We start from the raw sequence: 58,274 nt of genomic DNA, 5'->3' as shown, positions 1-58,274 counted from the left end.
AACCACTTCAGGGTGTACCCCGCCTCCTGCCCAATGACAGCTGGGATAGGCTCCAGCACGCCCGCGACCCTAGTGAGGAGAAGCGGCTCAGAAAATGGATGGATGGATGGAGGTGGTCCAACAGATTTGATAAGCACTGTACATTGACATTTGACACAAATGTAAGCTAAAACACTGGGTAGCAAACGTTTATCATGTGACAGTTTGACCCTGGAATAGATCATTTCTATTATAATTGTTTTGAAATTAGAACAAACTGGGGGTAAACCAGCCTACCCCGAACGTCTTGTTTTTGACTTTGGAAGTTCCTTCCTATGTATTTGGAAGTTCATCACAAACTCACAATCATGTGTGAAACTGTTGGCGGGTACCTTATTTGGGTCGATTTGTGAAGGTTCGCCTGGGATTATGTTTAGTGCAGGCATGACTTTTGACACAAAATGAACCTTTCAGTCATTGAGCTGTTTTGTGATTAAAGGTGTTTTTATTCCTTTGTGGTTGCAGTGCAGGTTGATTTCAGAGGGTCTTCCACACAAAAAACAACAACATTGGAATTCAGTCGTCCAGTAATGCCAAACATTTTTCCAAAACAACTGAAGGTGATTGATGTCATGGTGTGCATTTTCAATTGACTAAAGACTTGCTCACAACCAAGATGTCGATTCTGTCTCTTTGTGGAGGCTGTAACTAAATGCCGAGGGACAGACAGAGCACAAACAATTAAGTCATGATATGTTCACATCAATAAGTGTGACATTTACATTTTGGAAAAATCATGGCAGTGATCCATAAGTTCGCTCCTCTTCAACGTGATTCCTTTTTTTTTTTCAGTTGTTTTCGATACTGTAGTAATACAAAAGATCCCAGGGTGCAGGAGGGACTCCTTGAGTGTGAAATCTTGTGGCCAAAGTTACCTCTCTTGTTACTATGTTTTATTGCAGCAGCTCAGCTCTTTGTCTCAGTCAATATCTCCTCATTGCGGAAATACGGATGATCTAGTGCATTCAGGGCAGATATTCGATCAGAGGGATCAAAGGTTAACATTTCCTGAAAGAAAGAAAGAAAGAAAGAAAGAAGAGTGGGATATTAGAAAAGTCAAATTGAAAAGTGATGCTTGTTTATTAACGGTCTTGCTGAGAATGGCATGAGGTGAGCCTAAAACAAGCCGACCATCGGCTCTAAATCCAATGATTTAGAATCCGCTTTGCAAACATTGACAACTGCCATTTTACAGGATGTTTTGTTCACATCCTGGACGAGGCCAGTTGCCAGGCAACCAGAAGATATTGTGACAACTTCTTGTTTCAAAGAATCAGGGTCAAGTTCTCTGATCACGGTCGTTCGCAACAGAACAACACAGATTTTGTATAAATTTCACTACCTAACATACACCCATACATATACTACATCATATAAGTTTTCAATGGGAAAAAAATATCGCTTTATCAGCGTTGTAGAGCTGTGATAAATTATAAGTTACCACTGAATAATGTCCATCTAGCTATAGCAGTCTTTTGAAGCCATGCACCCCTTTCAATAACCTAAAAGATTCCACACACCCTCAAAGAGAAGCCTAATTAAAATTAGACTTCACCGAAGAAACGTCCATATGTATTATTTTTATTTCAAGAAGAAAATCATACTTGGGGTGGGGGAAAAAATGTGAATGTGTACTTGTTATAGCAGAGTGGCATTAAATTTGTAATGCCATGCACAAGGGCAAACTTACCATTTGGCAAACATAGCAGTTGCCTGGGGCCCTGAGATTTGTAGGGGCCCCCGAACGTCTCATAAGAACTGAATAATAAAGTGTTCTTCAATTTAAACCAACTATTATTGTTTTCATCTTAATACACGTGCTTAAAAACACATTAAAATCCTCACTTTTTGTAATTTTAGTTAAAACTGGCCATATTACCTGACAGTAGTACATCTTGTACCGCTAATATGATTTTTAAGAAACCGCCAACGAGCAAGGAAAAAGCAACCAATCAGATACAAAAGACGTGACTAATGAGGTGTTAATCATTCTCATCCACTTGCGGGCACGCCCTTGCGCAGTTAGGTTGTTTGCTACTTGTTCAGTTGGGCAACAAAAGTTAAAAAGAAGAAATTGGACAGATCCCAAGACAAATAAGGCTGACCATAGGAGCTGCCTTTCAGAGGTGGCGGGGCCACAGGCAGCTGAGAGCATTCAGAACCGACGCGGCATAGCAACATTTTCTACTTGACACATAAGTTGATCTTCTTGATTTTTAATTGATTGTACATTTCAAAAAATCAAACTTCAAACCGATAACATTAAAGGCTCTATTTTTGTAGACAGCGCATCTGCGGCGGGGTGCAAATCCTGGCGGATTCTCACTGCGCATGTTTGCCAATTTTGCAGACTGGTCTGCACCATAAAATTCAGGCCTTTTAGAATTTCAAGCCCCTGACCTACAGAAATTGATATAAATAATGGTCACCTTAAAAAGTGGCCAATATGGGCTAATATAATTGGCACATCAGCAAAATTTGTATTGGTTCGGCGATATAAATTTGGTTTAGCTTCATGAGTGTAAAAACATAAGAAACAGGCCACAATATGATCTCAATTTTACTCTCTGTAAAGGCAGAACTTTGCATGCAAATATTTTTGTGAATCATTATATTGTACATGTGGTCATAATGTTGACCGTCACATTTCAATGGCCTTTTGTTGAATTAAAAAGATAACAGTTGTATGCAACATGGTGCAATCCTGGCATTTTTTCCTCGACCAGCAGGAAGACTTTCCTCGACCAGCAGGAAGTCTCAGGTTACATTTCTGTTATCATCCTTATCGGCTGTCACTTCACTTCCAACTCACTGACATCTTACCAGCAGCAGTTGCGCCCCCTGCTCGTTTATCTCTGGAACAAAGTCAGTTATTGGGCGAGCCGAGAAAGGGGGGAAGTGTTTTCTTGAAAGTGTAACACCAATTGGCCACTCCTCCTCTTGTGGCAGACCAATCACTCTACAATGACACATTCAATTTCAGAGAAATAGGAATCATCAGCCAGTACATCTCACACTGAGGTAACTGCATTAATGCGTGACTCACTCAAAGATTTTCCCAAGTTGGTCCACTTCGGATTCTCCACAGAACAAGGGTCTAACAGAAATAACAGTTGTGCAGTTTTAGGATGAGAACGTTAGTTGCTTGCTGGGCTTTCAGATTGTGATAGTAGCATCCAAAAATAAAGTCATAATTTGACAGTTGGAACAAGAGAAGTTATGTGACGCCGCAAATGTGCTGAAAGTCCAACTGGGAGACACTTGCTCACTAGATCACCCTATTAGGTACTGCTGCAATTCAGTAAGATTCAATACAAGAGCTACTGTATATCTGAAGTCAGCCTTTTTCAGTTGACTTTCGATTGGCACTGTCAGAGAAAATCTGCTATACGGTGAAGAACTGTACTGCATAAAACATGCAGTGCATCTCACTGTGTCAATAAGAACAATGCTTTTATAAAACACATTTTATTATACAGCTGTTGAATTGGATCTCATTAGATTGTATGTGTACCAAATAAGATGGCATAGTGAGTGATTGTCTCTTAATAGATAACTGCGCTAAATAAAGTCTACCTAATTCTATGACTGGTGAATGTATACAATTTCAAACAAACTTTGCTTTCTGCTTCCTACATAAGCATCAAATATCAAATTTGATTGTCCCCAACACAGGGACTTGCATTATATTGTTGTCAGAACCAGTGTCTTTTAATCCGATTAGCATTTCTGCTGACTCACTTGCGTTTGAACATTTCCGCAAAGATGCATCCGGAGCTCCAGATGTCCACAGGTGTGGCGTAGCTCGACTGCAGCAAAACCTCAGGAGGCCGATACCAGAGTGTCACCACCTTAGAGATGCATGCAGCAAAAAGTAGCAAAAATCAACACTTATTTGTTCAAATTAAAGCTTCCACAGCTTGAAAATGTTCAGATTTTCAAAAGCTTGATGACATAGGTCCCATGCCATCATTTCTTTAAATTTTTCATAATGGCTGATGTCCTTTGTAATTTCATTTTAATTTGATTCGTAAAATGCCCAGGATGTCCTTTTTCAAGCTTTTCTAGTTGGTCTCTTACGCCCGGCAATTGAGATTGCAGGATTTCTCATTAATATTCAATATGGATGAATATACGGACACTGTTTCTGTGAAGGTGTGTGTGTACCAACAAAGTCGTTTCGCACGTTCAATAACAACAAACCGTGGTTCACTGCCAAACTTAGGCAACTTCGCCAGGCTTAAGAGGATGCATATCGAAGTGGGGATAAGACCCTGTCTCATCGCGCTAGAAACCAGCGGACTAAAAAAATTAACATTGCAAAGAGAAATTATGCAGTAAAGTTAGAAAAACAGTATACCGGTAACAACGCTAAATCAGTCTGGCATGCATTACAATAACTAATCAATTACAAGCGCCCTCAAATTCTCTAGGACACTTTTTTTAATATATATATATATATATTATTAAATAGCAATTTAATTCATTTTAGAGTGGTATAATTATTATAATGACAATGCAGTAGCTTGAATTGTTCTAAAAAATATAATAATAAAAATGAAACTTTCCTTTGCTTTTGCTATAATGATTATTTTGCATGCACTTCAGCTGCATTTCTTTTATAAGTATGCGCTACAAATTCCTGGCCAGAGCAGAACTACGACTCAACTAAAAACAAAGATGCAATGTACTGTACGTGCTTCGCATTAATGCTGTACCACAGTGGTAACTTTCCGTTTAGGGCTGTCACTATCGAATCTTTTTAGAATTGAATGTCCTAATAGATATTTTGTCGAGTAGTAAAAAAACAAACAAAAAAAGCCATCCCCCCCACCCCCCTCATTTGTGAGGGCTTGACTTCCATCCTTAAACTGCATAGGGTGGTACTGAGTCAGGTATAAACTCTGTACAGAATTTGAGAACAAAATCAGCCTTTGCTAAACGGATAACATTTGCGATTAGCATTAGCGATTACAATTTTTGTTAAAAATAAAAAAAAGCTAACTACTACTCAGCTCACTCATACATCATGTTATATGTACATTACACATCTAATAGTGTCTTAAAAATCACTTACAGATACTCCTCTGTGGCTTTTAGCTATGTTTTTCACTGGCCCAATACTGTTTCCGTGCGGTAAACATGGACAGTGCCCAAATGGTTCCGGGCGGCGCAAATATTCTCTTATTAATATTTCTTATTGCCTTGTGGTAGAAACTTTTTTCTTCGACAAATTTTTGTGGTTGACTTATTCGAATTAGCCGTTTTATTTTCACAGCCCTAATTAAGTGTGTAATGTGTTTAAAGTAAAATGACTCCATTGCTGGATTTTGTAAACATGTACACTGTAAATATACAACTAATGTGTAACCATGATAAATATATAAACGTCTGCTGGTTCTTACCACAGGAGTCAGGGCCATGTGGCAGCTGTACATGCGTGCCAGTCCGAAGTCAGCGAGCTTCACCTGACCCTGGCTGGTTACCAAAATATTCTCTGGTTTCAGGTCTCTGTGCATCACACGGTTTGAGTGCAGGAATGCCAGACCACACAGCAGCTGTTTCATCAAGTCCTGGAGAAAACCAAGCAGGTACATTTGATCGGAAACTACAAACTTACAGGACTATCTGCAGAAACTAATGATATCCAAAACAACTGTGCTGACTTTTGATGCAATAATGCTCACGGAGGTATTATTTGTACAATATGATTATTAGTATTTGAGAATACAGGGACATGTACATACTCCCAGTTCGACACCCACGGACTCAGCTATTCACAGATTTTTTCCCCAAAGCACTTTATATCCTGCAACGCTATTAGAAACTGGGGATGCACCGCTACCACTTTTTTCAGACCGAGTACGAGAGTACAAGTACTTACATTGACTACATACTGACTACTGATAATTGATTATGCAATTATGTCTTGTGATTAAGATTAAAAATGTGTTTCATTCTAATCAAATATTGCTCAAAAACAAACTTTCAATGAACATGGCCTAGGGTCACTAAAATATATAGCACTATTTATACACACAATCACATATTGTTCAAAACACAAACTTGGCATAAAGTTCACTTAAATACAACACTTGTTATGCACTCAGAATGATGCTATTCCACTTGTGTGGGTGGTATATGTGCTGCTTCTGTTGTGTGTGCCTTGGCCTCCAAGAGGGCATTGCGGTGCATGTATGCAGATAACACGTAGATTTGATGAAAACAAAAGAATGTCGCAGTAAAGCTGCAGTAATATAGTTCGTCTTTCGCAGAGTAGAACTAATGCCCATGAGTATTGCAATATCTTCTTTCCCCATATGTTTCTGCGCCATTTGTGTTCCAATACTTGTGATTTAAAGGCTTATTCTGCAACATTGATGCTATTCGTTAACCTGTGGATACCATTTCACAACATGTGTTGGCATTAAGCTAGCGACCGTTTGCAAGACCAAGGTATGTGTTGACTTCAACATAGAACGTGTAATTCACTTTATTTTTTGTTAGTTTTTCTGGAAGCTTCAACTGGAAGTGTCAATTAACAGCTTGAAGCAAGTGCACCTTGACTATCACCCTTGCACTGCGACAATTAAAATCCAAAGGTCGTCAAATCGAACACCTCCACAAGAAAACCAGACTCAGTATACACAAGGACCATCTTAACCACTACAAAGACAAAGTCTATTTCAAGCCAAATCGACCCACTACACAGCCCTAATCCATAAAAACAAAGGCAACACCAAGGCACCATTTTCCCAGATTGAGGATATTTCACTCCCACCGTACTCCATTCCCTCCCACTTATACTCATCTGCTTTCTGCAATTCCCTTATGTCATTCTTTGATGCAAAACTCAAGATTCACCAGCACCTTCCTCCTGACTTACTGACTGCTTCTCTGAACTCAAACACTGGTTCTCATCCAACTTTATACAATTCAACAGTGATAAAACCGAAATCCTGCTCATAGTTACCAAATCCATGCTAGCCAAAATTGACTTTTTTTCCATTACGCTTGGTAATTCCTCTGTTTCCCCCTCCCCTCAGGTTAAGAGTCTGGGTGTCATCCTCAACAGCACACTGTCCTTCCTAGCACTTAAAAAAACATTACCCAGTCTGCATACTTTCACTTACGAAACATCAATTGCCTCAGTCCATTCCCCACCCACCACACTGCTGTTGTCCTTGTTCAAAGCCTCGTCACTTCTCGCCTGGATTATTGCAACTCTTTCCTGTTTGGTCTCCCCCACAAGTCACAACAAAAACAGATTCTCCAGAACTCTACCGCCCGCATTATCACAAGGACTCCCTCGACTCACCACATCACTCCAGCCCTGCAACAACTCTACTGGCTCCCTGTCCAATATAAAAAAAACTTCAAGGCCATCAATAACTTCGGCCCACCATATCATGCTGACTTCCCTCCCGCTCTCTCAGATCTTCGTCCTCCATCACCTCACCGTCCCTTCTGCCCGTCTGTCCCCCATTGGGGACAGCCTTCAGCAGCTCTGCCCTCTGTATTTGGAACTGACTACCACCTGACCTCTGAAACAGACTCATTAATCCTCTTAAAATTACACCTACTCCGGACTAGCTTCTCACTTTAACATTTCCCATATCGTTTGCCATTTGAACAGATGTTTTATGTTTTGCTGTTTTTAATTGTATTGTTTGATTTACTTTAACTAAATTTATGTTTGTACAGTGATCTTAAGTGGCTTAAAATGCACCTATAAATAGAATTAATTATTATTATTATTATAATCATCTTTGAAGAACTGTTCGCTATCTGCCAAACTACACACCACATGCTGAGGGAGGACAAAATAGTATAGTATATGACAAGATGGTACTGGGTGTTGTAGTATTGGATCGTTTTTAAGAGTATAAGTACGCCAGGGTCCGAAATTAACACTCGCTGGGCGACTAAATTATTTGTTTGGCACTACTTGCCATGTGGCGAGTGAATGTTTTTACTCACGTACACAAACATACATGCGCCAATCATAGTGCAGTGGCACGTGTATTGGGGCCAGAAATATTGGAGCAGGGCTTGCTCTAACGTGACGGGCATGTGCATGACAACAGCCAATCAGATACCTCCTCTTCCTTCCACACTTCCGTTTGCATCTAAGTAGCAGGAGTAAAAAGAAACCACACCTCCTCGGCTGGCTTGCCGACTCAGTCGTTCTGAGTCAGTCCATCATCACTAAACAACTGATCTACAAACTGGACCAGCTGGGGCTCAACACTTCGATGTGCAACTGGCTGCTGGACTTTCTGAGAGGGAGACCGCAGGCAGTACGGCTCGGCAGCAACACATCCAGCACCATCCCTCTGAACACGGGGGCCCCTCATGGTTGTGTGTTTAGCCCCCTCCTCTTCGCCCTGCTGACCTATGACTACACACCGACATACAGCTCCAACCTCTTCATCAAGTTTGCAGACGACAACTGTGGTGGGTCTCATCAGCAACGGGGACGAGACAGACTACTGGAGTGAGGTGAGCCGCCTGGCCGGGTGGTGCACGGACAAAAATCTCTCCCTGAACGTGGAAAAAAACAAGGAGATTGTTGTGGAATACAGGAGAGCGCACTCCCAGCATGCTCACCTGAACATCAACGGTGCTGCGGTGGAGCGGCTGCGCAGCACCAAGGACCTGGGAATGCACATCACCGAGGACCTCTCCTGGACCAGCAACACCTCATCACTGGCCAAGAAAGCTCACCACCATCTCTACTACTATTCTAGCTGAGAAGAGCCAAAGCCCCGACCCCCACCAGGTGCTTTTTCTACAGAGGAACCATAGAGAACATCCTGACAAGCTGCATCACTGTGTGGTACAGAGCCTGCATCGCATAGTGAGGGCAGCTGAGAAGATCATAGGAACATCCCTGCGGGACATTTACAGCACCCGTCTCACCCGCAAAGCCCTCCGCAGAGCGGGGGATGCCACCCATCCGTCACACAGCTTCTTCAGTCTGCTGCCATTAGGCAGGAGAATGTGGAGTCTGCGGGCCAGGACTAGTCAACTCAAAGACAGTTTTATTCATCAGGCTGTCAGGAATCTGAACTCTCTACCCGCTCTTCTCCCCCTACCTCTTCTGTCCTCTGCCCATCTGAACTCTGAATTCTGATGCCCCGCAAACATGTAGATGGACACGCACGCAATCACACCAGACTCGGGGTCGCACCAGCCACTTCAGCAGCATTGGGGTTTTGTCATCTGATTTATAAATGTCTTATTTGCCTTGGTTCTCTGACCTTGACTATGTTGCACACGTCACCTGACCTTTGATATTTGCACATTCAATTAATACTTTTTGTACTGTATATACTATAGTTTATTTAGCTTTTATATTGATGTTATTATTTGTACTGTCTTTTGTAGCACCGCGGGCCCTTGAGTACCGTAATTTCAATCCTCTCTATGTGTTACGCATATTGAAGAATTGACAATAAAAGTAACTTGTACCTTGTAACTTTGAACAGTTTTTTTTCCCTTAATAAATGCAACCACCATTTAAAAACAATATTTTAAGTTCACTTGGGTTATATTTCTTTGATATTTACATTTGTTTGATGATCTTAAAGAGGAGAAACTATGCAAAAAAATAAGAATTTGAGAAGGGAGCCAATACTTTTTCACAGCACTGTATCAACATCTGGTATTGGAGCTTATTGTGTGATGGGATACTGCACCTGATCTCGTGCCAGTGTGTTTAAATCTAACAAATGGTTATGTTTAAAACTGTTGAACATTATAATTTGAGAGAAGGTGCTCACTTTGATGCGTTCGGGCGCCAATCCTGGAGCTGGGGCTTTCTCCAAGTACGTCTTGAGGTCTTGCTCCACGTGTTCAAAGACTAAAGTGACTTTAGTCTCCTGGTCTGACCGCTGGGTGGCACATACGTCCATGAGCCTGGTATGGTCAAGAGAACAATGATGATATTTGAGGGTATGTTCGCAAGAACCCGCACACAACAGGCTGAGTGCGCACCACTGTCTTACCTGACCACGTTGGGATGGTCAAACTGCTCTAGTCGCTTTAACAAAGCCACCTCTCTGACCGTGGAGATGGGGAGGCCATTATGGTCTGTCTGGACCCGCACGCTTTTTAGAGCCACAAATTGACCACTCTCCGTGTCACGGGCCTTATAAACGGTCCCGTAAGCACCGCCGCCTATTTCTGCCACTCGCTCATACTGGAAGCTGGTGCCATGGGCCATGACCGGTTTCACACTGAGAGACAGAAATATAGATCACATTACATTATCTTACAATAACCATGCGAGAACAACCAGAGAGCACAAAGCTGAGGCTTAAACAATTGTCCATTTTTAGATTTGGCATTCTAAATCTGGATAAAGCTTTACCTTGTTTTGGTCATTTGTGATCATATTTAAATACAGTCCAACAAAATACAGCTGGATTTCTTATTCCTATTTCGGTATTCGCAAATTCACATTTTTGCTGATTTTTTTTTGGGGGGGGGGAACCAATGCTCTGTTATTTTCTGACAAACTCACCTATTCGCTGTTTTTGTGCTCAAGACACAATGCATTGCTTTGGTGTCATCTTGGTGCCAAGAAACTTTGTTTAAGTGAGTTAAGGAACTTCATTAAGACAAAAGTAGTGTTTTTGACATCATCTTGTGGCATCTTTAGCCAATTATAAACCTTTTTTGGGGCGGCGGCGCTGTCAATTACTCAAAGATTCACAGGGGATATGGACCGAGTCACTGATGCCTGTAATTCATTCCAGGTAAATAACATTTCTGTGTTATCAACAAGTGCAAATTAATTGCATGTGCTCTTGTGCAAATGGGACAGACGGCAGGTATAAAGGAGAGAAAATTGGTAAGGTAACCCATCCATTTTGCAGGTGCAGGTTGCAGGTGAACTGGAGCCTATCAGGGCTGAGGGAACGTGTACAGTTTGGAATGGTTGCCAGCCAATTGCAAACTTGTAAGGAACTAGTAAGATAGTAGTAATCGGTAAGTAGTCAGACTAGGAAGACAACTACTGGTCGGGAATTAGGTGGTGGCTACAGACCATTTCCATCTCCTTCATCCTTTCTGACTTGTAAAGGGATGACACCCATTCTCAGACAATTCTGGTCCAGTGGGCCCTGGGTTCATCTCATGGATGACGAAGGTATTAAAGCTATTGACTGGTCCTCCCCCTTCCGAGAATTTAATCTAATGGACCTCTAGGACATCATGTGTCGTTGACCGCCACCATGCATTACATTTTCATTTTCATTTTGTGTATGATTCTGAATGCAGTCCTCAATGATTTGCGTTTCCATTTTCCATCTTTGGCGCTTGTCCTCATTTGGGTTGAAGGTGAACTGTAGCCTAATAAGGCTGATTTTGGGCAAGAGGCAGGGCACACGCTAGACTTCAATAGCAGGGCATGTACAGATAAACAACCATTCACATGGACAATTTAGAGTCTTCAATTACAGGTAACCCCGTGCATGTTTTTGGTGTCTAATTTTAATCTGAATTTAACTTATTTTGCCTAACAAAAACCATCGTTTTATTTAATGACATCATTTATATGTGGAATTTCACTAAATAATTTTGGAACATCCTTGGAAGAATATCCACTATTAACAGGTGAGCCTATGACAATACGTTTCCATTACCCGATAGCAGGACTAAAAAAGCAAAGGTTTTGTGGCGTAACGACCCGTGTCTGTGTACAAAAGAGTTCCTGACCTCCCATGATAACTCAGTAGACGTTTATTACGAAATGCCAAATGTTAAGGCTTTTCTGCCTTACTTCTCATCACTTTTTAATAGTGAAAATTGACTTTTCTGTAGATCAATTATTACCTGAGTGGCCTAATCCTTTTGGATAAACTAATGCTGTAGTCACACACACATTGCATAACTAATGTGTGTGTGACTTTGATGGTGGCTCCAAGCCCTGCTGGGACCACAGCTTGTTCAAGGGGGAGAAATGGGGTGCAGCTTGGATTGTTTCTGCAGGGGACAGTGATTGAAGTGCAGCGGCAAATTAACAGAACCACTTGAAAAGCCAAACACTTTGGGCAATGAATCGACTGCCTTTGGTAGTGTGTCCCTCTCATTACCTTGTCTTCCAAAATATTAACACTCTTAAATGGCTGCCCAGCTTGTTGTTTGTTAAACAAATGCTGTTAGGATGGCGGAATGTAACTTCACTTTTGTGAGGTTGCTTCATAAGAGGAAAAGTTGATTAAATGCACAACACTGCTGTATGAGACATTAAATGAAATTTTACTATGCAGTAATGTGCTTTTCTTTCATCTTTTTTTAGCTGAATGTAGATATCAGTTTTACTATAATATACTTTTGCTAAATGCATTGACAATAAGCATTTTTTGCTACATGCTGCACTCTGTGGTGAATCTATTTTTACTTGCTGTGTGTATGATCTGAACACATTGTTTGGTTTTGAACACACTATGACTGGTTCCGAAGTGATAGTTTGAGTTTTGTGAATGCGGTTAGAAGTTTTGGGGGGAGGTTTCAAGAAATGTGTTTTAGCAACTGTGACACAAGGTGAGTATGATGTAGGACCCAAGTGCAGCACACCGGAATAGTTTGAAAGAACTTTAAAAAGTACTTAATCTTAACTTTAACTGTGACAGATGACTTCTAAGCTACAAAGGATACAGAGCAGTCAACTTCACAGTCGGGAGGGTGAAGCTTTGAAGATTGGGAACTTGTTTGGGTCATGTAATGCTCCGTATCCACAGATTACAGGTTAGGAATGCTCAAACTTCATTGTTTTCTTAATTTCTAATTCACAGAGAACAGGCAGGAAAAACACACTTTGTGGACATTGTAGCAGAAGCCCCAACCGCCATGGGCCCCGGGAAACAGCACAACTTGAGGTTGCAAGTTGAAGGCTGGGCAAACTTGATCTGGCAGAACTCCCGGTCGTGGAAGAAAAGCAGAGTGGATTCACGGATAGCATTGTTGTGTCTTGCATGAATGACTGTCAGATACTCTGACACTGATTGGATCGTCAACAAGGTCTTAAATAGGGGGGTGTAGCTAGGCCCATCACGATAAATACTATAGTATATTGTCCTACCGTTCGATAAATAATATGGACACGATAGCTTTTTCTGGACTTGATAAATTGTCATTTACATGCATGTTTGTTTACATACATCACTCACTCTCCTGTCAGTCAACGTGCTCAACCGCTGTGGGAGGCGGGACCACACACACCCATACACACCTACACACACACACAGAGGGGTGTGGACAACTTTGAAGCAGGTGAAGCAGCGAAAAAGAGAATTATCATACTCGAACGTTTTCCAACGACTGTAGTTGTACAATTATACAAAGTTCCTAACACAGCAGGGGTGTGGGAACATTTTGGATTCAGGCCAGATGAACAACGAGCCGGTATGTTGCATTTGTATGAAGAAAGTTGCAACAAAAACTGGCAACACAACAAACCTCTAAGTCCATTTAAAACACAAACATCCCACCCATGTAGGCCTGTCACGATAATTACTATAGCGACTTATCGTTCGAATACAAAAATGGACACGATAGTTTTTCCAGATTCGTTATACGGTCATTGTTATTGTGAGATAGTGTGTGGATCACACAGTGAGCAGAGGTAGTTGTACGGCTGTGTCATTAGCCGCTAGTGGGCTCATGGAACGCTGGACTGAACCACTCTTGCTGGAGTTGACTCCGTCCAATACTCCGTCCAATACTCAACAGATTCACACAACAGAGACACTTAAGGGAAAGTTAACTGTTTGCTGTGTTCGTGAGCTAACAAGCTAGTCTGTGAGCTAACGAGCTAGTGAGTTAAGGAGCTAAATAGCCCGCTCCGCCGCGGCGAAGTCGCTAACTCTCCGAGTTGTTGTGTGTGTTAGTCCCCAATTAAAACAAACACTGGAACGTTAACTGTTTGGTAAGCATAACCCCAGTGGCACACGTTATTCAGCCACGAGGTGACTACAGTGAACGTCAAAGTATATTTGATTGACAGGTGAAGGGCTCGTCTTCAGCGGACCAACCACACGGTAGCCGGGGTATATTTGGAGACTTTTTTTTCATTCAGACTAAAATCATTCTGATTGAAGATCTCTGGTCAACTGTTTACATGTGATGTGATCTATTTCCAATTGGGTGTATACATGATGTGCACTCCATTTAATGGGGACAGCCGTGTGACGTGCACTTTGACATGAAAGTCACGTCAGTTATCTAGATGGAGGTCCGCCGTCTATTCAGCACAGTAGTTGGGAGTTGTTTTTCTTTTTCTTCTTTTTTTAAAAACACTTGATAAAAATAACATACAGTAAGTTGTTAAAAACAAGATCTCCGTCGCATAGGAGCTCTGTCTGGAGCCACCATATTTACATCATGCATAAACAATGACATCACTGCGCATTTACATCGAGACGAAGCATGCTCAGACAGAGCTTTTCCCCCGATTAATCTGAATGACATCTTCATGACAAAAATGTACTTGTGATCAGTTTGCCAAAAGAAATATTCCACCCGTGAAACCGAATTAAATTCGATTCAAATTCAGCCTGTTTATTCCGATTGAGGTGTTTATACGGAGCATTTTCATGCGGGTTTGGGCTTCTAAAGCGATTATACAGGAATTGGAAAAGAAGGCTCCATGTAAAACAGGCTAGTCTTGCAGCTCTTTATTCTTTATTTCAGACCCAGGGGGATCCATATCACAGAGTAAAGAAAACCAATTAATTACAAAAACAAGATTATAATTATAATAATAACAACAACAATAACAATAATGGAAACAATAATGATTTAACAACAAAAAATAAAATATAATAATAATAAAAAAATAATAAGGGCAGGCCTTATTTTTTTATGATTTCAGAGGCATTAAAAAAAACATTATTCATTCAGGATTGTTGTGGTCATCTTAGAAGACGTTTTGCCTCTCATCCACTGGGATAGGCTCCAGCAAGCCCGCGAACCTAGTGAGGATAAGCGGTACAGAAAATGGATGGATGGATATATAATTATTATATCAGTGGCAAAGTGTCAAACATCAACGATACTATTGTTTCTCATGATATTTTCTGGGAAAATATATCGTCCTAAAAAATGTTTTTTCATGACAGGCTTACATGTAACTGACTGTGGCTGGCAAACTGTGACTGGCTGGCTTTGGCTGTCATGGCGGAAATGGCAGACTGACAGACACATTGTGAAAAACTGATATACGGTATTTAAGTAAATTGTTGTGAAAATGTGGAAGTGATGTTTCATGCTGAACACAGCTGAGTCATTGTCTTAAGCTAACCGTGCTGTCATTTATTATTAACTATGACATTTCCTTATTAAACTAAACTAAACTGGCTATCTACTGCAGTGTTTCCCAACCTTTACTGAGCCCAAGCCCCCATTTTATAAAAGAAAAATCTGATGGCACACCCATCCATCCATCCATTTTCTTTACCGCTTATCCTCACTAGGGTCGAGGGCTGCTGGAGCCTATCTCAGCTATTTTTAGGCGGGAGGCGGGCTACACCCTGAACCTGTCGCCAGCCAATGACAGGGCAAATAGAAACAAAGAACCATTCACACTCACATTCACACTTACGGGCAATTTAGAGTCTTCAATCAACCTACCATGCATGTTTTTGGTATGTGGGAGGAAACCGGAGTGCCCGGGGAAAACCCACGCTGGCAGAGGGAGAACATGCAAACTCCACACAAGCGGGGCCGGGATTTGAACCCCGGTCCTTAGAACTGTGAGGCTGATGTGCTAACCACTTGTTCACCGTGGTGACTGACGGCACACCACCAAATAAAAATGTCACAAACAGTGTGAATACTGAAATAATGACCGTCTCAATTTACTCATAAATTTACTTGACTGTGAAATTTGGGCCTGTTTAATTGAACACAGCTGATACACAGTACTTGTATGAATGGCAACAGGTGGATGGGTACCCAGGTTTATCATACCTTCTGCCATCTAATGGAAGGGAATGTCATTGTTATGACAGTCACTATACGTACCTGGCATATATAGCTGAAGAATGATATGTGTGTAATCAATCAATAATTTTTGGACAAGTTAATCGAAACTGAATAATTTCCAGCGGCACCCCTGGTGATCTCTCACAGCACACTTGTGTGCCACGGCACCCTTGTTGGGAATCACTGCCAAATGCTAAGAAAATACTCAAATTAACAAGAGAAGAGACCTTACATACCACTTTTGTTGTGTGCCTCTTCAATCAATATTGCTCTGCTAGTTGCAGCCAAGTAGTGCACTCTTTTTTTGCCTCAATCACTTCGTAGCGTGATTAACCAACAATTAGTGGCACGAAGCAGGCCCAAAAAATGGCATGTAAATTCGACACACACCAGAGAAGCGCACTGTGAGTGGAGTAAACCTGAAGCATGGGCGTTCCCTCTCATATCCACGATCCGAAGAAATGGACAGCACCCGAGTTAAATATGAGTGTCACAGTAAAGGTTTCTTATTTAATAAATATGTAAAAATGAAAACAATTCCATTTTTTTCTGTCAATATAGTGTGCTGTGTGTCCATTAATGAGGAAAAAATTTACTTAAATGATTTTAGCAAACGGCTGCAATAAAACAGAGTGAAAAATTTAAGGGGGCCTGAATACTTTCCGTACCCACTGTATATCATGTTAATTGGGAGGAAAATAAATAAATCTGTGCCAGCGGACATTTTTTTTTCACCTGCGAGTAGCATTTCGGCTTCATTGCTGCTGGCGGCTTCGAGCTTGTCTGAAAGCGTCCCTCAACAACAACGGCCATCTTAACTCGCTTTTCTATTGATGGGTCGGCTCTAAATATCCATTCAGTCATGAGCAGTGAAGTAAGGCTACAGTCAAATCTTGCTAACTTTTTGAAAACTGCAAACTCCACCTTTAATGAGAAGGAAGGCTGCTTCAGATTCAACTACATGACAAATACACGTTATTCATACTAGGGCTGGCAATAACAATTATTTTTTTCATAGATTTAATTGATTTTTAAATTTGTTTCCCCCCATAAATTGATTATGATTCAGTTACTGGTTTGGCCTGTAACATGTCAGGAAATATACCCCGCCTCCCGCCCGAAGATAGCTGGGTTTGCCTCCAGCAAGCCCGCGACCCAAGTGTGGATAAGCGGATGGATGGATGTCAGGAAATATGGAAAAATGTTGATATTTGTTTTCAAAAGTCTTATTTTGATTAAACACAAAGATAACCAGTCTGCTTTCATGGAGGGCTACAGAAATCCGAGAATATTTACCGTCAAGAGGCTGACATAGAAATGTGGACATTTTGAAGTTAAACAAGGGCTCAAAACGATTATCAAAATAGTAGTCGACTAATTGATAATCGAAATGTTGTCTAGTAATCGATTAATTGTTACACCTTTAACAAACATGGGGAGAACAACAACTCCACTGAGATTTAAACCCAGAACTGATCACTTTGTATCTTTGTAACATTTCATTGTTCAATGACACAAGCAGCTGGACACAACACGTCTCCTAACACTGAGGTCATTCACCTGAACACTGACCTCCCCCATTTGTCCCTTCAAACATAGTTGTCAAACTCAAGGCCCGGGGCCCAGATGCGGCCCGCCATATCATTTTATGTGGCCCGCGAAAGCAAATCATGCTCATCAACTTCTGTGATTTTTTTTCTCAAATCTGTACCCAAATTGGCATAATAATAAACAATAATATTGAGATATTGCATTTTTCTGTTACCAAACCCTTCTTCTACAGTAATCTAAACAATACTTGAACAAACTATTATCCTTGTCTTCTGATTTCAAAACTAGTTATCCCTCAATGTTGTGTAAGGGTAATAACATGATTTGGTGGTGAAACATTTCACTGTTCTAAGAGCCCCATGAGGGAAATCATAACTACAATGCGGCCCGAGACAAAAGAGTTTGACACCCTTGCCATAAAAGATAGCCCCTGTTGACTGTGGGACTGTTCTAATCCACATTCAGGGGTATTTCTCGGCAACATTATGTTAGTTATTTAACCCATGAGGACACAAGAGGCCGGTGGGCGGAGGCAGAGAGAGAGAGAACCAGGCCAGGACGGACGGGAAGCGCAACACGTGGTGCTGCTTCGTCTTTTGTTAACTCCTAAGTGAACACGAAAGTGACAAAACAAAGGAGCACCGCCACACCTCCACGTTCTCTGAGGTGGCGCACCCCAAAAGCAAAAGTGACCTGTAAAAAAAAAAACAAATAAATAAAAAAGCTACGTGCGACACATTAGGTAAAACTGTCGCCCCCACGGATGGAGAGTTGGGGGGGAGGAAAAAAAAAAAAGAAAATATAATATATTAATCATACACATCGATGCTTCACAGTATCTTACCTTCGTGTGTGTCCCCCAGAAGCGGGTCCGCTTCCTTTGGAGCTTTACGAGGCGGACATGCTTGTCGATGTGGTGCCACGTCGAGGTTCACCCCGACACACAAGTGGTCAGGGGCGGCCACAAACTTCTGCAGCTTGCCCGCGGATCTCGATCGAGAAAAGACAATCACTCGATACGAGTTCGACCTCCACCGACCCTTTCCTCTCAGCCTGCACTCTTTCGGGGGGTTGTTGCTTCCTGTTGCTTCAAGAAAGTCCTTTCGGGGGCGGCGCTACATATATACAGTTCTCATTGGCATGCACCGCGACTACAATGTGGAAAATAATACTGTGTATAATGTTCCCGTTCACTCATCCAACTCTTTTGTCAAAATTTTAATCTTATGTAATGATGTTTCTGACCCCGTGAGGAAAACTGGTACTTATGCATTAACAAAAACATAGCGAGTACTTATTTATAAACGGAGTACATAGACCCAGGGGTACTTGTGTGTTAAATATAGACTACCGATTGTGTATTAAATCAGACTAGTACTTCAGACTACTGACTAGGCCTACTCGTGTTTTACTAGGCGGACTTGTCTATTAATGTAAAACAGTAGCCATACTGAGTAGCCAGGGTTGGGAGGGTGAAGTTAAAAATGCATTCCGATAGTTACTAGTTACATGTTTTCAAAACAAATGTAGTCAGTAACGTAACCCAAGTACGACAATATTAAAGTAATAACTTGATTACATTCAATTACTTTTGGATTATTCCAATATATATGACAAAAGAAATTCAATATCAATAAAATGTATATGGATATATATGTCCTGTCTTGTTCTGTATATCTTTAATATGCATGTTTTTGGAATGAAACAAATCCAATTCAAATCCAAAACCTCAGAAGTGTGAGACAAACGTGCAAACCTCTAGTTCACTGTGCTGCCTAGTTTCATAAAGGGGTTTAAAACCTATCCACGACTCACTGTGTGTATTGTACCAAGTGAAATGGAAAAAAAAGACTAATTAAACTTATGTAGGCAACCTGTGCAGGTAGAGGTAGCAACCCCTCCCTTCGCTGACAAGCACACACGCGGCCACACACACACAACTGTAATGGAACATTTTTTTGTTGTTGTTGTTTTTGGTAATCTTTATGTAATCCCCTTACATGTATTCCGTTACTCCCCAAGCCTGTGAGTAGCCTACTTGAGACTACTGAGTATACGTACTCGTGTTTACAAGAGTAAACCTACAAATTGTGTCTTAATCGAGTATTCCTACAGACTACCCAGTTCAATGGATATAGTGAGGTGAAGTAGTGTACACTTCTGAGCAGAAAGAGCACTAATTTACCTATATTAGGTGCCAACCACTGAATGCAGATGAAGCAAAGTGGCGTTGCAAGCGGTCAGTTGTGGAGAAAATAAAAGTTGTGGAGACATTTGTAAATTTTATTTAAATTCTATGAGACAGAAATACCTTGTCAATCTAAGATTAGGGACAACTAACCAGAGTTAGTTTAATTTGATCTGTCTTTCTGTATGTTGTGATGTACTACTTTTATAAGAATATGTCTCGAAATCCATCCATCCATCCATTTTCTTTACCGCTTATCCTCAGAAGGGTCGGGGGCGTGCTGGAGTCTATCCCAGCTATCTTCGGGCGGAAGGCAGGGTACACCCTGAACCGGTCGCCAGCCAATCGCAGGACACATAGAAACAAACAACCATTCGCATATGGGCAATTTAGAGTATTCAATCAACCTACCACACATGTTTTTGGGATGTGTGAGGAAACCGGAGTGCCCGGAGAAAACTTACCCAGGCACGGGGAGAACATGCAAACTCCACACAGGCGGGGCCGGGGATTGAACCCCGGTCCTCAGAACTGTGAGGCAGACTCTCTAACCAGTCGTCCACCGTGCCGCGGTCGGCAGCCAATCGCAGATTATTATAATCATTATTATATTTTTAAATCGCGCAGCTATGGGGTGGTGGGGTGATCACACGAACGATGTGAGTGGGGATACATACATGAGGTCCCAGGATATATTTAAGTGGCCTGTGGTTATCCATCCATCCACCTTCTGAGCCACTTCTCCTCACAAGGGTCGCGGGCGTGCTGGAGCCTTGGTTATCACTAGCTCATACTTTATTTGATCACGTTCCTGTTGCCACATCGGCCAAAAGCAGTGACAATACTCCAGTCACACACAGATTGTTGTGTCCTGTTCTACATATATAGAGACGTCACCATGCGAGACTATTGCCCCGCTTTTAAAGGGAATGACAGAACCCACTTCAATTGGACAGGATTGAAGTCTTCTGTGAACACGCCCAGACTAAGGCAGACGTATCTCACTTTTAAATGCGCTGGGGGTATGCCAGTCCACAAAATTACCAGAAACTAGGTCTAGCTTGCCTTCTCTCATAGTTATGCCAAGCGCTTCGTTGGATTTGCACTTGTCAGGAAAATTGTCTTTTTACTCACCGCAGCTTTTAAACAGCTTTGCAGTGACGAGTCAAACAGGGCCATACAGACCTCCAGGAATACTGAAGGTTTTCTGACTGTAGCTGCCCAGTACATTAGAATGGGAGATGAAAACCTGATTTGCAGATGTCCCCCTATTTGTTTTTAGCATTTGTTAAAGATACCTTGCTCTGCCATGTAAATGAAAAGCATGCTCAGACTGTCACAGTGATCAGTCAAATGTCTGACTGGCTCATTCTTTCAATTTTAACCAAATTACACAAGATGTAACAGTCATTGATTTTTCTAACAGTCAACATATACCGAATGGAAAACCGTGACCACAAATCAGAGATACTGTACGAACCGAAACGTGGATTTTGTGAACTGTTCCACCCCTAATCCCTATGTGTTTGAGCCATGAAAGTTAACCGCTTAAAGCCTGCAGTGGCTTTAATATATCCCACGGGTCATCAAAGGGCTCTTCCATACCGCAAAGGCGTTAACACATGCTCATGAGCTAGCAAGGTTTTGTTTTTGTTTTTTTTTGCGCTTTTTGCACTTTAAATTGTTGTCATTCTGAAAGGTAAAATTCCTTTTCAGCTTTCTAGTAAAAACTTCGACTGCCATGACTAAAAGACCATTTCCAGCTCAAGGACAGCAGCCCCAGGACTGCTTTTGGTTTTCTGGTGGTGTTTTCGCACAAAATAAATATTTGGATATATGGCCAAAAAGTTCAACCTTCGAAATCAGACCAGAGTAAATTTTCCCACATACTTTTGGGAGACACCAAATAGGCTTTTGCAAAACAATTTTGCAGGCTTTGATGTTTTTCTTTTTAAGAAAGAGTTGCTACTTTACCCTACTGGCAAGTTGGCCAAAAATTCCTACAGCTCCTTTGTTGCTCTTGGCCTCTTTGCAGCTTTCTTTGCAGCCTCCCTGACCACTTTTTGTTGTCTTTATCAATTTCGGAAGAACATACAGTTCTTAATATTGCCCCTGTTGTGCAACATTTTCTCTTACACTGTGTCCATACTATCATTTAATGACTTGAAAAATCTGTACGCTCATTCTTACTGATATCTAACTTAAAGATTTAACTCAGAAGGAAAATCAGACTAAAACAGCTGTCACTGTTTTGATGGCAGGTGTGTACTAACTACTAATTAACATAAGTTTGGATGTGATCCGTCAGTTCTACAGGATATTGGCTCACTTGCCTGACTTTCGTAGAGTTAGCGTGAGTTCAGTCACCCACTCAATGATTTTGTGAATGTAAGTGGGAATGGTCCATCTCTTTGTACTTTGTGACTCACTAGTGACCAGTTGAGTGTGTAGTCTGCCTTTTGCCAAAGTCACCTGGGCTTCTCAACACCCCCAGAAAAAAAACAGGAAAAAAATACCCACCTGGGTTGCATATAAAATGTCCAGAAAATATATTGAAATTAAAAACACAACCAACACCAAAACGTTTATATATTTACTAGAGCACAGGCCTTCATTTGGATCAGCACCAAATTGTACAAATATATCTTCACAGATACCCACCTCTTACATATGCTTGAATTTTGTCAATTGTTTTATTTAGAGAGAAATTAAGACAACCCAAAAAAAAAAAACATCAATTTTCTGTGCACTTATTCGGTCGGGATTGTGGCTGAGTTGGAGCCTATCCCAGCTGTTAATGGGCAAGAGTTGAGTAACACCCTGGAATGGTCGCCAGCCAAACGCAGGCTCTTCAGGGTATATTTGCAACCCATTATCTTAAGGATTTCATTTTCACTCTGGCAGCACGATGACGTAGTGGTTAGCACATCGGTAAGTCGTTAGGATGTCAGGTTCAACATCAGGAGACCTGGATTTAAATCTCCTTTGGAGCAACAGTGTGAAGTTTGCAAGTTCATTTTGTACGTAAACTATTTCAAAGTTCAATTCACCATTCCTAAAATTAATTAGTTCAGTTCTTTTTTTTTTTTTTTCTCAATATGTTGCTGACGGGGCGGCACGGTGGTGACAGGTTAGCACGTCTGCCTCAGTTTTGAGGGCCAGGTTCAAACTTTCGTTCATTGAATTAGTTCAGGTACAACACTGACATTGGTTTCCTCCTACGATGCAAAAACATACATACTAGGTGAAGTGAAATTGCCCAACGGGTGTACATTAGTGTGAATGCTTGTTTGTCTGGATGTGCACTGTGATTGAAAGGTGACCAGTCCTGGGTCCGAAATCAACTGGGATAGCCTCCACTTATACGCCTGGTGACAAAAACTGGATGGATACTTTTACTCTCTCCCACTGAAATTCGGCTTTTTTCTATTAGCGTAAAGTTCACATCAAGGTGTAAAAACTTCTTTTGTGAAATGATCAGTCTTTGTCTGCTTTGCATCACACACACACACACACACACACATCGATGATAAATGTAGTCTATAGTGGAAGCAAACATAAAAACGTCTCCATTGCGTCTGCATGAATAGCCAATAAAAATCAAAGATGAGATTGTCCTTTATGACGACATGCATGTCACCGCAATTAAAGACGACGAACACACACGTCATCTTTGTTCCCCTTCAGTGAAATTGCCATCGTCACATCCACGTCGCAACAACAGCACCACGGACAGACGCAGGTTATTGAAAGTGGATGGTTTGTGCCGTTTCAAAGCGGGTTATAGTTTTGCAATCGATGATAATTAAGCGCCACACTCAGAGACTAAAGCTGATTTGCGGATCTACGCAGTTATTTTTATTATTAGTATTGTTTTTTGTTTTTTTTAATAAGCAAAGAGAATGCTACCCATAAGGGCTTCTTCCCCATTGACTGCTCGTGATCCTGAGACCGAGCTCCAGGCTCCAGCATGAGGGGGGTCATCGGAGGCTGTTCTTGGCCGCCGCTCACTCGCTCTCGTCGGGGAGAGGAGGAGGATGAGCAGAAAGCTCACCGGGGGCCTGCAGGCGATAAAGTTAAGCACCTGCAGCAGGAGGACGATGCCTCCCTCGAAAGTCTTACAGAAAGTGGACTGCGCACCCCGCAGTGCCGGATCTGCTTCCAGGGCCCAGACAAGGTACACTTCAATGCATAATTCTTTTGAGTTTATCCTATGTCTGCCTACTTGGCGGGTTCCATTTGAAAACTTCCTCAAATCCTGAATGACACAGAACACATTTGCATTTATTTCCTCAAAACAGGAATAAATACACAAATGTATCCTATAAGGTTAGTGCAATGAAAACAAAGTGGAGAAATTAGGCAAAGTTCACAATTGGTTCGAAAATGTATTTACTACGAATGACAATGTATATAGTGACTGGCAGAATAATGAAATTAAACTATAGCTGGCAGAAGTAGATGAACCTGTTTACCCACCACCCACCAGTTGCCATTCATACAACAGAATTAAGTCTTGGCCTAATTCCTGCAAGTGTATCAGCTTTGTGTTCAACTGAACAAGCCCAGATTTAAACTAAGGAACAGTAGCAAGGCCACGCAATACAAATTTGTAGCTCCTTACTGGTCAGTTGGGTAAGCAAATCCAGACCTTCTCTGGAAATGGTAACGTAGAGGTAGCAGCTGGAGCTAAAGACCAGGGATACAGTAGCAAGATTGAATCTTCTTTTCGGCTTTAAGCACCAAAGACATTCTGAAAAACTTTGCATTGCAGGCTATTGGTAAGATCAAACTACTATATGACACTTGCCTTCAAGGACATCAGGCTATGCATTTTGGTCACTTAGACATCTTCCCATCAACTCGTACCAGCTTCCATTTCCCTGCTGAAGAAAAGCATCCCCATAGCATGATGTTGCACCATCTTGTTTCACAGTGGGGATGGTGTGGTCAGGGTCATGAGCAGTGTTAGTTTTCCACCAAACAACTCTTTGCATTAAGGCCAACAAAGTCGACTTTGGTCTCATCCGAACAAGGCACCTTCTCCATGCATGCAGTGTCCCCTGCGTCACAAACTGCAATGACTTTTTATGCTTTTCTTTCAACAATGGCTTTCTTCTTGTCACTCTTCCATAGAGGCCAGATTTATGGAGTGCACAATTTATTGTTGCCCTTTGAACAGATTCTCCCACCTGAGCAGCTCCTCCAGTGTGACCATGGGCCTCTTGGCTGCTTCTCTGACCAGAAGCTCGCTGTCAGTTTAGGTGACGGCCATTGTGCCAAACTTTTTCCCATTTTTGGATGATAGCTTGAGTGGTGCTCCTTGAGCTATTCAAAGCTTGGGATATTTTTTTCTTTAACTACTGATGGGCAAATGATAGCGAGGCTTTGGAGCTTGTGTCACTCTTGACCGATGATGTTCTGTTTCGCTTCACGCTTCATTCCTTCAAAATGTTTCGAAGCTTTTCATTGATTGGCTCTAGTTTTTCAGTGTGTGTCATTGGCTCATGGCGTTTCATTTATTCTTTGGGTTCATCTGGAATGTGTTTTTCAGAGTATGGGGGAGAGCATCTGCATATTTTATTGTAATGACGATATAATCATTATTTGGTATGAATCAACAAAACACTTGAATGACCATACAGACTTTTCTGAACTTTGAGTGCTGTCATGGGAAACAGTGCCAGTGCTTCAGTCGTGCTCTTTCGAGGTTGCTATGGCTTCAGTTGTCCACCAGATGTCACCGTCACTGAAGCCTTGAAGCGTTGAAATCTTTTCCGGCACAATTGTTAGGAAAGCCTGAGTGCTTCATGAGGCTTCACTTGCCCACCACTATCTATAACCTAACCCAGCTTTCAGCTTCTCCAACTTTATCCCTGACCTGTCTACTGTGTTCCCTCATCATCATGATGCTGTTGTTCTCTAACAAAACACTGAGTCCATTACAAAACAGGTGTATTTATACTAAATACATAAATTAATAAATTACCAACAGGTGGACCTAATTTACTAATTAGGTGACTTTTGAAGACAATTGATTGTAACGGATTGTATTTGGGTGTGTCAGAGAAAGTGGGCTGAATACAAATACACTCTTCATATTTAAATTTGCCTATAATTTGGAGAACAGTATAATTTTCATTCCACTTAACAATTGTTTGCTATTTTGTGTCGGTCTATCACATAAAATCTCAATGAAATACATTCAAGTTTGTGATGGTAAGGTCACAAAATGTGAAATAGTTCAAGGGATATGAATACTTTTTCAAGGCACTATCAATTGAGGTATGGGAACAGTATTTTTTTTAAAACTCTATTAAAAGAAAACGCAAATGATGAACTCTTGAATTTAGAGGGATGGATGGATGATAGATAGATATACTGTATTGCCAAAGGTATTCACTCACCTGCCTTGACTCACATATGATCTGAAGTGAGATCCCCTTCTTAATCAATAGGGTTTAATATGACATCGGTCCTCCTTTTACAGCTATAACAGCTTGAACTCTTCTGAAAAGGCTTTCCACAAGGTTCAGGAGTGTGTGTAGGGAATTTTTGACCATTCTTCCAGAAGACCATTTGTGAGGTCACACATTGATGTTGGATGAGAAGGCCTGGCTCTCAGTCCGCACTCTAATTAATCCCAAAGGTGTTTCAATCAGGTTGGCGTCAGGATTCTGCAGGCCAGTCAAGTTCTTCTACCCCAGACTCTTGTCATCCGTGTCTTTATGGACCTTGCTTTTTTGTGCACAGTGTTGGAACAGGAAGGGGCCACCCCCAAACTATTCCCACAAAGTTGGGACCAATGAATTGTCCAGAAGCTCTTGGTATGAGCAATCCTTCTGAGTTCCTTTCACTGAAACTTAGGAGCCAATATTTTGGACAATTGCATGCTCCCAACTTTTGTTGGAACACTTCCATTTCTAACATAGCTGTACACCAAATGTGTGCATTAATGTCGATTAATTTAACCTATGATTTACTTCTTGGTAGACTTAACACAGATCATGGAACATAAGAATGCATCAGTGCACCTTATCTCCGACTTCATGTAGGTGCTCTTTGTGATCTGCAGGGAGAGCTGTTGAGCCCCTGCCACTGTGATGGTTCTGTCCGCTTCTCTCACCAGTCTTGCCTTATCCGCTGGATCGGGGAAACGGGCTCCTGGCGCTGTGAGCTCTGCCGCTTCAAGTACCGGGTATTTTCCATTTGCACCAAGAACCCACTGCAGGTACCATAACGTATCCAATCTTTTATGATTGGTCACCCCTCTACCCCCCGAAAAATTAGTCATAATTTACGTGACTGTGCCACATGCACAGAGCTCACTGTTGCATAGACAGAGGTCAAAACGCTTTCATTGTCTTTTAAGTTAAGGGCACTCGCTTTTTTTCCACAATCTGGCGTCTTGTTTTAAATTGTGAAAAAAACAAACAAAAAAACAAACAAAAATAAACTACTTGATAAGGGATGAGACATGGGTGAGTATAAAAGGCAGCCAAACTGGTTGAAATGGACAAAGAAGAAATGAGGCCTGGCTAATGAGACAACAGGAGGACATTGTTTTAAAGGCGTTTCGTATTTCACATGAATTAAGGCGTAAGCCCATTTAGGTACATACATAGCGTATGTACAGTGGATAAAAAAGTCTACACACCCCTGTTGTAATGCCAGGCTTTTGTGATATAACAAATGAGAAGATAAATCATTTGAACATTTATTCCACTATTAATGTGACATACACATAACCTGTACAACTAAATTCAAAATGATAAATAAATGTGCACACCCTCTTGTAACTGAGGATCTGGCTGTGTTCAGAATTAACCATTCACATTCAAAACCATGTTCCATGGGAGTCAGCACATACATGCCACTAAGTACTGTACGTCTGATTAAACCCAAATGTAGTTGAGGTGTTCCAGTAGGCTTTTCCTGGCATTTTTGTAGTCACCTCTTCCAGCACAAGCCCTGGTCTGCACAGAGCTTCCACAGCATCAGAGGGATAATTGTTAAAAGATTTCAGTCAGGAAAAGGGTACAAAATAATTTCCACGGCATCAAATGTACCATGGAACACAGTAAAGACACTAAGAACTTGATATCCCTCCAAAATTTATGAAAAGACAAAAAGAAAACTGGGAGGGAGGCTGCCAAGAGGCTGGCAGCAACAAAGAACCTGTAGGAATTTGCCAAGTACTGTCTGTTTAGTACACGTGACAACAATCTACCGTTTTCATATGTTTGGGCTTTGGGGTAGGGTGGCAAGAATTTTATTATTGCCTTATCTTAATACAACCCCAATTCCAATGAAGTTGGGATGTTGTGTTAAACATAAATAAAAACAGAATGCAGTGGTTTGCAAATCATGTTCAACCTAAATTTAATTGAATACACTACAAAGATATTTAATGTTCAAACTGATTGGGTGCACAGTTTGTTTGTGGAGTGCCAACAATGTGAATTTCCCCATTGTCGGATAAATAAAGGCATATCTTAATAGAACTTAATTCACAACAAGCAGCAGTTTGGCAAATAGTGAACACATCATCAAAAAAGAGGCTTCAAGTTGTTAAATGCCTAACCCAGTTGAAGTTTGTCAAACTAAACATAAAACAGAATTACATATTGTGTATTTAAAACAACCAACCACCTACCTTAAGAAAGGCTCTGGTAGCTTAATGCTAACATAAAATGGAAAAACGCCATTGACATGGTAACGAATAGCATCGATAGTTGTGGTTTTACAACCCTTTAAGCAACTGATATTTGAACACAAATGGTGGAGCAACGCACGCAGACAGATAATACAACAACGTTCAGAGGGATATATTTATCCTTTATGAAGAATGTACCCATATGTCCCATAAATATTTCCCGGCCACACCATACGACGAAGTGTCCTGGCCACAATACCCTTTACCAGGAATGGAAGATTTCATTGATCAAGTTTGTAATGGTTAGGTTTACGGCTAGGGTTGGACAACAGCTTCAGGCACATATGCATAAATCTGCTACATGCGGAAGGTCACGTGACGAACGCGGAACACAGAATAGCTGACTTCCTGTGAATGCTTGAATAAAAATGCTCCATACAAACACCTCAATCGTAATAAACAGGCCGAATCCGAATGGACTTTCATTTGGTTTCGCAGGGGTGGATATTCCTTTTGCCAAACAGATCAGAAGTAAATTTTCGCCATGTAGATGTCATTCAGAATAGTCGGGAAAAGCTCTGTCTGCGCATGCCTCGTCTCGATGTAAATGTGCAGTGACGTCATGCTTTGCGCACGGTGTAAATATGATGGCTCCCGACAGAGCTTGTATGCAACGGCGATCTTGTGTTTAACTACCAAGTTATTTTTATCAAGCATTTTTAAAAACAAACGTATATAAAAACAATCCTAACTACTGTGCGTAGTAGACGACGGGCCTCCATCTTAATAATTGAAGTGAGGTTCACGACGATGTGCGCGTGTCGCACGACTGGTCCGATTAAATCTTGTGCACATCATGTAGACACCTGATAGGAATCGATCACGTCACATTTAAGTAGACCAAGGCTCTTGAATCAGAATGATTTCAATCGGAATGACAAAAAAAGTCCCCTTGTAAACCCGGCTACCGTGTGGTTGGTCTGCTGAAGGCAAGCCATTCACCTGTCAAATACACGTTGACTACTGGCTGAATAATGTGTGCCACTCAGGTTATGCTTGATAGACGGGTAACGTTCTCGTGTTTGTGTTAATTGGGAACTAACACAACTCGGAGAGGCACTAACGTTTAAAACAATTTAGCCGCGGTGGAGCAAGCCGTTTAGCTCCTTAACTCGCAGGCTAGCTTGTTAGCTCGTGGCCGGGCTCGCGAACACAAAAATGTTAACTTTCCCTTAAGTGTCTCTGTTGTGTTCATCTACACGCTGTACATGGAGCAAAGCTGTGCAGTATTGGATCGAGCCAACACCGGCAAGTGTGTACCGGTTCGCTGGGGTTCCATGAGCCCACTAGCGGCTAGTCACACAGCCGTTCAACTCTCGTCGGCTAACTGATTATACATTTTAATGATGACTGAGTGATTCTGATGAGAACACCAAAAGCAATTGAATAGTGATATTCACCCCTTAATATGTGTGTCTTGTCTTTTTCTGCAGTGGCAATCTATCTCGCTGAACTTGATTGAAAAGATACAGATTTCAGCCATCATCCTGGGCGCTCTGTTCCTCACAGCCAGTTTTGGTTGGCTTATGTGGTCAATTGTCAGCCCCTACGCAGAATTCCAGCACCAGGATTATATCTTTAAGATATTATATGGCCTGTACATCTTCATGGATTTCGTTTGCATAGGTATGATACCAACAGATTTTGTTATGAAACATTTTCCTCCCTGGTTTAGATATGACCATGTATGATTGCAATTGGTTTTATGTATGATGTTTTCAATAAAATGAAGGTTGCGCTTTGATAGTGCACCACTTGATGGACATGAAGTTGTGCTCGTCAAGACAGCTGTTGCCATCAGATTTGTTACTCTTCAGTATAACCCATTCAGTGTTAATTGTTTCTTTGTAACTAGAGTTCCTGTGCAAAATGAGTATATTAATACATTTTATAGTTAATAAAGGCTGCTGCAAACTTTCATGAGCTTTAGCCACACCTGCACATTTCCAAAAAATCAACATTCATGTGCATGTTTGTGAATTCTTTATGTACTACTGTCTTTTATGTACTGTTTTCAGAATTTGATGCACTAAATTGAACTTCTTGTACTTAGCTTTTTTTCATTTTAACCTTTTTTCGGTTTAAACCATTTTTAAGTAGTTCCAGATAACCAAGAAACAGTATTTAACCCTCTTTGCTGAACCCCTACCCTTCGTTCTTTATGCACAGGACTTCTAATCCAACAAGGACCGGCTGTTTACCGGATCATAAGGCGCTGGCATACAATGAACCAGAAGTGGAAAGTGCTGAATTATGAGAAAAAGAAAGACTTGACCAGTTGTGCCAGCAAAGGTGCTGGTGGTGAGGAAAACACCAGAGAGGTCACAGAGAACGGTCAGGAGCCGAGGCGACGTTTAAGGTCTTGCCTTACTCTTTATGTTGGCAATACTGTTCTGCGAATCCTGAACAGGCTAAGACCCAACAACCTTACCGCCAACCATGAGGTAGTCATGAGTGCGACCACTGTATAGCAGGGTCAGGAGCATGCAAGTGAACTCTAGTGGTGGTGTAGCAAAAACACCAACATGAACTTGTTACCCAAATTTTGTTGTGGCCAAAGGGTGAATAGATCGGTTATATCAAAAGTCCCTAAACACACACAATGAAGAGATGTTCAAGACTGGTGAATACAAGTATAAGGTTGCACTGTCGTTTTTTTTTTTTTTACTGTTGAGGACGGTTATATCAAAAGTCCCTAAACACGCAATGAACAGATCATTTTCAAGACTGTTGAATAAAAGTACAAGGTACTGGTGTCCCTTTTTTTTAAACTAAGGACCAATAACTTGCCCAGCTGTTTTGTGAAGAATTGACATTTTCAAGACTGTTGAATAAAAGTATAAGGTACTGGTGTCCCTTTTTTTTAAACTAAGGACCAATAACTTGCCCAGCTGTTTTGTGAAGAATTGACATACCTCTAGTAGAAACGCTGTTGGTTATTTGTACTGCCAATTCTATCGTCATTTGAATTTTGCTGGGCTAATAGGTTTGTTGTGGTTATTTGTACTGCCAATTCTATCGTCAATTTGAATTTTGCAGGGCTAATCGGTTTTTTAAATCCTAATAAAACTGCCCGATCCTCAAATTGGATTGTTTTTTACAGCAGAGGGCATGGAAACCACGTGATTAATAAAAAAGGTATGAATATGAAATACTGCCTACTGTGTAGAGCATTTTTACAGCAGAAGGCATGGGAGGTATAAGAATATGAAATACTGACTCCTGTGTAGATGTTCTTTATCGTGTCACATCACAAAGAATTGAGCACTAACGAGCAGACAACCAGGCCCTTTATATGCAACGTTTATATGCACAGGTCCTGTACTGTGTGCATTTGAAGTGTACAAAAACTCATTCTGTACTGCATATCATCTCTTGGGTCGCGCGTGTGCTGGAGCCTATCTCAGCTATTTTCGGGCGAGAGGCGGGGTACACCCTGAACTGGTCGCCAGCCAATCGCAGGGCACATATAAATTATTCACGCTCACATTCACACTTTGGGCAATATAGTCACCAATTTACCGACCATGCATGTTTTTGGGATGTGGGAGGAAACCGGCCCACGCAGGCACGGGAGAACATGCAAACTCCACACAGGCGGGACCGGATTTGAACCAGAGTTCTCAGAACTGAGGCGGATGCGCTAACCAGTCATTCACCGTGCTGCTTACAAAACCTATACGGAAATAATTGTACAGTAAGCGAAGTATATGACTAAGCCGTATCGCAAAGCCAGAAGTACAGTAAATACGGAATGGTATAAAATTCTACAGCACAGTAAATATTTTATCTAAAGATACAGAAGAGAAACATAATAAATGTACTCAACGATAAAAATAATATGAAACACATGGCCAAAAATAGTTAAATTTAGTATATGTATAATGTACACCAAATAATATTTAAAAAACATAAATTTTCTGTACTGCTTTTCCTCACTAGAGTCACGGGCATGCTGGAGCCTATCCCAGCAATCTTCGGGCAAGAGGCGGGGTACACCCTGAACTGATCGCCAGAGTTGATGAAAAATAAAACATGCATTTAATAGCTGATGGATTTGCCTTCCCTTTTTCCCCATTTTTTGAAAATAAAACATGCATTTAATGGCTGATGGGTTCGCCTTCCCTCCCCCCCCCCCCCCCCAACCTTTATAAAACAATATATGCATTTAATAGCTTTTACTTTTATTATAACTGCTTACAAAACATGCACAGATCCAAACTTTTAACCAAAACAAGTCCCGAATAGTGACTAATAGAAATACAGAAGTCATTAAGACGAACACAGAACTGTGGTTCCAATTCCCAACCGAGACTGGTCGCTTAAAGATGACGTCATACACGTGGTTCGCCTTCCCAACCGAGACCTATCGCTTAACGATGACATCAAAAGCTCTGCGACGTCTGTGTTTGAGAATGATGCGGACGAAAACGTGACACGAGACTTGAGAAGAGGGTTCTCGTTTTAGAAGAAGCGAATAGATTTTGGCGTGTAATTGGAAAACACATCCGTGTCGAAGCCAAGATGAGTTCGTTAATGCCGCAGAAACGCTACTACAGACAGCGAGCACATTCAAACCCGATGGCACATCATACGTTGGATTAGTGAGTGACGTCCACGTGCATTAATTTACTGCTCATTCAACAATGACAGAACAACTGCTTGTTGTTTATCATCCTCATGTTATTAAGACTCTTTCCATGCGTGTTCACACGGACTCACTGCCTTTATTCTTGTTTTGTCAGTCCTGTGTGTCCAGAGGAGATGGACTGGGTCCCGCTGTATCCACAATTCTTTAGTGGAGAGCAGTCTCAGGAAGGAACTCCACAAGTTGAGTTTGCAGACATTGGGTGTGGATACGGGGGACTTTTGGGTAACTCCGTCTTAGCTAGTTAGACTTGTACGGTCTGTTGAACGTTGGACATTTGTAACTCATGTATCGTCTCAGTGGAGTTATCTCCACTCTTCCCAGACAAGCTCATGTTGGGCCTGGAGATCCGGGTGAAAGTGTCCGATTATGTCCAGGATCGTATCAAGTCATTGCGTGAGGCCAAGCCACGAAGCTACCAGAACATTGCTTGCATTCGCAGCAACGCCATGAAGTATCTTCCAAACTTCTTCAAGAAAGGACAGGTAGGATTACATGTAAGAATTTACATGCCTTTTATTTCATTACTTTTGAACATAAATGTTAGCACTCCTTGAGCAGTCACGTCGTTATTGGTAAATGTTGACTTTAATATGGGAGTGTGCCATTCATTTTGCAAAAGGGCAATGTGGGAAGGTGGAAGAGTTGTTGACGGCCACGCATACTGACCTAAATTGTTTCATATTATTTTAATATATTAATATAAAATATTAAATCGTAATGGGGCCGCACGGTGGATGACTGGCTAGAGCGTGTGCCTCACAGTGCTGACGATGTGCTGAGGGGAATTTTTCTTCACGGACTTTCGGGGCAATTTAAAGATAAGCTTTCTGCCCGGGACGAGCCCTCCTCTCGAGTATCTCATCGCACTCACCGTCCGCCGAGATAACAGACTGCGAGAGAGAGTGCGAGAGACGGGTCCGAACGCCTAATATCACTCCCACCGTGAGCGCTGCGCCGTCACCATCTCATCCACCTTCTGCACTTCTGACTGCCCCTTCGTCACCCCCCCACTGCACCTGATGCACCCATGCAACACCCAGAATAGATTCCCAGGCACGTCAGCTTCATGTCAGCCAGCGGCTGTACATTTATTGCGGTCAATTGGTTCGTTTCATTGCAACTTGCCCCCTGGTACCCAAAAGACCAGGCTCGCCATGTTCCAAGAGTGCCATGGTGAGCCAAACCACCATTTCCTCTTGCTCCAACTCCCTCTCCAACCACTCGCGTCTCCCAAGAAAGTCACAGCCCTGGATGGCTGAGTCATCTCCCCTGTCACCCACCAAACAGTCCCATACACCTTGCTGATTTCCAGAAATCACCGCAAGAACATCTCTCTCTTTGTTATCCCTTCCCTTGAGACCCCATTAGTCCTCGGAATTCGCTGGCTCAGAAAACATAACCCCGCCATAGAATGACTACACTTATCTATCACCGGATGGAGCCCTCACTGCCACTCACACTGCCTGCTCTCTGCTATACCGCCCTCTTGTAAACCACCACCATCTGCCATGCCGGTTGACCTCACCCGTGTCACTGAAGACTCATGATCTCCCTCCGGTGTTCAGCAAAGACCTGGCCATATCTCTACCCCCCTCCCCAATGCCCTTACGATTACGCTATAACTCTCCTGCCGGGAGCCCCTCTTCCCTCCAGCCTTCTCTTGAATCTCTCCCTTCCGGAGAAAAAGGCGATTGAGGACTACATCCGTGATTCCCTGGCTTCTGGACTCATTCCCTCTTCCTCGTCTCCAGTTTGGGTGGGGTCTTTCTTCGTCCAAAAGAAAGACACCACTCTCCGCCCGTGCATAGACTACTGTGGACTCAATGAAATCACCATAAAGAACAAATCACCGCTACCTCTCATCGACCCGTCATTTGAACCCCTCTATAATGTCACCAAATTGGACCTACGTAATGCCTACAACCTCATCCATATCATATAAGGGGGATGAATGGAAGACCGCTTTCAATACCCCTCTCGGACACTTTGAATATTTAGTCATGCCATTCGGATTAACCAACCGCAGTCTTCCAAGCGTTCATCAACGACGTCCTCCGTGATATGGTAAACCGGTTAATTTTTGTTTACCAAAACGACATCCTCCTTTTCTCCCGCTCCCCCGAAGAACACCGCACTCATGTCTACCAAGTCCTCCAGGGCCTCCTCGAAAACTGTCTGTACGTCAAACCGGAAAAATGCGAATTCCACCTCTCCTCCGTACATTTTCTCAGCTACATCATTGCCAAAGGAAAATTGCAACCAGACCCTGCCAAGATCCAGCCAATCATTGACTGACCCATTCCCACCACCAGGAAGGAACTCTGTTTCCTCGGATTCGCCAACTTCTATCGCCGCTTCATCCGCAATTACAGCTAGGTCGCTATTCCCCTCAACAGCTTCACATCTACCAGTTCCCCCTTTCAGTGGACCCCGGCAGCATCCCAAGCTTTCAGCTAATTAAAATACTTTTCACCAGTGCCCCCATCCTACGCCACCCCGACCCCTCCTTCCAGTTCATAGTGGAGGTTGACGCCTCGGACACTGGGGCAGGGGCCGTCCTCTCGCAGCGGGACCCCACGTCCCAGAAACTTCATCCCTGTGCCTTTTTCTCCCACCGCCTGTCCCCTGCGGAGAGGAATTACGATGTTGGCAACCAAGAACTGCTGGCTCCTTTACACAAATCAGTCATCATGGTCCCTTCACAGAAAAACAGCCCCAAAGTATGATGCATGGTATGGTGTTCTTTGTATGCAACTCAGTATTCTTTCTCCTCCAAAGATGACAAGTTGAGTGAGTTTTTACTGAAAAGTTCCATTTTGGTTTTATCTGACCATATGACATTCTCCCAATCCTCTTCTGGACCATCCAAATGCTCTCTAGCAAACTTCAGACAGGCTTAAGCAGGGGGACACGTCTGGCACTGCAGGATTTGAGTCCCTGGCGGCGTAGTATGTTATTGATGGTAGCCTTTGTCACTTTGGTCCCAGCTGTCTGCAGGTCATTCACTAGGTCCCACGTGTGGTTCTGGGATTTTTGCTCACCGTTTTTGTGATCATTTTGACCCCACGGGTTGAGATCTTGCGTGACGCTCCAGATCGAGGGAAATTATCAGTGGTCTTGTATGTCTTCCATTTTCTAATAATTGCTCCCACAGTTGATTTCTTCATACCAAGCTGGTTACGTATTGTAGATTCAGTCTTCCCAGCCTGGTGCAGGTCTACAATTTTGTTTCTGGTGTCCTTTGACAGCTATTTGGTCTTGGCCATAGTGGAGTTTGGAGTGTGACTGTTTGAGGTTGTGGACGGGTGTCTTTTATACTGATGAGTTCAAACAGGTGCCATTAATACAGGTAACGAGTGGCGGACAGAGGAGCCTCTTAAAGAAGAAGTTACAGGTCTATGAGAGCCAGAAATCTTGCTTGTTGTAGGTGACTAAATACTTATTTTCCACTATAATTTGCTAATAAATTCTTTAAAAATCAGTCAATGTGATTTTCTGGGTTTTGTTTTCTCTCATTTATTCTCACATAGGTGAGGTATACCTATGATGAGAATTACAGGCCTCTTCTTTTTAAGTGGGAGAACTTGCACAATTGGTGGCTGACTTTTTTTGCCCTACTGTATGTAGAAGGTAATTTCTTATTTGCACAAATTTGTCATCATGAGGTGTTGTGTGTAGATTTTAGAAGTGAAAAAAGAAATTTCCATTTTAAAATCAGCCTGTAACATAAAATGTAGAAACACTGAAGCGCTCTGAATTCTTTCTGAATGCACTGTACTCATGGTTGACCTATGGCTGCTTAAGCCATATTGTAATTAGCAGCCCAGACAGACACAGCTAGTGCTTTCCTGTGTCCTAATATGTTACAGTCCTTGGTCATCACACCTTTCTTTTCCATCACTGGCATCTTCTGTGGTGGCATGACAATAAAAGATGAACACACGTGCAGGTTTAATCTTTAGGTGCTCACTGGGCTGAAGTCTCACTTGACATGATGTCACGTGCGATGTGTGTGTGTGTGTGTGTGTGTCTGTCTGTGTCTGTGTCTGTGTTTTTCAAGCATATTTCTTTCTGAATTTTTGGGTTGAACTCCAAATTATACAACTTGGTATTTAACTTCACTGTGTAGGTTTGCGCAAACACGCTCCATTGTTAATTCATGACCTGAAACACTTTTCTGTATTTTGGTTTCTCTTGTAACTTAAAGAAAGAATGGAATGTTTGGTTTTTCCATCTTCAATCAGCACTAAGTCCCCCTGAGGCTGCTATAGTCCCTAATGATTACCTTCACATCTTTCTGTTCATACTGTACATTAATCATTTTTCCTCATAAAAAAAGTAATGGATCTGGCAGACTTGACGTGAGAAGCTATAGGGAACTATAAAGGGAAATTCCAGTTTGCAAACAGCCGTGTTTAACAACCAACCGCAAGAACTTATGGCTGCTTAAAAATAGAAACTACAATTTTGTCTGGGTCGGAGTGATTCAAAGTAGTCCCGTCTTAGGGCTCACAAAAGGGTTTCTAACAATTTTCCTTTCTTTTCAGCTCAGTAAGATGTTCTTCCTTTTCCCGGACCCTCATTTTAAGAAGACCAAGCACAAATGGAGGATCATCAGTCCCATGTTGCTGGCAGAATATGCCTACACACTTAGAATCGGGGTACGTACAATAGAAATTGGAGCACAATCATTTGTTTGCGTGAAGCTAATTTATTTTGGGTTCCAAAAAAGTAGATTTCATCAGATTGTGCAGATTTCCACCCTACACTTAGTCCAGAAAAACAACAAACAAATAACAATGGAAAACTAACCTCTTGGATAGAGATTTTTTTTGTGTAAGAAGCATGTTGCTGTTGCGGTTTTCTCCGGGCGCTCCGCTTTCCTCCCACATCCCAAAAACATGCCTGGTAGGTTGACTGAAGACTCTAAATTGCCCGTAGGTGTGAATGTGAGTGCGAATGGTTGTTTGTTTCTATGTGCCCTGTGATTGCCTGCCGACCGGTTCAGGTTGTACCCCACCTCCCGCCCAAAGATAGCTGGGATAGGCTCCAGCAGCCCGCGACCCTAGTGAGGATAAGCGATAAAGAAAATGGATGGTTGGATGATAATAATAATCATAATAATCAAAGCTGCATCTGGATTGGAAGCAGACTCTCTGAGTTGGAAGGGGCATGTTCTACCATTTCAAAGGCGAGAGGTTCCTGTCTTGGAGTATTTCTATTTTCGGTTTCGATACTATATCGTTATAGGCTTAATATACTGTATAGCCACTCATTTTGTCAACTGGTTTTACATTCTCGAAATCCTAGAATTGCCTGCTGTGCCTACCCCTAACTGCAGCCGCATGCCTTCCCTTGAGTTACCAATTCTTTGTTGGTAACAAAGAAGGGCCTCGTACGGAAGTTAAGCTTTATAGTTTTTCCTTTACTGTATGTGCACGTCCATGCGTGCATGTCCATGTGTGAGTGTGTGTGTGTGCGTGTCCGTGCTTGCATGCATGCATGCATGCATGCATGCATGCATGCATGCATGCATGCATGCGTGTGTGGTCTGCCATGACATTCTCTTTTGGCATGCAGCCAAAACTGTGCTGGTGGTTTGGAAAGCTGTCAAAGAAGTCTACTTACATGATACAGTTTTACCCCAAAACATGAATTACAGTTAATAAGTGACCCAATGTTTTACATCTGAGCACAGGTCATATTTCAGACACCTGAGAGCAGATAGTATGTCCGGTCCTAAAGTGTGAGTGAGCTAAAGTGCAGTGCAATGTGGTAATGCGTGCCATGACTTAGTTTTCTAAGAAGTCCTTGTTCTAGTAAAGCTATCTGTGCAGTCTCCAAAGTAAACTGCAGTGACATAGGGGATTAACCTCTGTGTTGTCTCTGGGTTATTTTTATCAAAGTGCAAAGGATCATTGCTCTGCACATGTGATGAAACCTTCAGACGCAAATTACACTGAAAGCGTAATAACTGGAATGGGTCTCGGTGGACCACAGACCTCTGCCAACGTTGCATAACCCTCATTTGGATCTGCACCAAGTTGTGCACCATCATGTACAGCGGTGTGAAAACGTGTTTGCTCCCTTCCTGATATCTTATTTATCTTATTATTTTCTTTTGGTCTACTTCACTTTGTCAGGCAGGTTCTATTTTAGTGATTTCTTGATTGAGAAAAGGTGTGGCAGTATCAAGCCTGGGTGTGGCTAGAGGAATTAAGATCAGTTCCCTGTTTTGAGCAACTGAGTTATTTGTAACAAAGTAGTCAATTCTAGAGAAGGTGTGGTGTACTGAAGAAAAGTTGTATTCCCTCTTTGTATGAATAAATAAACAAAATTTTAATTCTCCATATGTCGGAAAGTCCAAAATCGTGCATATATTTATTGAATATTCAGGAACACTGTGATTGTTTATTTTTAAAATTTGATTATAACTAAAATAACGAAGAGGAAAAACTGCGGTCAGGACAACATCCGGTCAAGTGTCGAGGTTGGGCCAGCATGTCTCTTGCGCGTTATTTGTATTGCCACATAGTTTCTAGGCAGGACACGTCCTGCTCCAATATTATTGGCTCCAGGACACACGCCGCTGCACTATGATTGGCTGTTGTATTGCTTTAAAACACGCCCTACTGCTTCCAGACGGGAAAAGATGTGACCTAAGTGTGGCGTCGTCAGTTTTCCACTAACCCTAACCCACTCTAATCCTAACCTTAAACCATTCAAAACCCCCCCTCAAACCCCAACCCTAGCAATAAACCTAACCTTAAAAAAACGTTTGTTATTATTTCGTACAAATGTGAAACGTTTGGGAATGTCATCTCGTTAGATCTGCGTAGCCTGCCCTTCCCGCGACGCAGGAGCCAATCATTTTGCCGTGGGGCTTGTCCTGCCTAGAAACTATGTGGGAATCCTAATAACGCGTCTCTCGCCGGCGGGGCTGCTATCGGCGTAGCATTGTTCGTGCCAGAAGCCTTGTTGAGGTGCCGAGGCCAACTTAAAAATTAAAGCCTAACAATTCTCAAGGTATTGAATCAGTGGACAAACAGAACAGTTCAGTTGTGATCGATTCAATTCCCTAAGAATGCATGACTTGGATGAATGACAATATTCGTAGGCAAAAGCCTAACAAAGCATAAATGTCCAATGGTGAGGCTTTTATTTTGTTGGGATCTGCTGTGCGCTGGTGACATCCGGTGTGTTGCCGTGGTGCTTTTTTTAAATTGTAGTATTTTTATTTTTTTATATATATAAATGTCGTCCTTAATATGAACAGTCTTGTTGCGGCTGGCTTGACTTATACTTTTTGACTTGAGGCAGAGGTTGATTACATGATGGTTTAAACTAAAATTTGCCTGAATATTGTCCAAAACATCATGCAATCAACCCATAGTTCTGCTCATTATCGCAGCATTCAGGGGGAGCCCAATATCCTGATTTCTGGGTTTGATCAGGTGACGTTCGCGAGGGCACTTGAGACATTAATTTAAGTTGACAGCAGAGGGGGCGATATTGCCCAACATGGCCCCCTCCTGGAATAGGTGAAAATTTATGAATTTATCGGTTTAATTCTTATTCTACAAACACAATATTAATCAGAATACCATGTTTGGACTAATGGGGGCACATACAACCTATTCTTGTCCCCCCAAAATTTCCCTTTCCTTATGCTTTAAGGTGCTTCTTTTCCTTATGCTTTCCATCAGAATCCATTTTTTCTGACTTTTTTTATGGATAACACTGGTCAAAATGAGTCTGTGACCTGATTTAAGATTATCTATGCGGTTTGTCAATTGAATGCAAAAGACGATAAATGCATAAAGATTGCAAAACTACAGGATTACATTTCCGTTTAATTGTGATGTAAAAAGTTAACTCCTTATTCAAGTACCTGACCACTTTGTGGTTGGTACCCACCCACTTAACTCAGCTGAACGGCAACACAGCATTTCCGGGTTTTAAGCAAGCGAGTCTCAGCCATAAGAGCAGATGCTCGCTGGTGCGATAAGCTGCAATTCACATGCGATCTTATTAGTCCACTGGTGGCAAAAATAATTGTGTGGCTATTAAAGAGCTCAGCTGACAAACGACAGAGGTCTCATTATTGCTTGACAATTGGTATTTTTTATGGGTACGCACATTTCCAGGGAATTTTCTCAGTAATCTGTGAGCCATTTATTTAAAAGGGTAATGTAAGATAAGATTGAAATGTTATCAGTCTTTTTTGGGTACATAGATTGTGGTGTATTACGGTTTAACCTATTAATATAGGCAATTCTAAGCATTTTGGTGGTGTATCAATTGTATCGTTTTTTTTCACGGCTCGCTGTAGGACTCGTTCTTTACTAGCGGGTTTTCTGTACATATATTTCTAAAATGTTTGATAAATTGATCTACATTCTCTTCACAAACTTGTTTCCTCACCTTATTTTATTGGTCGTCCTGTGCGTGTCTCTTTAGGGTTTGGTATACACCATCACAGATGTGGAAGAGGTCCACCTTTGGATGGTGAAGCACTTCAGTGAACATCCATTATTTGCACGGGTCCCCGATGAAGAACTGGTACATGGAGCTTTTTCCACTTTGTGTTTGCTGGTCACACACAACTGTATTTGTCTTCTGTCTGCTCCACAGAGGTCTCACTTCTTTTTTTTTTTTCCCCCCACAGTGTTCCAGTTTTCTTTGAGGGGTTAAATTTTTCAAGGGGGAACTTTTGGGAAATATTTAAACTCTCAAAGCTCTCTATTGTAGTGGAGCCTTTCAAAATGAGAAATCTAGTTCAATGCATTTCAGCTGTTGAGAGGTTCTTTTTTTTTTTAGTGGCCCGCTTCAAATTCTAAAATAAACATTTGGGTGGAGGTGGCAGCTTGCATCACATCCCTCTTGGGTGCAATGCCCGTGAAAACAACTACTACTAATACATTAGGTTTTTTTTTAGCTATGCAAAGATTCAAATAAAGTATTTGCGACTACAAACCCCAATTCCGATGAAGTTCGGCTGTTGTGTTAAATGTAAATAAAAATAGAATACAAGGATTTGGAAATCCTTTCAACGTATATTCAAATGAATAGATTACAAAGTTATTTAATGTACAACCCCAATTCCAATGAAGTTGGGACGTTGTATTAAACATAAATAAAAACAGAATACAATGATTTGAAAATCATGTTCAACCTATCACTGCGATAAAAAAATGTCGTTGACAAAAGTGTTCCACTATTACTAAGTACAGTACAAGTTGTGAATAGCTACGGAAGAGATGGATGAGTGGCTGGGGAGAGGGAAGTCTGGGCATTCCTGCTAAAACTACTGCCCCCGCAACCCGAGCTCGGATAAGCGGTAGAAAATGGATGGATGGTATTATTCCCTTCATTATGAATCCCTTTGATTCTCCTTTAGCCCATTAGGTATACATCGAATTATATTTGACCAACAGAAAACAGTCTTGGCTTTTACTAAATTATTTTCTCTTAAGAACCGTAGGAGTTACAAGGCTGTCACCAAAAAGTACACAGCATAGTTTGTTCAGAAATAATGTTCAGTTAAATTGAGTTTGAAATAAAAATTCAGTGGAATAAATTCAATCAATCATAATCTAAGTTGTTCATTTAACTTTTATAAGGTGTGAATACTTTTTTTAGTGTTATGATTTAAACAAAGTAATGACTTGATTTGACTTGCTTGATTAAAAAGAAAAAAATAATTATGACTTGGGACTTGCTTGAGACTTGAAGGTTATGACTTGAGACTTGCTTATGACTTGCACATATTTGACTTACACTCACCTCTGGCAAATACTCCCTCATTGTGAATTTGATGCCTGCAACACGTTCCAAGCAGGCTCGGACGGGGGCAACAAAATACTGGGAAATTTGAAGAATGCTCAAAAAACGCCTTTTGGAACATTCCACAGGTGAACAGGTTAATTGGAAAAGGACCATCCCAGAAAGGCTCAGTTGTTCACGAGCAAGGATGGGGCGAAGTTCACCACTTTGTGGACAATGCCGTGAGCAAATAGGCCAACACTTTACAATCGTTTCTCAATGAAAATTGCAAGTAATTCAGGGATTGCATAATCTATGGTCCATTATATCAGAAGATTCAGAGAATCTGGAAAAATTTCTGCATGAAAGTGGAAAGGCTGAAAACCAACAGTGAATGCCTGTGACCTTTGATCCCTCAGGCGGAACTGCATTATAAACCGGCATCATTGTGCGAAGGATATTGCCACGTCTGCTCAGGAACAGTTCAGTAAACCATTGTTTGATTCTCTGATATCTAGATAATAGCTGTGTGCTGATTGATTGGTAACTAATGTGAATTAAAAAAAAAAAAAAAAAATACAAGACTGATTCTGATTCTTGAACACTACACTGACTAAACCAGACTGTAATGTACAGGAAGCCCAGATACCGCACGGCCGGCTTATCGTGTAACTATTTGCGTGATCGCTCACGAAGCTAGCTCCTAATGCTAATGAAAACAAGCACACATGACTGTGCGATTCCCACAATGCAATGTAGATTTTGTTGTTGTTGCAATAATTAACATCCTTATTGTTACGTTAAATGTCGCTGTCTTTTCTGTATGTTAACAGTGGTTCTTGGAATGTGTACCTTATTTAGCTGTCACACTTATTATTGATTTACATTGTACTTTTTTTTATTTTTTTTTATAAAACCATTACTTTAGGTATTGTGTAAAAGAATGACCTCTTGATCAATTCCTCTGCCAAAACGAGCCCAACATGGTGTCAAACGTGAAAAGATAAGAACTATAACCCAAATTCAATGAAGTTGGGGTGTTGTGTTAAACATAAATAATAACGGAATACATCCATCCATCCATTTTCTGAGCCGCTTCTCCTCACTAGGGTCGCGGGCGTGCTGGAGCCTATCCCAGCTGTCATCGGGCAGGAGGCGGGGTACACCCTGAACTGGTTGCCAGCCAATCGCAGGGCACATCGAAACAAACAACCATTCGCACTCACAGTCATGCCTACGGGCAATTTAGAGTCTCCAATTAATGCATGTTTTTGGGATGTGGGAGGAAACCGGAGTGCCCGGAGAAAACCCACGCAGGCACGGGGAGAACATGCAAACTCCACACAGGCGGGGACGGGGATTGAACCCCGCACCTCAGAACTGTGAGGCTGATGCTCTAACCAGTCGGCCACCGTGCCGCCTAACGGAATACAATGATTTGCAAATCCAAACCTATATTTAATTGAATGCACTACAAAGACACGATATTTAATGTTCAAACTGATAACCTTTGTTTTTAGCAAATCATCATTAACTTGGAATTTTATGGCTGCAACACTTTGCAAAAAAGCTGGGACAGGGTCATGTTTACCACTGTGTTACATCACCTTTTCTTTTAACAACTTTCAATAAACATTTGGGAACTGAGGACACTAATTGTTGAAGCTTTGTAGGTGGAATTCTTTCCCATTCTTGCTTGATGTACAGCTTCAGCTGTTCAACAGTCTGGGGTCTCCGTTGTCGTATTTTACGCTTCATAATGCGCCACACATTTTCAATGGGAGATAGGTGTGGACTGCAGGCAGGCCAGTCTAGTACTCGCACTCTTTTACGACGAAGCCACGCTGTTGTAACGCATGCAGAATGTGGTTTGGCATTGTCTTGCTGAAATAAGCAGGGGCCTCTGGTCAGTGCTGGCGCTGCCCTATGCTAGTGGATCCAGGGTAGCGTGCTACCCCAAAATCCTGAAAAATCCTTAACTATTTGCCTGTCACCTTTAACAGACTACTCTGACATAGCAGTTTATATATAATTGCTCAATGGACTGGTTTTATCTTGTTTAATAAATTAAAGTGATCCTTGTATCCATAGATTTTTCTGTATAGGGCCCTCGGAGGCCCTCTAACATACTCCCATCATTTTAGATTTCATTTCAGTGTGGTCCTAATACTCCTTCCTCTCTATTATGGAGAGCCAATGTTAAGGGCAAGTGTAATTCCTCTGTGTCCACTTCATTCAACATTTTCATTTGTTCCAGCAAATCATCTTATCTCATTTTAAAGTTTATTTAACATGTATGATACACGGTGTGTTTGTGTTTCAACCAAATAATTAGTTTTTGTTTTTGCAGGTTGATGATGTCATCATTTCTCGTTTGGGTATTTGCACAGAGGAGGGAAAGAAAGTGCAGCGAAACAGAGGGGAAAACTTTCCTGCTATTTTCCGGAGGATAGATGATCCAAGATCAGACTAAACCCATGGACATTTAATGAATCCCAATAACAAGACTTTTGATGTTCTTGGTGCAACATGGAGGATTAAGCAATCTTGTTGGATGTCTTCTCCAGTTGCGACGTTGCGCTGCCTTGAGCCTTCAGAGGTGGTGTGTGTAGTTATAAAAGAAAAAACATATTTTTCAATGTTTTAATAATTTTCTTTTTCTGATTGTTTCTAAGCTGTTTTTTTTTTGTTTCCTGTAACTCATTCTCTAAAACTCAGTGTATCATTGTCATACTCTTATCATACAGTGATAAAGAGAGGAGCAAACATTTCACGTTCTTTACTGTCTATCTAAAAAATAATGGCAACATTTTCTTGGATATTCTCAGTGAGAAACATCCAGCAAGTCCTGCCTCTGTCCACATGTGACACTTTGTCCTTTCATCCTCTCTTTTTACCAACAATTTCTTCATTGGACCAAACTTACAGGTGGAATCTAAGGCTGTGACCGGTTCTAGATCACAGGTTTAAACAAGCATGGGCATGAAAATACTGTGTGTTATCAGAAATTGACTTTCTCATTCTTCCATTGCTCCTTTCCACATAGTCCTGTTTATTTGTCCAAGTACTTTATGTTATAACGTCATTATTCCATGCCATGTGGGGGGAAAAAAAGCTGTTTGAAGCAGCCATGCAATATACAGTATGTACTTAAATGTAAAGGCAACCGGTCCATGGTGTACCCTGCCTCTCGCTCAAAGTCAGCTGTGATAGGCTCCAGCTCACCAATGACCCTAATAAGAACAAATAGATGATGAAGATGAAAAAGCCCTTTGTTAAACATTACTGTAAAGGGCTTTGAAGGAAAGCTGAGGTTGAAGCCTGAAACAATTTGCATTGGATAACTAACACAGGAGACATTTGGTCCCATCTGGACCTCAGACTTGTTGAAGTCATCACTCCTGCCTCTGATGTGTTCATAGAAGCAGCTGTTGATAACTCATGAGAATGTTCCTGCGACCTACTTAATTTAAGGTTACTCATCACCCCCAAACACTGCCTGAAGACTTAAAGGAATCCTAACTCATGCATTTCAACTACAACAAATCGGAAGTGATTTATAAAGTACATGCGACAGAAAAATCTTCCGATTATAAACATACTAAAGGTAAGAAAGAAAAGCTAATACAGTTGCTGTCATTCTCCCATCTGATTTATTTTTTGTGCAACTATACCAAAGCTACAGAACTTTCATCTCACAGATCTTCCACATGTTGGAATCACCTCTTCGGTATGTGTTTGCAACTCATCTGTTTTGTCACAAAAAACATGTCTCAAAAACAGCTCTCTACTCCATCTGCATGCTTTGTCAACATGAAGGAAATAGTGTATTTCTTAATCATATGCAACCTCCACCATCAGGCCACACCTCATTTGACTCCTTGTCTAAAGGGGATTATGGGATTTAACATTGCTCCGTCTAATCTTTCAGGTCAGGCTTCAGGCCATAACGGCAATATTCTGCCTATCTTGCCCCACTATTGTTGTTATTAAATGAAATCAAGGTCCAGCGTGTTTACATTTAGAACTAATAGAAAGGTCTGATGGACAGCAGTAATGGTTTTCAAATGTTAAACAGCTGTAGCCTCCCTTAAGTGTTTACACCTGGAGCTCATGACATCATGACTGCCTCATTATTGAAGTCACCCTGTATCAGCTGACCAAGTAAGACACCAAAGCGGTCTAGTTCGGTACATTTTCTACTTTGATGCTGTAATTTTACCCTAAGGATTGAATTCATTTCCAGGCACTCTTTATATCAGTCTGAAGTCAACATGCAGTGAGTAGAGAAAGTGATCCCGTTCTTGTTAAAATACAAGGCTTTCCCAGATTTGGAAAACAATGACACTGGGATAAATAATTTCAACACACATTTTGAATGACTTAACCTGGGAAATGTTATTGAAAATAAGCAAATATGTCAGGGGATGAATCTAATAGTGAAAAAAAACGACTTTTTTTTTTTGCCCTGATAGCTGGTTGCATAACCAACCACACAACCGAAAATTTAAAAAATACTGTTGGAGTATCTTTTGCTATTATTACCTTATTCCATTTTTTAGGGGCTATTAGTCTGTCAGGATGGCACATGGAAATGACAACAGTTGACCATTCTTCCTTCTAAAAGTGTCAGATTGTGAGGGCATCTCTAGTGCACAACCCCCTTCAGGTCACCCCACACATTTTCAACTGGATCTTTAATCTGGCATGAAAACAACACCATGCATCACCAGAAAAACACCTCATGCACAGTAAAGCATGGTGGTGGGAGTATCATGCCTTTGGCTGTTTTTCTTTAGCTGGAACAGGAGCTTTAGTCAAGGTAGAGGGGATTATGTGCAGGTCCAAATACCAGTCAATTTTAGCACAAACCCCTTCAACTGTCTGCTTATGAAGCTCAAACTGCAGAGGAATTTCACCTTTCAGCATGACATTGACCTCATACATGCATCCAAATAAAAAAAAAAAGAAGAATGTTTTCACTCGTAGAAGTAAAGTTTTTAAATGGCCCAGCCAGAGCCCAGACCTAAATGCAGTTGTTAAAATGGCTGTGCACAATGGATGCCCTCAAAATCTGACACATTTGTGGAACTTTTGCAGCAAAGAATGGTCGAACATTCTTAAGTCAACAAGTGCCATGGTGGGACGCATACCCCCAAAAGACTGAATGCTGTCATTAATGCAAAAGGTTCAACAAAGTATTAATTTCAAAATGATCGCTTTAGTCAAGAATGTGAACTGGTCCTTGGAACCAGCCAAATGCCAAAATGCATGGAAATTTTTTTGAAATAAAGTATTCTTGGAGGAATTTAAAAAGTCAAACATCACATTTTGCTCATAATGCAACATGAGCATCACTTCACCAAAATGGTCTTGCCGTAACACCACCACAGACATGACCGACATGTTGCTAATACCTCTATATTTTGACATAGTATGCAAGCAATTAGAGATAGGGTATATGTTATTACTACAAGTTTAATACTTTACTATAAGTAGTAGTCATGGTAGTAATCAGTCAATACAAACGTTAAGCTTTTTTAAGGAACCCAATCCCAAATCCATCACCTTTCTGCTGGTTAGAGTGCCATCGTACTAAAGCTGTCGTCTCGCCTGAAACTAAAACAGATGTTCCAACTGTGGCAGCACATCTGGATGGTCTGCTTCTATTCACCACCACTGCAAGAAAGTCGCACGTTTAAATGTGTGTCGACTCGAGGCTTTCTGTGCCAAAAACATGTTTATAAAGTCAACTTAAATTGTTTCTTTGGCTCAATGTAACGAGACCTCAACCATAGCAAAACATGTTTTTTTTTGGGGGGGGGGGGGGGGTGTGTGGCTTGTATAACATTGTAGTGGAATGCTGGAGATTAAAAATCTGTTAGACTGTAAACTACCATGAAAAAAACAAATTTAAAAAATAATAAAATCATGTGAGTCAGCTGTTGTGATGCAGTCTGGTAAAAGGACCACTAAGCGCCATTTGACTTTTTATTTGTTAGATTACAGCAGGCTGATTGTCTGTTGAAAATGTCAGTGACCAAACAAAAAAAAGAGAGATAATCACTTCCGACTGCGGCAAATGTTGCCAATTTAGTGGTCATCCATCATGTGGACGATGAAAAAGTCTTTCACAAATGACGGAGGACATGTGGCATCCAGATGCTGTTAATTCAAGAGATGCCATTCACCACATACCTTAAAGTCTTACACATGGGTGACTAATAAAAGGAAAAAGCCAACAAAGGTTTTTGGTCAATGCACTGCCGTGATTAGCAGGAGCACCTGAAACAAGTTATTCATTTAAGTCCAACTGCAAGCTTGCTCCTAATCCATTCAAAGTTAAATTCTTTGTTAGCTTTAAGATCAGTAACTCAACTCCCACCACCCCAGTCTGCCAATCCAGAGCCACTGTCCCGATGTCCATGCAATGTTGCAGAGGCATTTCAACCAGGACAGCCCCACAACATCCAGAGCCTTTAGGAACTTCGGGCGAATCTCATCCACCCCCGGGGCCTTGCCACCAAGGAGCTTTTTAACCACCTCGGTGACCTCAACCCCAGAGATAGGAGAGCCCGGCTCAGAGAACCCAGACTCTCCTTCCTCATGGGAAGGCGTGTCGGTGGAGTTGAGGAGGTCTTCGAAGTATACTCCCCATCGACTCACAACGTCCTGAGTCGTGGTCAGCGGTGCCCCATCCCCAATATACACAGTGTTGGTGGTGCACTGCTTTCCCCTCCTGAGACACCGGATGGTGGACAAGAATTTCCTCGAAGCCGTCCGGAAGGCTTTTTCCATGGCCTCACCGAACTCCTCCCATGCACGAGTTTTTGCCTCAGCAACCACCAAAGCTGTATTCCGCTTGGCCAGCCGGTACCCATCAGCTGCCTCAGGAGTCCCACAGGCCAAAAAGGCCCGATAGGACTCCTTCTTCAGCTTGACAGCATCCCTCACCGGGTATTGCCGCCACAACAGGCACCGACCACCTTACGGCCACAGCTCCCGTCGGCCGCCTTGGCAATAGAGCCGCGGAACATGGTTCACTCGGACTCAATGTCCCCCGCCTCCCGAGACGTGGGTGAAGTTCTGCCGGAGGTGGGAGTTGAAACTCCTTCTGACAGGGGATTCTGCCAGATGTTCCCAGCAGACCCTCACAATACGTTTGGGCCTGCCAGGTCGGACCGGCATCTTACCCCACCATTGGAGCCAACTCACCACCAGGTGGTGATCAGTTGACAGCTCTGCCCCTCTCTTCACCCGAGTGTCCAAGACATGCGGCCGCAAGTCCAATGACACGACCACAAAGTCGATCATCGAACGGCAAACTAGGGTGTCCTGGTGCCAAGTGCACGTTTGGACACCCTTATGCTTGATCATGGTGTTCATTATGGACAAACCGTGATGAGCACAGAAGTCCAATAACAGAACACCACTTGGGTTCTGATCGGGGGGGGGGCGTTCCTCCCAATCACACCCTTCCAGGTCTCACTGTCATTGCCCAAGTGAGCATTGAAATCCCCTCTCTCTAGCACCCCCTCCAAGGACTCCAAAAAGGGTGGGTACTCTGAACTGCTGTTTGGTGCATAGGCACAAATAACAGTCAGGACACGTCTCCCCACCAGAAGGCGGAGGGAGGCTACCCTCTCGTCCACCGGGGTGAACCCCAACGTACAGGCGCCAAGTCGGGGGGCAATAAGTATACCCACACCTGGTCGGCGCCTCACACCATGGGCAACTCCAAAGTGGAAGAGAGTCCAACCCCTCTTGAGAGGACTGGTACCAGAGCCCAAGCTGTGTGTGTAGGCGAGCCCGACTATATCTCGTCGGAACTTCTCGACCTCACACACCAGCTCGGGCTCCTTCCCTGCCAGAGACGTGACATTCCACATCCCTAGGGCCAGCTTCTGCAGGCGGTGATCGGATCGCCAAGGTCCCCGCCTTCGGCCACCACCTTCGGCCACCGCCCAGCTCCCACTCCACCCGACCCCCATGGCCCCTCCCCAGGTGGTGAGCCCATGGGAAGGGGGACCCACGTTACCGTTTCGGGCTGGCCCCATGGGTGCAGGCACAGCCACCAGGTGCTTGCCTTCGAGCCCCACCTTCAGGCCTGGCTCCAGAGGGGGGCCCCAGTGACCCGCATCCTGGCAAGGGAAAACATCTTCCTGAATTGTTTGTCATCATAGGGGTTTTTGGAGCTGTGCTTTGTCTGGTCCCTCACCTAGGACCTGTTTGTCATGGGGTACACTGCCAGGGGCATAAAGCCCGAGACAACTTAGCTCCTATGATTATTGGGACACACAAACCCCTCCACCAGGATAAGGTGGCAGCTCAAGGAGGCGTTTCCATCTTATTTTTTTTGCAAATTCAGTATGGCCCTCCGAGAACTTTGTGAAAACAGAAAATGTCCCTTGGTAGGAAAAAGGTTCCCCACTCCTGCACGAAACGTTGAAATGTTTTTTCTTAGTAATGAATAACAAACTAAAACATTCCCCAAAGTTTAAATGCTATGTAATGTGAAAATAAATATACAGTAGAAGGTAATGATTTGCTACTTCTTTTTTTGCACCACAAAGCCATGCCACGTAACATGGACAATGTGCCTTGGCACCGTCTTGCCATTGGTCATGCGATGGGCGCTAACGCAACCCGAGAGCATTGCAGATGCTGGTGACATTCTGGGTGGTCCTTTAACTTTCTTCCCAGAGGACTCAATGACTGTGATTTCCAATACCAATTTTAAACATGGACCTGACCACAGTGCTTTTTTCCCCATTTGTTGCCCCAACACAGGGCAGTTTGGGTCCAGCATAGTCAGTGAGTGAAATAACACCAAGGCATCAGTCAAGCAAAATTTGGAAATAACCTCAAGCATACAGTGATTATTAACCAATCTCCCTATTTATCCAACTCTGATCCTTGCAGCACTTTAAAAAAAATACGTGACAGTGATTCTATTGGGACCATGCAAGCCAGTGTAGCACACTCCTATTTTATGACAGAACACCACTTAAGTTTACCAAAGTGAGCCTGATGCCATTAGTACACATTCATACTGTAGCTGTATGATACTTCTTGATGCAGAGCCAGATTCTTAAATGTGAATGCAACACAATTCTGAATTCTTTAGCTCTTCAAATCAAAATCGTCCGTTACTATGCCCAAAATTAGCCCACCTGTCTTTTGCTCAATGTAATATCTATTTGCTCTAAATTTTCCTCATCTTATTTTCTAAGTGTATATGGGCAACAATGGGCAGGGAAAAAGAAATTGCAATTTAAAAATGTTGGTATGGTAGCATGTTCATTGAGTGTGGAGCACATCTGCCTCACAGTTATGAGGTTGGGGGTTTGAATCTGGGCTCCCCCCTTCCGTTGTAGAGTTTGCATATTCTCACTGCGCTTTTGTTCCTTTGCTCCGGATACTCCGGCTTCCTTCCAAATTTCTAAATCATGCATGTTAGTTTCATTGAACACTCGAAATTGTCCTTGAGTGTGAATGTGAGTGCAAACAGCTGTATGTGTATATGTGCCTGTGATTGGCGGTGAACCAGTCCAGGGTGTACCCCATCTCTCGCCCCAAAGTCATCTAGGACAGGCACCAGCACAACCTTGACTCTTATGAGAATAAGCAGATGGATGAAATCAAAATATATGGTTAAGAATCTAATTGTAATGTTACATAATTAGAAATCTCATTCCCATCCAGGACCCAAATATCATAAAATGAATCGTACATTTTAGCATATACTGTACAGATAGATTAGGTAGGTAGGTAGGTAGGTAGGTAGGTAGGTAGGTAGATAGATAGGTAGGTAGGTAGGTAGATAGATAGATAGATATGTTCAAGACACCATTGCTGTCCTTTTTTCCATAACATACCAACAATCTTATTTAGACAGCCTAAGGTAAAAAATAAATTGAAGTGCATTTAGAAAGGGTGTGGAGGTGGGGGTCGTGGGGTGCGTCAGATTTGCACTGACTCCCATAAATACAAAGTCATCCCCTGTCTATAGAGGGAGGGAAAGACAACATACTGGACAAGACACACACGCGCATATATTGTCACTTGAACATGTGTGTGAGTGCATGCATGCGTGTGCACAAAGACACTCTTCTGCAACCAACAAACAGGCAGACTGCAGCCATGAACTTTAACATACTAGTCTGGGAGTATAGAGGCGTCTTCCCTCTGGGCTCCCGGCCAACACAATGACAGTTAATACCTCGCAGGCTGTCCCCGCCAAGCTCGAGAACATGATCTACAACTGGGCCACATCAGTTCCCACCGTACGACAGCACAAGGAGGTTATTCTTTCACGCCGCTCCTTATGTTTTTTGCGCTATCAATATAAATCTCTCATTTCTCTGTTCATCAAATATATCGCATTCAGCAGAGAGTTTAATCAGTCAGCTACTTGTGCGGTCTTAAATGAGAAAAATGAGGTGGACAAAGATGAGCATCTAAGCCATTGTTGCAGGAAACATTTGGAATATTGTTGGTTGTGAGCAGGAAACTACAACTCTGACTTCCATGAAAATGTGTGTCCACCGAGCAAACAGGTCTGTGGATGACGCAATCAACATGGGACTGCACCATCATCCCAAACTCCTCTCCTCCAATCTTCAAGATACCACCTCATCTACACGCACCACCAGCACCGGGGCACCCCAAGGTTGTGTCCTCTCTCCGCTGCTCTTCTCTCTCTACACGAACGACTGCACCTCAACATACCCTTCTGTCAAACTCATGAAGTTTGCAGACGATACGACAGTCATCGGCCTCATCAAAGACGGCGACAAGTCTGCGTATCGACAGGAAGTGGAGCGGCTGGAGCTGTGGTGCGGTCGACAAAACCAAAGTGGGACAAAACCAAACTCCATCCTCAAAAAGGCCCAGCATAGGACGTACTTCTTGCGCCTTCTGAGGAAGCACGGCCTGTCACGGGAGCGGTTGAGGCAGTTCTACACAGCAGTCATCCAATCAGTCCTGTGTTCATCCATCACAATCTGGTTTGGTGCTGCTACAAAAAAGACGAACTCCGTCTGTAACGGACAATCAATACTGCTGGAAAAATTGTTGGTTCCCCCCTACCCACCCTTGAGGACTTGCACGTTGCCAGAACTGAGACAAGAGCATGCATTTGCACAATGGTCACTGCACCAGACTATTGTTCTAGTAGTCATTTTAAACTGCTCTAAATTGCTAGAGGACTCTGCATCATTTTGCACAATTGTCAAAAAAAAAAGTATCAGCATACCACATTACTGGTAACCTTTTATTGCTCAGTATTCTCGGTCAATTGACTGTTTGTTGTCGTACTCGAGCAGCTCCAACTACCGAAGAAAAATTCCTTGTGTGTTTTTGACATACCTGGCAAATAAAGATGATTCTGATTCTGATTCTAATTCTATGTGGAACCTGTTAAATTTTAGGTTTGATCAGAATATGAATGCAAAAAGAGGAATTTCATATCTCTCGTCCATGTTTGTGCTCAGTAGAAACCCCGGCCCAGAATGTAAACGCTATCATTCACACTATCCAAAAATGATTTCACGTAACTTTGTTGAGATGCTTGTAGCAAGAAGGAGTTGGTCAGTTTGCAATTTTACTAAAGAGACGTTCGCCCCCACCCAAACATTGGTAGAATCTCAAATTGATTCTCTATTGAGCACTCCAACTTCACATTACCGTGTGCAGTGTTGCTGTATGGGCCACAAACTGAGAGCACCTTACAACTGTACCAAGTATTTTCCATTTTTGATGTTCCGTTTCAGTTGCTCTTAGCTTTTTGGATTAAAAGTGTTTCTTTATTTCATAATCCCCCTTGGGATTTGACGGAGTGCCTTATAATTTGTGTTGTTTAAAGGGGGAGTTTTCAATTATTATTTATTGTTTTTAATAACTGTCAGTATGACCCGACAGTAGTACACAAGGAAAATGATCTTTGAAAAAGATACGCCCTTTATGGCCTCATCTTTTACCTCTATTTTGATTTTTAAGAAACCGGGGTGCCTGAGGATAAACAATCGGAGACAAAAGGCCTGATTAAGGAGGTGTCAATTATTGTCAGGCACTCAGAGTGGGCACACCCCCATGGCCTTGCGCTGTTTCACTTTTACATATTATGTTGGGCTTTGCTGAAACGATGGTGGAATATTTACCTCCAGTTTGCAACAAAAGTTAAAAAGAAGGAATTAAACAGATCCAAAGACAGAACAAGGCAGAACATAGAGCTGCCTTTCAGAGGTAGATTTATTTAAATTTAAATATAAGAATATTTGGTTTTAAACTGTTCTTTACAGGCTTTAATCTTTCCACCTTGGTGGAGGTATTTTCTCTACTCAGCGGGTTTCTAGTATTAGTAGAGTTTGGTTTACAGCAGTGTAGAACTGAAGTTTATTGTCATGCATGGAAGAAACACAATAGTTACAATCAGCAATGATGAGCTGACTTTGCTAGTTTTCCTTCACAGGTCTCAGAGATATTAGAAAAAGATCTCTAAACGTTAGAAAATACATCTGAGCAAAGTTGCAAGCACAACAAAGTGGTGTGTAGTAAGATACGGTGCAGCTCAATACAGTATATGCCACTGATACAGTAGACGAGTGCAAACATTGTTTATACTGGACGCGCAGGTAGAGTTGGGTGTTGAAAAGGTTTCCTAACATTCAATTGAAGTAAATAAGGTAACCAACATAGTTCATAAGCGCCACAATGATAAACATATGGTTACATTCATACCTGTCTGACTGGCGCTGTCAACTACAAGTCATTGGCGTTTGGTTTATTTGCATTGCGATTTTGAAACAACCAGACATACCGGTGGCCTTGTCTAAAAATTGTTTGTGTCAATGTTTATCTTTTACCTTCAGGATAAGGCAACGTCTTCCACCTGGCACATCTCGTGTGCAAGTCCCATGTCTAGACGCCTTCCAAGGTTTGATCTTTGCTCCTGCGCTGTGACTTTCATCTTACATTTCAACATCTTGCTCATTTTATTTGGAAATGCCTTACATGGTTCTTCTTCCCAGTTGTCAATGTTGTCCATGTTTTGTTTTTTTAAATTGATTTCAGTATTGCAGTGTTGGGGTCCATAATCATCATTGTGTAACCTAATAACTGGATAGGTGTATGTCATCATCTTATTTATGCTGCGATTGATCTTCGTCATCACCTACATGAGCACACTTACATGATCTAGAACAAGAGACCCAACAGCAAACGTCTTTGGAGCAGCCCCTTAACCTACTTTACGCCAATGTCTGTGGAATTATTGTCTCTTCGATTAACACAATTTTTTTCATCTCATTGGGAACATTTGTTTTAAAATTAGAACAACCGGGTCAGTCATAATTATGGAAGTGTTTAGATTATGATGTTGAAGCCAGTTAAAACCTGTACCAATTCAAACGGAAGTTCAGAAAAGGAGTGTTTGAAAGAAATAAGGTCGAGGGAAAATCAGAAGTCACTTTGAAGTCATGAAGATATTAGTTTCTAAATATATTATACATATTTAAAGATATTTGCTGAAAATGTGCAAACACTGAAAACTATATCGTAGTGAATTGTGGAGTTCTAGCGTTAAACTGTTTTTCACCATTTCAATTTTCCTGATTTGTGTGTGTGTGTGTGTGTGTGTGTGGCACTTCGGGGTACGGCATGAGTAGCTCCTCTCCCACTATCTAAGAACGAAGAACTTCTTTCGCGTCTTTGGTTATTCGGCACAATTGCGACGTGCAATTCAGCTACCTAGCTAGCCAGCGATGCCTACACCCGAAATTGCATCTCCCCTTCTCATAGTCCGCTGGCGTGGCTGCTTTACAGCATTTTGTTGTCAGCCGTGAGCGCACGAACGTCACGCAGCGAACACGCTATACAGTACCCGTATGTTACTGATGCCAAACCCCAGCAAATCCTAATTTCCATTAAGTAGATTATCAATCAATCCCATGTATTTCCCTAAAACATTGCTGATTTAGGACTTGTGGTTAGAGTTTCCTATAAGGGTCAGCCAAGAACATGAGGCCAATTGGGACTATAGCCGCGTGCTTGTTACTCAACGCTCTGCTCACACATAGCACTTTACATGAATTCCACTTTAAATTAAATCAGGTCAGGATTTTCTCCTGGGCTTGGAAAACCCAGCAAGTCAGTGAAAATAATTGTGTGGAACCAATTAAGTAGTCCACCACCACCACCAGACTGACCTGTTATTCCAAATCAACTTTAAATGAGCTCAAATGTTTTGCCTCTTGAGGAGCCTTTTTTGACACGTGCTCAAGGAGAGGACAGGGTCAACATTGTCATTTTTTTTTTTTTTAAACCATCGTATCACTGTCGAAAATATGGATAGCACCTCACCCTGAACCTCTCTGTTTAGAAGTTTTGGGTTCAAATCTCATTTTATCTCAACTCATCATCCTTTGTGGAGTCTGCATTTTCTCCCCTGTGCTTACATGCTTCTCTGGATTCCACCCACATTCCATAAACATGCATTTTTGGTTAATTGAGGAATCTAAAATGTCCATAGGTGTGATTGTGAGGCTGAATATTTGTTTGTCTGTAGTAACCGCCTCTCACCCTAAGTCAGCTGGGATGAGCTCCAGCTCGCCCATGACCCTGATGAGGGCACATTGTATAGATAATAGATGGATGGATGGATAGACTTCCATTTCTGTCCCTGGGGCAACAAACTGCAGCGGGGGTTGGGAAGCGACGTGCTGTGGTCCATATAAGGTATAATAATGAACGGGTGCAGTCATTGAGTAAAATTGTCCCTCTATTTTCCATAGTTCTTGTCCTTACTAGGATCGCTGATGAGATGGAGCCTATCCTAGCTGATTTTAGATGAGAGGCGGGGTACAGCCTGGTCTGGTCACCAGCCAGTTGCAGGGCACATATACTGTAAATATTCTCACCTATGGACAATTTAGTCTTCAGTTAACATGCATATTTTTGGAATGAGTCAGGAAGCCAGAATCCCCGGAGAAAATTCACACAAGCACATGCAGAATCCGGTGTATGCTGTCATTTGCGCAGTGAAGAATGCACTGATTTATACATTGGAGGAACTAAGCAGCCAATAGCAGGCGCATGTCACGGGCCTTCTCTTCATGTCACGATTTGGCTGTCTGCATGGATCTCAAAGAGAAAGTGTACTCTTTTGAGGACTAAAAAAAATAAAGTACATATTTTGGCCGGAGAAGACAGATGGTCTGAAAGATGATCGATGGTGGCTATCTATAGCGAGGATGAGAAACCATCTCTAAACAGAGGAGGGGGCGTATGGCAACACCTATCGCCCACACATAATGCTGTCCTTTCAAGAGATTTGTTAATTCAGCCTCTAACGAATAACAAGCAAACACCCA

At 42.1% G+C, this 58,274-nt stretch overlaps 3 protein-coding genes across 9 annotated transcripts; 2 read left to right on the top strand and 1 right to left on the bottom strand.

The window, feature by feature from the left end:
- Positions 1–462: 462 nt before the first annotated feature.
- cdk4 (cyclin dependent kinase 4) lies at positions 463–18,692 on the bottom strand. Of its 3 annotated transcripts, XM_061785088.1 has the most exons (9): positions 10,568–10,617; positions 10,050–10,280; positions 9,825–9,960; positions 5,445–5,612; positions 3,781–3,890; positions 3,086–3,136; positions 2,863–2,998; positions 915–1,047; positions 463–687 (listed from the first exon to the last, which is right to left on the bottom strand). In XM_061785088.1, the coding sequence occupies exons 1-8, from the start codon at positions 10,600–10,602 to the stop codon at positions 946–948; spliced, it is 969 nt and encodes a 322-aa protein (XP_061641072.1). In that variant the 5' UTR covers positions 10,603–10,617; the 3' UTR covers positions 463–687; positions 915–945. The 3 variants fall into 3 exon arrangements, with proteins under 3 accessions (XP_061641072.1, XP_061641073.1, XP_061641071.1); XM_061785089.1 differs by lacking the exon at positions 10,568–10,617 and adding an exon at positions 18,428–18,692 and having other exon boundaries at positions 463–1,047; XM_061785087.1 differs by having other exon boundaries at positions 463–1,047.
- Positions 18,693–23,463: 4,771 nt separating this feature from the next.
- LOC133484177 (E3 ubiquitin-protein ligase MARCHF9-like) lies at positions 23,464–31,602 on the top strand. 3 transcript variants are annotated; one of them, XM_061786373.1, is made up of 4 exons: positions 23,464–23,948; positions 26,901–27,002; positions 29,921–30,113; positions 30,657–31,602. In XM_061786373.1, the coding sequence occupies exons 1-4, from the start codon at positions 23,742–23,744 to the stop codon at positions 30,956–30,958; spliced, it is 804 nt and encodes a 267-aa protein (XP_061642357.1). In that variant the 5' UTR covers positions 23,464–23,741; the 3' UTR covers positions 30,959–31,602. The 3 variants fall into 3 exon arrangements, with proteins under 3 accessions (XP_061642357.1, XP_061642356.1, XP_061642358.1); XM_061786372.1 differs by having other exon boundaries at positions 26,847–27,002; positions 30,657–31,599; XM_061786374.1 differs by lacking the exon at positions 26,901–27,002 and having other exon boundaries at positions 30,657–31,601.
- A 1,238-nt stretch (positions 31,603–32,840) lies between these two features.
- On the top strand, positions 32,841–46,758 carry mettl1 (methyltransferase 1, tRNA methylguanosine). Of its 3 annotated transcripts, none has more exons than XM_061785897.1 (6): positions 32,841–33,091; positions 33,233–33,360; positions 33,436–33,632; positions 37,686–37,799; positions 41,599–41,700; positions 41,807–44,023. In XM_061785897.1, exons 1-6 carry the CDS (start codon positions 33,012–33,014, stop codon positions 41,822–41,824), a joined length of 639 nt encoding a protein of 212 aa, XP_061641881.1. In that variant the 5' UTR covers positions 32,841–33,011; the 3' UTR covers positions 41,825–44,023. The 3 variants fall into 3 exon arrangements, with proteins under 3 accessions (XP_061641881.1, XP_061641879.1, XP_061641880.1); XM_061785895.1 differs by lacking the exon at positions 41,807–44,023 and adding an exon at positions 45,254–46,758 and having other exon boundaries at positions 32,843–33,091; XM_061785896.1 differs by lacking the exon at positions 41,807–44,023 and adding an exon at positions 45,254–46,758 and having other exon boundaries at positions 32,846–33,091; positions 33,436–33,620.
- The last annotated feature ends 11,516 nt before the right edge of the window (positions 46,759–58,274 follow it).

The sequence above is a fragment of the Phyllopteryx taeniolatus genome, chromosome 9, assembly GCF_024500385.1.
Source record: "Phyllopteryx taeniolatus isolate TA_2022b chromosome 9, UOR_Ptae_1.2, whole genome shotgun sequence".
Classification (NCBI taxonomy): domain Eukaryota; kingdom Metazoa; phylum Chordata; class Actinopteri; order Syngnathiformes; family Syngnathidae; genus Phyllopteryx; species Phyllopteryx taeniolatus.
The sequence above is the reverse complement of the archived record's forward strand: the minus strand, read 5'-3'. Positions and strand labels throughout refer to the sequence as shown.

Bases quoted from the DNA above. Each gene is read 5' to 3' on its own strand.
- cdk4 (XM_061785087.1), bottom strand. From the start codon at position 10,602: ATGCATTGTGTCTTGAGCACAAAAACAGCGAATAG. The intron at 3,891-5,444 runs GTAAGAACCAGC...TGCATCTCTAAG, and splicing joins ACATGGCCCTGACTCCTGTG to GTGGTGACACTCTGGTATCG. The intron at 3,137-3,780 runs GTGAGTCAGCAG...TATTTCTGTTAG, and splicing joins GCGGAAATGTTCAAACGCAA to ACCCTTGTTCTGTGGAGAAT.
- mettl1 (XM_061785895.1), top strand. From the start codon at position 33,012: ATGAGTTCGTTAATGCCGCAGAAACGCTACTACAGACAGCGAGCACAT. The intron at 33,633-37,685 runs GTAAGAATTTAC...CTTTCTTTTCAG, and splicing joins AAGGACAGGTAGGATTACAT to CTCAGTAAGATGTTCTTCCT. The intron at 41,701-45,253 runs GTACATGGAGCT...TTGTTTTTGCAG, and splicing joins GGGTCCCCGATGAAGAACTG to GTTGATGATGTCATCATTTC.
- LOC133484177 (XM_061786372.1), top strand. From the start codon at position 23,742: ATGAGGGGGGTCATCGGAGGCTGTTCTTGGCCGCCGCTCACTCGCTCT. The intron at 23,949-26,846 runs GTACACTTCAAT...TGTGATCTGCAG, and splicing joins GCTTCCAGGGCCCAGACAAG to GGAGAGCTGTTGAGCCCCTG. The intron at 30,114-30,656 runs GTATGATACCAA...CTTTATGCACAG, and splicing joins CATGGATTTCGTTTGCATAG to GACTTCTAATCCAACAAGGA.